Source organism: Ochotona curzoniae, unplaced genomic scaffold (assembly GCF_017591425.1).
Source record: "Ochotona curzoniae isolate NIBS_2020 unplaced genomic scaffold, NIBS_Ocur_1.0 contig_291, whole genome shotgun sequence".
Classification (NCBI taxonomy): Eukaryota; Metazoa; Chordata; class Mammalia; order Lagomorpha; family Ochotonidae; genus Ochotona; species Ochotona curzoniae.
The window spans coordinates 7283474-7344421 of record NW_024465649.1 but is presented as its reverse complement, the minus strand read 5'-3'; the positions used below and the strand labels follow the sequence as shown (position 1 = coordinate 7344421).

The 60948-nt window shown below is 38.3% G+C and overlaps 1 protein-coding gene across 1 annotated transcript; it reads left to right on the top strand.

Moving 5' to 3' along the window:
• The first annotated feature begins 213 nt into the window (after positions 1-213).
• HOOK1 (hook microtubule tethering protein 1) lies at positions 214-55640 on the top strand. The gene is made up of 22 exons (XM_040978473.1): positions 214-383; positions 7633-7718; positions 15167-15239; positions 16946-16996; positions 18285-18417; positions 21056-21123; positions 22471-22533; positions 23336-23419; positions 25375-25541; positions 27563-27703; positions 28537-28738; positions 29586-29696; positions 37947-38034; positions 38126-38186; positions 40383-40523; positions 42084-42177; positions 44176-44210; positions 44738-44820; positions 45505-45605; positions 47213-47314; positions 49508-49576; positions 51923-55640. The coding sequence occupies exons 1-22, from the start codon at positions 321-323 to the stop codon at positions 52091-52093; spliced, it is 2187 nt and encodes a 728-aa protein (XP_040834407.1). The 5' UTR covers positions 214-320; the 3' UTR covers positions 52094-55640.
• Positions 55641-60948: the final 5308 nt, after the last annotated feature.

Here is a 60948-nt window from a genome sequence, read left to right as displayed (position 1 = left end):
CCCGTCCAATCAGCAAGCCCTCCTGCTCAACCTATTCCCGCTCTTCCCGCCCCGCCCGGCGACCCACCTTCTTTGTGACTGGTGCGTGCACAGGTCACTCAGGGCTGCGGTGTGCGGGCGGGGCTCAGGTGCGGCGCGCGGCGCGCGGGCAGGGCCGGGACCGGGCGGGGACGAGGGGGTCACGCCGGCGACGTCGGCTGCGTGAGGCCTGGCTGCCGAGGTGGTGGGCGGGCGAGCAGGTCGTCGGCTCGGGCTCCCGGAGGAGCGAGGGGAGGAGGGAGCTGTCGGTGGCCGCGGCGGAGTGGACGGCGGCCGGGGCCATGGAGGAGACGCAGCCGCTGTCGCAGCCCGAGCTGCCGCTCTGCGACAGCCTCATGATCTGGGTGAGTGCCAGGGGACCAGGGCCCAGCTCTCGCCAGGGGAGCCCGCCGAGCAGCTGGGCTTCACCTGCGCGGCCGCCGGGCGCCCTTGACCGAGTGCCACCTGCGGGCCGCGGGGCAGGTGTGTGTGCGCTTGTGTCTGCGTCTGGGGATGAGGGCAAGGGGCACCCTGCCCGGGGCTGGGAAGGAGGGAGGACACCAGCTGGCTGGTGGAGGCTCTGGGCTCAGCCAGAACATCGGAGCCGATGGTGTCCCCTACCAGCTGTGGCAGGGTCCTTGCGCCCATCGCCTGTCCTCCTGCTGCAGGAACCCCAGGCCCTGGACTTTCCAGGCCACTGACTCTCTACCTTCCATCTGCTTGATGGCTTCCCGTAGGGACCTTTTGTCCCGCTGGAGAGTAAAGACATTCTCTGAAACATAGCCTTCCACCCACCACCACCATCAGCTGCTGCCCTGCCCTGTGGTACACGGATGGCCAAGGAGGAGGCTGGCTGTTTCCGTTCTCGGACTGCTGTCCCTCCAGGACGCTAAGACATTAGATTTTGTAAAACTCACTTAGAGGAACTGTTTCCACGTATTTCCTGCAAGGAGAGAGCACAGTATTTCAGAGTGGAAGCTTTCCCTTTTTCTCACTGCCACTTCGACTCCATCCCAAAGGATAGCGTGTATTCTTTGAAGAAAAGGAATTGGTGTTTTTATTTACATTCCACCCACATTTGGTATTATATTTCACCTCTGCTGGACTCTGGCACGGCATGTGTGTGCCCAGATTTGTTGGTATTTCAGTCAACAAAATGACAGCTCACCTCCTGGAGTTGTTGAATGTCCAGAGTTGTCTCGCAGGTGTGGTTCTGCTGCCTTGTTGGGCAAGGATGGTCCTGGATGGTCCACAGGTCCTGTTGGTGGTGCTGGTCCTCAAACCAGTTGTTGACTTGTGTGTAGGGAGTGTGTGCATAGTGGAATGTGAGCAGACCAGCTCAGGAGGCGGCCAGGAGCGGGTGAGATGCCCTAGCCATCTGCTAGTGCTTCGGATTCCAGAGACTGATGCATCTAGGTTTCTGGAAGTCTATGAGGTCTTTTGGAAACTGCTGTGATTTAAAGAGACTTTCATACTTTTAGGAGTGAACTTTTGCTTTAAGTAGAATGCACATATGTAGGGTTCTGAATTAACTAATTAGATAACTTCATCTGTATTTCCACCTGAGATAGGTATTGGCCTTTCCATGCCTTTGTAAAGAGTGCCATTAAACCAGGCATCATTACTTTTAATGATCTGTTTTGTTAAAACAAGTACCTAATTGAGGGGTGTATCCATTCTGTTGCATGTTGCTCTAAACATCTGACCGAAGAGGTTAACTTAGTCTTTATGATGTCATTGGGTTACATGTGAGGTGGTGGAGAAACTCAGGGTATTCTTGAATCGTACTGCAGTATTTTAAAATGTGCAATTGTGTCCATTCTTTAACTGGTTATTTACTGATTTCTACCTTATGCTAAGCTCTGAGGAGTCATTTCAATTTTAATTGCAGTAATAGGCAGAGCTGTATATACTTAAAGTGAATGGTGAAATTCAGTTGAGACCTGTACACATATTATGAACCAAATAATAAGGAATTGTAGATACAGAATACAGATAGTAATCTTAAGTTCTTTTTCACAAGACTGAGCTCTGGGGAGAGAACTGATGGTGTACACCACTGCCTGCATTAATCCTGCTGTCCCAAAACATGGTCCCGTTTATGCTAATAACCACGTTACCGCTCACATTGCTCTTACCTAAGTTCCATATGCACTGTATTTGAGCCCCACTGACTTTTCCCTTCAAGTGACCATCTTAAAGACTCCATCCCTACTCTACTGTGCAACTTATGTTGTTTCTGTCCCTACCTATGTATGCAACTGCTCCTCCCCTTTCTCCTCCCTTTCCACAAAGAAAGTTACTCCAAGTGTCCTCATATAGAATAGCTGCTGCTCCATAATGAATCCAGTGTTTCCCTGCTCTTCTGCAGTGAAATTTCTTGATTTTTTTTTACTTAACACTTTGTACTTCCTCAACTTTCATTCACTCCTTCACCTACTACACTTGAGATGTTCACTAAGTCATTCACTTCGTTACCAGCTTGTCGAATCCAGTGTTAGATTATATTGTTCTGTTACGTGATGGTTCCTTCATAAGGCTCGTAGGTACTTATGCCTTGGCTTTTCTTTCACCCGTGAGATTTTCACTTTTTTTTTTTTTTTTTTTTGCATTGCCAGCATTTTTACCTCACCTCACCTACCCAGAACCAAACTCATTTCATGCCACCTCCATGTTCATCAGGCTGCACTTACCATTTCTTGATAAACTAAGTTTTTACAAATACTCCCGATTTGGGGCCTGGTGTGGTAGCCTAGTGGCTAAAGTCCTTGCCTTGCATGCGCTAGGATCCCATATAGGCATTGGTTCATGTCTCAGCTTCTTCACTTCCCATCCAGCTCTCTGCCTGTGGGCTGAGAAGGCAGTGGAGGACAGCCCAAAGCCTTGGGACCCTGCACCCATGTGGGAGACCCAGAAGAGAAACACTTGGCTGCTGGCTTCAGATCAACTCAACTCTGGGTGTTGTGGCCACTTGGGAAGTGAACCAGTGTGTAGAAGATCTGTCTCTCCTCCTCTCTGTATATCTGCCTTTCAATATAGATAAATACATCTTTTTTTTAAATACACTTGATTTTTATTAGCTTCTCTCCACTTGCATCTTACCATTCTAGCTTCGGGTATGCTGTTGCTTGTACTTCTCTCTCAGATAACCCTTTCTAAAGCGCTGACCTGCCAGTTCCCCACTTTATCCCCCTATAACTTAACCTCCTTCTGACATATCTATAATAATTCATAGTTTCTGAAGCCAGTTATTTGTTCCTATGATTTCATAGGGTGGAGAGCACTAACTAGGATCTCTACAAGGCATTAAGTTGAAGTAGTGATAGAGACCATTGCTTAGTCTCGGCCCTCAGAGTGCAGTATTTCACCTTTGAGTATTATAGAAACCTGGGTGGGAATTTTTAAGTGACTCACACAGGACTGATGGAATTCAGCAAATGGAAGTGAGGAGAGTGTGAGCTTTATAGACACAGAGAAGAAGCGCTAGCTGTGATGAAAATGATCTTTGTCAGCTCAGCAGAGGTGATGGAACATGGTTTACATTTGTCAGCTTATCTCTGGCACGCTAACGTGCCCCCTTCCATGCTCATTCTTTGTATGTGTTGAGGAGGTGCGGGAGATAGATTTAAAAACTTGCAGCCAAATAATGGAGGTGAGAAAACAGTTTGGGTGTAACTTCATTATTTCAGCATTATGAGGAAAAATGGAGCAAGAAAGAAGTAGAGATACTGCCAAGAAATCTTAAGTAAAGGGTGCACCTTTTTGCAGTTTTTTTTTAACAAGTATTTTATGATTTGGAACTTAAAATAGTTCTTAAGAAATGTTGTATTCCTACTTAGACAATTCAGGATTGAAGAATAGAAGTAGGCAGCATTTAAAAGTACAGGGAGTATATGATGAAATGATTGAAGGTAAATTTAGTTTATTATCTGTTTTTATCAGCTTGAACGCCAGAGACAAAGGGAGGCGGTGTTCCATTGGCTAGTTTACTCCCCAGTTGCCCACGGCGGCCATGTCTGGGCCAGGCCAAATCCAGAAGCTTCCAACACCCTGCTGACCACTCCTGTGGATGGCCAAGCATTTGAGCCGGTCAGCATGCACTAGCAGGAAGCTGGATTTGGAAGTAGGAGGAGCTAGAATGTGATCCAGATAACGCTGTGGCTGTGGACTTGTTCAGTGATGACTTAATCCCCTATACAACAATCCCCCTTCTGTAGGAAGGTGGTTTTAATTTCTTCTCTTAGTTCTGTAAGGTTGGAAATTTCCTAATATCTTTGGACATTCAGCATTAAAATTACAGAGTCGGATCAAATGGATTTTAGTGGCTTTGTTGGTTTTTGTGTTTTCTGATAGGTGAAGGAAAGTGCATTAGCAAATGTACAGTCAAAAAATTTTTAAAGATTGAATTCTTTAAAATTTTTGCTTTATTTCTTAGAGAGACAGACATACGGTTAGAGATCTTTGCATCCATTGTTTACTCCCCAGATACTCATAAGTGGCAAGGCATTTGGGGCTGGGTAAAGCTGGAAGGCCAAACTCATCCCAGCCTATGAGTTATCACTTGCTGCCTCCCAGGGTGCACATTAGCAGAACATTAGAAGGGGGAGCCTGCATGTAAATTTTATTTATTTTAAAATTTTATTTTTATTGGAAAGACAGATAAGGTTTGTAGAGAGGAGAGACAGAGGGAAAGATCTCCAACCACTGACTCATTTCCCAACTGATCTTAACAGTCAGAGCTGAGTTTATCCAAAGCCAGGAACATCTTCTGGATCTCCCCTGTGTGTATAGGGTCCCGAAGTTTGGGCCATCCTTCTATACTTTCCCAGGTCACAAGCAGGGAGCTGGATTGGAAATGGAGCAGCCAGGATATGAATTAATGGCCATATGGAATGCTGGCACTTGCAGGCAGAGGATTAACCAGTTGTCCCATTGTGCCAGAGCTGAGCATGCCAGGTACTTCGATATACAGTGTGGCATCCCAGGTGGTGGCTTAACCTCTGTGGCAGATGGATGCCCCACCAAAATGTTCACCCATGAGATATTTTTCTGAAGGTTTAGTACTTGTCTTTCTGAAATAAGAAGAAAGGAGACTGTGTGGAGGCAGTTGATCCCAGAGTGGGTCTTAGGTAGCTATCTCTTGGGAAGCCCCTTTCTTCCTTGAGTTCTGTCATATGTACAATGAAGCAGTTGAGGAGTAGCAACTCCCCACTTTAAATTATTTGCCTTATTTTAAAGTAGAGAAGAAAGTAGAAGGACTACTTGCCAGAGCGCCGTGTTTAGTGATGGACGGCTTGGAAGGCCTGGCTTTAGGCTTTGGGCTGCTCTGTAGACTCCTGCTTCTCCAGGTCCGGGAAGAGTGGTGGGAGAGTGCTCCCTTTGTCTCTCTGCTTCGGTCTCCTTCCCTGTTCTTAGCATAAAGCCTTTCAGTTTGGCCAACCAGAATGACATTCTGTGTTGTCTAATTTATTTGGCAGCTATTTTAGTAACTTCTAAGGCGTTGCATCCTCCACACCTCGTGGGGAGGAATTGGATCTTAATCAGAATATGATCAGCAAGGAGGCAACTCCTTATGCATCTGTCTTTACTGTTTTGCCTAATACTCTGTGCCTCTAAAGTTGTCTTCCTAAAGCCACCAGTCATTATAGAAGTTGTGATAGTGACACTTAACTTTAAGTTACACATGAAAGTGTAAATGGGAAGTGTGAAAAGAGAGCCAGTTTGTTATCCTTTTGAAGGTGCTCAGACGTCCAAGGTTTCTCCCTGTACCTCTACCAAGCTGCAGAACCGTTCTTAGCTTATATTTTAAATATTCCTGAATACATTTGAACTCTCAGTCTATCTGTAGGCTGTCTGTTTTGGCTAATGTGGCCTTCGCAGGGTCCTCCGAATTGCTCTCTTTAGCTGATGCATAAAGCAGCTCTGTGTCAGTGCTTCCTCACTGCCCCTGAATAAAGATGTCACTCCTGTGATTTTTTTTCATCACCCAAGCAATGGTTCCCCAAATTGCTATGCATATCAGGGCTTTCTGATTTGTCTGGAAACTGACACATTCTGCACTGTGAGAATCCCTGGCTATCTAGCCCTGTTAGCTAATGTACTAACAGCTCTTGGGCACACACCATGCACCAGGCATGGATCCATTGCATTTGCTTTTGCATCTCGTGGTCCAGAAACGTTATTTCCCATCATACAGGCATCTGCTAAAGGTTACACTGCTGCAGGTTTCTCTTTATTGTCGTCCAGGTTCCTGACCCTTGCTATATCCGTAACATCTTGTGTTGTAACTCCTTTGCCATGCTTTGCATTAAAGATCCAAAGATACTGAAGTGAATGTTTTCCATAAATACCATCTCTTCTCATGGACCTGCAGCTTTTTCACCAAACTCTTAATTAGAAAGTATGCTACTCATCCTACGAGACTTTCCATCCAGCAATGTCCAAGAAGTCTTTACAAAATACAAAGTCTAATTATATTCATTGGGTCTCCTAATATATTCAGAATGTTTTGTTACTGCTACAGTCTTAGGGCTTGTCACATTGTCTAGATTTTGTTTGTCTTTTTGTTTTTAAAACCTTGCCATGCTTGATTGAAATTACTTTGAGGGCATTAAAGTAATTTTCCTTTATAACCTCTTCTGCTCTACAGTGTATGGCATATATACTGTAGAGAATTGGAATTCAGTAAAGTATCTCTTTGTGCTTTAGAAGTAATTGTGTCTACATTCACTTTGCCTGTAACGTTCTTGGTATTATATTCAGATAATGAAAATGGATTTGTAGAGTGTCAAAGCACAATATAAATTGTGATGGGAGAGAACTTTGTTGAGTTAAGGCTGCTAAGTAATAAAGTAAGGAATTTTTTTTAAAGATTTATTTTTATTATTTTTTCATTGGAAAGGTGGATATACAGAGAGGAGAGACAGAGAGGAAGATCTTCCGTCCAATGATTCACTCCCCAAGTGAGCGCAATGGGTCGAGGCTATGCCGATCCGAAGCCAGGAGCCTCTTCAGGGTCTCCCACGCAGGTGCAGGGTCCCAAAGTTTTGGGCCGTCCTTGACTGCTTTCCTGGGCCACAGGCAGGGAGCTGGAAGGGAAGCGGGGCTGCCGGGATTAGAACCGGTGCCCATATGGGATCCTGGGCGTGCAAGGCGAGGACCTTAACCACTGCGCCACCGCGCCGGGCCCTAAAGTAAGGAATTTTAAGTGACATTTTAGATGTCACATTTTAAACTTTACTGATCTTTGCTTTCCTACCAGATAATATGAGGAAATTTTAACTAGCAAATGTCTAGTTACCTTTAAGTGTTTTTTTTTTCCATGTTCTAAATACAGACAAAATGCAACTGTAATTCCACATCTTGCTTTTTCTTATACTCTTAAATTAGGAAATACTTCAGCATGACTTTCATGTGTTCTAACTTAAGCATTCTTTTAAATATCTTGCTTTTAATTTTGTAACAATATTATGCATCCATTTATTAGTATAGGTCCATTTGTCTGGGAAGGTCTCTGTTTAGATGTCTGACATAGGACAGTGTCTAGTTGGTTTCCATGTATTTATGTATTTGGTGTAAAGATGCATTCAGGTTATTTGCTTTATGTAATTTCAGCTGCAGACATTCAAGACTGCCTCGCCTTGTCAAGATGTCAAACAGCTGACTAATGGAGTTGCCATGGCCCAAGTTCTTCACCAAATGTGAGTGGCAGTCGAACTTGGCCTGAGAAGAATTGCGAAAACAATGCCAAGGAAGGCAGCTTAGACTTGTATCCTGAAGGTTATTGAAACTTTATTCTGTTCATTGATATTCTCCTAACATATAGTATCAAGATATTCTTGCAACTAAGGAACAAAGAGTTTACCCCCTCATTATTCTGTACTCATTCATAGAAGTGCATTTTAACTAAAGGAATGATTAGAATTCTTATCTAAGAGGTTTTGTGTTAATTTGTTCTTGGTATGTTCATGAGAGTATAGTAACAGTAAAAAAAATATTAAATGAATTATAGGGTTGTTTATAATATTTCTCCCAGTTGCATTATTGTCATGTTAAGGTTTCAGTGCATGGACATTCAAATTTCAAAAATTTTTGAAGCATAAATGTTCAAACCAGTTTATTGAATTAATAGTGGTAATTATAAGTTGATCAATAGTAAAATGTAAAGCAGTGAAGTGTGGAATCAGAAAATCCAGAGAAACTTGTTCTTTTTTATTTTTTTTTGAAGATTTATTTTTATTATTTTTTTATTGGAAAGGTGGATATACAGAGAGGAGAGACAGAGAGGAAGATCTTCCATCCAATGATTCACTCCCCAAGTGAGCACAATGGCCAATACTATGCCGATCCGAAGCCAGGAGCCTCTTCAGGGTCTCCCACGCAGGTGCAGGGTCCCAAAGCCTTGGGCCGTCCTTGACTGCTTTCCCGGGCCACAGGCAGGGAGCTGGAAGGGAAGTGGAGCTGCCGGGATTAGAACCGGTGCCCATATGGGATCCCGGGCGTGCAAGGCGGGACCTTAACCACTGCGCTACCATGCCGGGCCCGAGAAACTTGTTCTTAATAGAACTTGTCTTGGGCCCGGTGGCATGGGCTAGTGGCTAAAGTCCTTGCCTTGAACGCGCCAGGATCCCATATGGGCACCGGTTCTAATCCTGGCAGCTCCACTTCCCATCCAGCTCCCTGCTTGTGACCTGGGAAGGCAGTCAAGAATGGTCCAAAGCTTTGGGAGCCTGCACCCATGTGGGAAACCTGGAGGAGGTTCCCGGCTCCCAGCTCTGGATAGGTGCAGCACTGGCCGTTGTGGTCACTTGAGGGGTGAATCATCGGATGGAAGATCTTCCTCTCTGTCTCTCCTCCTCTCTGTATATCTGCCTTTCCAATAAAAAAATGATAAATCTTTTAAAAAAAATAGAACTGTCTTATATGCTGAAAGCTCTTTAATTCATTGTTTCCTAATATTTACTAAACATTGTGCAAGGATTATGGTTGTGATTAATTCAATGAATTGCGCCTTTAGTGGGACAAACAAGACCACTTCTGTGTTCAAAACTGATTAGTAATCAAAATGAGTTTATATTAGCATATTTTCAGACCAGAATTTTATTTTCACATGTGTCATTTTATTATAGTTTGAGATTGTTTATTTAATCATTTCTGTGACTAGCCTTGGAAAAGCTGCAGATGGGTTAATAAAAATCCTATGTAATCCATAGAAAAACAACTTAAAATGAAACCAAAATCCCAGTTACTTGAAATCTTTCAGATAGATGATCTAGTCAGCTTTGGCTGGTCAGCTGTTTATGGGTAATTCAAGATTAACCCTTCAACTTATAGAATTTATCTGTTAGCCTTTGGGCAGGGGGCAGAAGACTGCCTTTCTAAAATGTGCCTTACTCACCTGCTTTTCTTGTATATTTATTTCTTTGAAGGGAAATGTTACAGGGAAAGAAGGCAGAGAGATATTGAGAAATTGAGAGATCTTCCATCTGCTGGTTCACTCCCCAGATAGCTATAATAGCCAAGCCTGGGCCAGGCTAAGCAGGAGCTAGGAGCTTCATCTGGAACTCCAATTTGGGTTCAGGGCCCTAAGCACTTGGACCACCTTCCACTGCTTTCCCAAGTGCATTAGCAGGGAGCTGGATTGGAAGTAGTGCAGCCAAGATTTGAACTAGCGACCACGTGGGATGTTGACATCACATGCTCTACCACATGTGCCACATTTCTTAAATGTTTTGTTAATTTCTGGTTCGTTTTAATGGAATTACTTGGTGAAACTGAAACATGGTCCTTTGTTGATGAATTGGGAAACTTGTTGGTTTTATCATCAGAGTGTATACCTTGCTATATTCCCATTAAAATGTTGTAGGTATTGAGATAGGTGTATCCATATTGTGGTTGGTTGGTATACGTACAAGATGTCACTTTGGTGTGTTTTGGTAGATGTTTTTACTGCAGTCTGATCAAAGAGATGTATTTTCATCCTGGTAAGGTATCTGTGGCTCTTTGAGCTCCTCTACTGTAGCACTGTATACTTGATATCTCAAATCAGGTCTGGGAAATTTTAGCTAAATTCTTTGAGTTTACTTATTTTTCTATAGTCTGTTGAATTCTCTTCTTACAAGTTCTCTCTTTGTCTTTTTTTGTCCAGTCATGTGTATTGCTGTCCTTCAGTAGTTTTTCTATAGGAAAATTGAAATAGGCACCACTCACTAAACCTTTTTTCTTCATTATACAAATGATCGGTTACTTAAATTGGGCCCAAGTCTCCATTTTTCTTCTTTGGCTAGTTTTTACATGTTTTTGGATGTCAAAATTTCCTTGTAGTCTAAGGATTTTACTTTTTAAAAAATATTCATTCGTTTATTTATTTATTTGAAAGATAGGAGATAGAGAGAGATTTTCCATCCTCTGGTTTCACTCCTTAAATGACCACAACTGTCAAAGCTGTTCTAGACCCAACTGAGAAATGCTAACTTCTGTGTAGCTGGTGGGAGCCCAAGAACTTGGACTGTCTCCCACTGCTTTATCATGTGTTTTAGTAGGTAACTGAATAGAAGTAGAGCATCCAAGACTTATACTGGCACCCTGGTATGGAACACCAGCATGTAAACAGCAGTTTAAGTTGCTGTTTCACAATTCCAGCCCCTGTTTTCCATTTCACTGCTTTCCAGTTTTGGAGTTGGTTGGAAATCTGAATATTAGTGAGTCTTAAGACTTTCCCTTAATTAGGTCAGTGCATCATATTTCCTGTTAAAAGGGTAAATTTTAACCACATTTGTTTGACTATTTCAAGGTCCTTTTTGTATATTACAGTCTATAACACTGTATTGGGCAAGGGTAAGTCATGTCAAGTCACATACTAGAAGTTGTAGCTTAAGATGAGAAAGGAAAATTGCTTTTCAAAGCGTAATTTTAGCAGCCATTCTTGCCTTATATTTACTCAAGGCAGGCAGGCTTCCAAATGACAAAGTCTTAGAAGGTGATGTCCTAAATTGGATGACAGAGTTACTGCTAGGGTTCTAAGGTTCCTTAATTGCATTGGAGTGTGTAATATATGGCACTCTTGGAAAGCATGGAGAAGCTGCTGTTATTGAAAGAACAGGAAGCTGGTGGGCAATAACTGCTTCCTAGAGCTGACCTAACCAAGTACCGTGCACCTGGCAGAACCTCTCACGGTCTGGAATAGGAGCCCTAAATCAGGAGGTTGGGTGGTCTATACTCCTTCCAAAGTTCCTGGGAAAGGAATCCTCCTTGCCATCTCCAGTTGCTGGTAGTCCAGGCATTCCTCAGTCTGTCACAGTGCAGCTCTGCTGTCTTTATCTTCACCTGGCCATATGACCTCTACTTGTGCCTGAGTCACTTGTAAGAGTACGGGTGAAATTGGGCTAGGGCTGTCCAAATTAGTAAAAATACATCTTACCTTGATTACAACTGTGGCAAACCAATTTTCAAATAAGGTTACATTTACAGAGATCATTGGTTTGACTTTGTAGGGGATAAGATTGAACTCACAGCAACTGTAACTAATGCAAGCCACCTCCCTGAAAGACAGGGCTTGATTGTTTTTAAACACCAGATAACCTGTATGTTTGTTTCTGTTACTTTGGGTTGGTTCGTCCATTCGTTTCTCTTTCTTTCGTTCTCTCTTTCTCTCTTTCTTTCTTTCTCTCTCTCTCTTTCTTCCTTCCTTTCTTTCTTTCTCTCTCTTTCTTTCTTTCTTTTATTCTTTCTTTCTCTCTTTCTTTCTTTCTTTCTTTCTTTCTTTCTTTCTTTCTTTCTTTCTTTCTTTCGATGAGTGAGACAGAAGGCAGAATATTCAGACTCCTTAACCAGTATGACTTGTTTATTTGTTCAGATAAGTCAGCATTTAAGCTGATAACCTATGATAATTTAATATCTAAATATTGAAATATTAATATATAAGACATAATTGTGGAGACCATACATGTCATTTCATTTAAATTCTATTACCCTATTAGATAGATATTATTTTTATCCTCACTTTAAATGTGGACAAAGAGCAGTGACATTGCTTACAGAGAGTCAGATAATAAGTAAATAGCAAAGCTGAGACCTGCTACTAGTTTGTTCTGACTCCAGAGCTACTGCTTTGAGTCAGCTGCAATCCTTAAAACTGTAACCCTTCCTGGTAGGTTTTTATTATAGGATATTAATAGAAATGAACATCCATATTTGCATATCCAAAGTACAGATTGCAGTTTTATGTATTTGGCAAAGAAGGATTTTTTGATTATCAAGAGGAGCCCCGAAGTGTCAGTTGAAGCCATACAACTGTGTTGTCCAAAGTGATGAGCTAGGTATCAGTAACTCCATTAACTCAGATGGTAAAAGTTCTGAAGATCTAACTAACACTATGGGAGGAATGAAAACTTATTCATGTCATGATATTTAGCTTTATTAGAAAATAATTGAACCGTATTTTGTTTCATTAGTTCTATAACCCTTTTCTTACTTGGTATTATTCCTTGACAGTCATTGACAATCTGAAGAAATACAGGTCAGGAGTCTGGTTCAGGCAAGTGGAAGTGGCAATACAAAAGAAAAAATATATATATACTCATAGATTTTTGATACTGAATATCAGGTTGAACAGTGTGAAAGATTGGCTGTCATTGTGGGTGCAGGTGATTTTGTTTAAAAGAAAAAAAAAATCCAGGAGATACATTGTTAAGAAGTGAAGAAGTATTCCTCCGGGCTGTGGTGATTTGAGACAGAAACAAGACAAAAAATGCAAAATGTAAAGAGGAATTATCTTAAGAAAATCCACAACAAGAGCAGATTATCTGTAAACCCAGTTTCTAGAGGGAAGACGGGGTTCTCTAAAGAAACAGCACATGCACATACATACGCACACACACACACAATGGATCATGCCGTTTCAGAGGATGGGGCGTCCTTTTAGAGGAACACACACACACACACACACACACACACACACACAGTGAGTCCTTTTAGAGGAAAAACACCCACACAGAGTGAGTCCTTTTAGAGGAAAAACACATAAATGCCTAGCAGTTCCTTTGAGAAGAATGAACATGCACACATACACACACACACACACACACACACACACACACACACACACACACACACACACAGCATGGCCTTTGAGAGGAACAGACAGACACACATGCCTAGGAAGTCATTTTAGAGTAACACACATACACATACATAGCAAGTTCTTTTAGAGGAATGAATGCTAGCAGGCGTGTGCACGCACATATTACACATGCCTAGCAAATCCTTTAGAGGAACACACACATAGCGAATCCTTTTAGAGGAACATGCATGTACACACACATGCACACACACAGTGAATCCTTTTACGGGTTTTAGAGGATAGTGAGCCCAGAACCTGTAGGCTCAGCCAGCAGGCTGCACAGCTGAGAGAAACACTCTTGTTGCAAGGTTGACTACCGCAGCTGGCTGTGTCTGGGAGAGGCCCTGAGTTTTGGATAAGACCCATCCACTGACAGTAAGATTCTACTGGTAAAAATGTGCATCTTTCTAAAAACAGAAAAAAATACCTTCACAGCAGCACCCCTGTATATGTAACTATCTGGGTACTATGGCCTATCTCTGTTGACACATAAAATTAGTCATCCCACCTGATATCTTTTGTTCAGGGCTTTCCATTATTTAATCTGATGTAAAAGGAAGGTAAATTTACTTTGATAGTTTTGAATCATTAGCTAACTCAGTGCAGTCATTTCTGGTAAACACTTGTGTAGCAGCATATTACTTCTGCATCAAGCTAAATTGTTTTGATGATTGTCGCCTTTTCTGGGAAAAGTTGAACACAAGTAACATTAATTTGCGCAAGAGAAAATGCTTCTAAGGTCAAAATAAATGAATTGAAAATGGGGAAGGCATTGTTCTTAGTTACCTTAACCAGAATGATGACTTCTAAATTAAGGCAGAATGAAACCTGAAAAGCGAGGCACTAGACTATAGTTTTATTGTTTCTGTCTGTGTTTTTAAATTTCAAGATGCATCCTTCGAAAAGATCTCTGCCCCCCAACTTTAGTTATATTATCTATAAAATAAACATTTAGAAGGGACATTTATGACAACTTCTAGCTAAAACTGAAATTTTATGACTGTTCAGAGGATTTAGCAGATTCTTTAGTGTCGATTATACTTTCTATTTTATTCATATAATGGCTATTTCTCTGTGATTAAGATATTTCTCTTTACATTAATATTGCTCAATTCCTTACATATAGCAAGCATCCAATTATTTAGAATATTTTGTATTAATATAATTCACAATGCATTGCCAGATATTGTTACTGAAAACCTTATTAAGGAGACAGGAATGTGAGTGTTCAAGTCCTGGTTCAACAGCCCTCCTTCCCATTCTAGCCTACTATAATATACATCCTGTGTGGTAGTGCAATGCATCAGGTCATTGAGTTCCCACTGATGTGGAGCAACCAGATTGAGTTTCTGGCTCTCAGATTTGGTTTGGCCCACCCCTCGATATTTCTGGCATTCAGTGTGTGAACCAGTGAATAGGAACTCGTCTCTCATGCTCTCAACAAAACAAAACAATTACTGCAGAGAAATTTCACATAGTGATTTTTTTAGATCTTTAATAGTTAATAAACTAGGTGTTTACCAGGTAAAACTGAACTTGTCTTTGCAGATTTCTCAGTTAAGTTCATTCTACTCAAATAGATTTCTTTTGACTTTGCCATGTGTTAGTGTCAGCTCCTCGTGTGCCCAGTTCCCTGGATAATCTCTGTTAGGGTGCTACTATATTGAAGTGGAGTATCATGGAAAAACATGAAGCACACATTATTCATATATAATAGTTATTAAATACTGTTTTTTTAATCCTAACTATTGGAACTTTTATACCTTTTGATAGCAGTATGCCTACAATTAAATAATCAGTAACTTTTTGTTTTATAGAGGTCAGTAATCACTTCTGTAGTTAAATATGAGAGATTCTAAGCTAAATTCTTGAGAATCATGAAAAATCTATTGGGTTCATTTAAGTAAGTTCTTTCCCCTCTTGGTAAGCCCAGGTTTTAAAGTATGAAGTAACTTTTTAAATCATTTATTTCTGTATTGTTTATGTTTAAAGATTTTTAATATTCAGCATTCTCCCTTTTGTTTTTAGTGATGTAGCTTGGTTTAATGAATCTTGGTTAAGCCGAATTAAAGAGGATGTTGGGGACAATCGGAGAATAAAGGTATGCAAAATAGTAGGAGAAAAAGGATTCAAATAGTAGTCTTAAATTTAACACTAAATATTTTCTAAAAGAGTAAATTTGCAGGTGCATTTTTTGTGTATTGTTTGACTTTTGACATACCCGTATGTTCTCATGCACTTTTAGCATCCTACCAAGATGTTAAACATTTCCATCAATTGAAAGCATGCACAGGCCCCCTCCCAGTTCATCCCCAACCTGAGCCTGGGCAACCACAGATGTTTTGTATCACTGTAGATTTAATTTCCAGAATGTCTCATAAATGAAACCATATTATATACACAGTTTGAATTCTTTTACTCAGCGTGTTTATGAATTTTTTCTATGTAACATTTTATTACATTGATATATCAGCATTTGTTTAGTTCATCACTGAAGATACTTGAATTGTTTCTGTTTTTAGCTGCTGTGAATACAATAATGATGTTTCAAATATGAGTCTATAGAAATGTTTTTATTTTGAGTAAATTACCAGGTTGAATTGCTGAATTGTTTATACTTAAACGAAACTGACAACCTGTGTATTTTTTAAGTCAGTTTTGCTGTAGTTGTCAAATGTTTGTTTTACATAGCTTGTCTAATCTGTGGACACTGGTTGTTCTTAACTATTATTATGCTAGCGATATGCTAATGAGTGATCTGTTGTTTAGCTTTCTCATTGTAATTCATATGTCCTGTTCATGAGTAGTAGTTTTTCAACTTAGAAGCTAGATATGACTATGGAGTGTTGTATTTTTTTATATTCCTTCCAGAAAGTTGGACTTTGTTCTTGCAGGCAGTTAATCCGTGTGATCCTTTTAAAGCTTGTTGTTAGGCTTCCCTAGGAGGCAAATCAGTTACTCTTTCCTCTTGGGTTTAGTTAGAAGCTCTCTACTGGGTGGTAATTTTTGAGGGGTCTTTAGAGGACGGTTCCTGCACAGAGCATCATCCCTTCTGTCTTAATAGTAGGAATTTCAAAAGTTTCTTTATCTTTGTAAGTTTAAGCTTATAGTTGAAATTGCTGTTTGAAGTTTCGGTTTATTAGTTCTTTGGACTGTTGTTTCCTGAGTTCAGAAAAAAATTTTTTCACCTATGCGCCTGCAAATTGGCATCTACTATAGAATCAAAGATGTCATTACACCACTTTCGAACTCTTTCTTCCCCATGGCTTCTTCCATTCGTGTGCCCTGGTTGGCCTTCCTGAGCTGTTCCAGGTGTCTCCTCAGCTCGGTGAGAACATCAGGCCTTGTCTCATTTCCGGCTCCTTGTGCCAGGGCCAGATCATTGCCTCAAGCCGGAAGTCTTCCCTCCACCCCCAGTCCTCCTCTAGAAAGCAGAATTTTGTACTTCCCGTTGTGTAGAGCTTTGGAAAAAAAGTTTTTTTTAATATTTTGTCTTACCTGCTAGTTATTGTTGGCAAAAAAAGCACATGAATCTTAACCTGCTGATCTCTGGAGGTGGACATGTTCAGAATCAAGTGTTAGCACAGGCCCTTGAATTCATTGTGACTCACTTTAAGTACAGTTATCTTAGTTAATCAAACAGTGATTAAATCACTGGTATTTGAAAACATGCCACTTGCTATTACTTATAGAACTCTAGTAATTGTGGTATCATTTTTATTGGGAAAGTTTCTTGTCTTTCACATTGACATAATTTAATTTTATTATGAAATAATAATATATTTCTTATTCTTTTTTCAACTTCAGGCTAGTAATTTAAAGAAGGTCCTTCAAGGAATTATGAGTTATTACCATGAGGTATGAAAAATAACTGACCTTAATTAAATATAACATGTTACATGATAGTTATATTGTCATAGAAAAATGGGTAGGCTTTTCTTTGATGACCATTTACAGCAAAATAATTCACAATTGGAATATATTTTATTGACAATTTTAAACATTCAGATTTTGTGAAATTAGGCTTCAAATTAGATGTGATGATTTGTACAATAACATTGTATATTAATGATCTTTGGATCATTTATTTTATCAAATAGAGTTATGCCTTGGTGTTTATCCCCAGGAATAGGCCCCAGGACTTCCTATGGATATCAACATTTTGAGATTCCCAATTCCATTATACAAAGTAATACAACATTTGCACATGCAGAAACTTCAGAAAGATCTGGAAAACAAATTTTAAGTTTTCTTTGTTGCAGAAATTGTTGAAATTCCATCATAGTTTTTTCATAAGCTATATACTTCATGGACTTCTTGGAATCCCTTTGAATGCCTGGGTTTCTATATAATTGTTACATGTAAAGAAATGATTCTTTTAAAATAATTTTTTGATTCTTGGTTGAATTCACAGCTTAGGCACCTGTGAATGTGACAGGCTAGTGTTCATCACATTACAGAATGGTAGTTTGATTTTTTTCTCATACAGCATCATAATGTATTTTCTATTAGGGTTATATTATAGAAAACTTTATTGTTTAGTGATTGGAGACTTTTGAATAGATTTTGCAGTTAAATTTTTTTTTAATTTTTGAAGTCATACAATTAAGCTTACCTATTCTTTAAAACGTTTTTTAATATTATTGGATATTTTTCAATTCATTAATGACTAATAATTTTCAAGCTTTTTTAATGCTAAGAATCTTGTTAATAAGTTAAATTAAGAAATGAGAGATAAGACAGGAAAATTAGCTCACTGGATTTGTTTATTTGTAAAATTGCAATGCTCTATACTGTGCTTCTCTATTACTCCACCATATGTATGTGTATCAAAGTGTTTTTAGTCCATTTTGACTTAGCATAAGCCTGGTCTTTCTGTAGTGGAAGGTCATAAGTGTTATCACAGCAGACTTGACTAGGTACTTACATTAAGAAGATCTGGCTTTCTGACGGTGGAATTAAGGATACTTAATGCAAAACCCGAAGCAAGTTTAGGAAGGATTTGACTGACTTGGCATTTGTTGATTTGTTTGAGTTGTCACATAAACCTGTATTTATAATCTTTTTTCCTTTTGATAATTAAATGTAGTGAAATCTATATAACCAACATATATGAAGGCTCTGATTTATTATTTTGTTGTTGCAGTTTTTGGGGCAGCAGATTTCTGAAGAGCTTATTCCTGACTTAAATCAAATAACTGAATGTTCTGATTCTGCGGAGCTGGGGAGGCTGCTCCAGCTTATTTTAGGTTGTGCAGTCAACTGTGAAAAGAAACAAGGTAAGTGTGTTTCAGTCTTTTGATGATTTCCATTTTCCAGAAACAACTTATAGTGATATACAAGGTAGCATTAAAATATACTATTACAGCTTGGCAGAAAGCACTCTGAATTGTAAAGCAGATCTAAATGCTAGCCCATATTTTCCATTTAAATGAAATAGATTTTTAATATTCCATGTGTTCCTGGACTCTTAGATTCATATTCAGTGGCTAAGTACATTTGAGTCTATTTCAGTTTAATACAGCTAGCTCTTGGGAGTTAGTGGGTTTTGAACCAATAATGTACCTATTTATTTGCCACACCTATTTTACATGTAGGTAGACCATGAAATTGATTCAGTTATTCATAAATATTCAGCTTCTGAAGTAAAATCTAGTCTGCTTTCAGAGGAATACCTGATAAATGTGAACAAAGTTTCTGCATTACATTGTTAAACACAGACTTAGGGATCCACATCCTGCTGAATGCAAAGAAGCTCATTTTTGATTATTTGTCATTGATAAGGTGATGAACTGAACAGATCCACATTCCCCTCAGGTTGATGATTGTTGTTGGTTTTTTTTTTTTTTAACGTAGACTTTGGAAAAGGAGTGTTGTGTTCTTAAGTTTGAAAAATACTTCAAGCCAGGCGACCTTCAATTACTTAGTCAACACCATTCAACTAAGGGAGAAAGGATGTAAACAAGACAGATTGTATAGAAACAAATTCAGAAAAGGAAATATTAGGACAAGTGAAATCAGTTGTAATTCATCTTGTAAGCGAGGCATAAGGATTGGGCATTGGAAAATCCTGAGATTTGTCCATTTCAGTTATTAGCTAGCGTGTTTTTCTGCAGGTGAAACCTATGCTTTCTGTAGGGTTTTGTTTTTCACTTAATAAATAATGGCAAAGATATTAGATTTTCCTTAAATATTAAAGTGAGTGACATTTGCTCATAGAAAGTTAAAACTTCCATAAATAGTTAATGTTAAATTGGCAACTAGTAACTTGCTTATAAATCCAATTATTTTCTCTTATAATTGTGATACTTTTTAATATTTTTATTTTGTTTTTATTGCTTTCTATGATTTTTAACTTATTTCTGCTTGATCTGTCTGATTTGTTAAATTTTTTGGGGTTTTTTTAGTACTACTGCTTTTTGGTTATGATTTGATTTTATCTTTAGGTTTTTGGGTTTTGTTGTTTTTCTCTTGCTTATGAAATCAACTTTTCTCTTCAAAGCAATAATTGACTAAAACTTCAAGCTAAACTTTTCCCTTAAGATGATGATTTTAAAGTGTTCTACAAATTTTGGTATAGGTAGTGCTTTCATGGTTTCGTTCTAAGCAGCCTTAAGCACTTTTGTCTTCATGTCTTAAAAAAAGATAATTTTTGGATATACAACTTTTCAGGTGTCTGGGATTTGAGCCCTTGTTTTTGATTCCCGTTTGCTGCTAAGAGATACATTGACTTTTATTGGTAGTCAGCAGGCGATGGCTCAAGTAGTCGGATGCTTCCTGCTCACATGAGAAACCTGGGTCGAGTTCAGCTTCCCTACTTGTTTTGGCTTAATTGGCAGCTGTTGAGAATTGTTTAGGGAGTGAACCACTCAATGCCATATCTGTCTTTTTGTCAATCTACCTTTAAAATAAAATAAAAACAAAAATAAGCAGGGCCATATAATTGAATTTTTTTAGGGGTATATGAGTGAGTTTTCATTTTTGATTATGAATAGGTAAGTGGAAAGGTTATTTGTAATTGATTTAAAATTTAAAACCAAGACACATCTAGAATATATTCCACTTCTACTTTGCATTGAGAATTAATTTTTAAAATCATTGTAAGATACCTCAGCACTCTCAACCTTGGAAAAATGATCTTGTTTGATTAACAATGCTTTGCTTAGTTTTGGTGGAGCATGTGATTTTTATGAAAGTTTCAATCGGGTAACATCCCAGCATCCAGAAACTGCCTTGGAGGATATTGCTGCAGTATCTGTGCATTTTCTAGTTAATTCATGTTTTCCCACTCAGTGACCAGGTACACACCAGCATTTATTAGACAGTTTCCTGTTCTTAACTTCACCAATTAAAGGAAGATTTGGAGAACGTTTTAGAAATTTCTGAGAATAATCAATTACAAAAAGGGTTGGAACATAGTAACTCCTTAACCTTTTAGAAAAATAATTTTAATTAGACATACCTGGACATAATTTTAAGTCTGCAGATACAAGGTGTGCTCCTTCTCATGGGACACTCCCATCCCCCTTAATGCCAAGGCGGAATCCCTTTGTTCATGGCTCGTGGGTGTGTGGTAAAACTCTGCATGCAGAGCTGGTGTTCCCAGGAATGAGCTTCCTGCTCAATAAAGTGGAGCTCCCTGGTTCTAAAACTACACCTGCAGCTCTTGTCCTGATTGTCTTTAGATTCACAGCCTACCTTACACTTTCTTATTTGAAAAAAAAAAAACAAACCAAGGCTTCTTCTATAGGAACAATATGTTTTCTAGTCTGCTTGTTTCTCTTCAGTGGACATGTTGTGAAACAATAATGCAGCATAGTGTCTGTGGTGAATGTTTACATTCTGTTAATTTAATGGCTAAGATACTATGGGTAAAAAGTAGATTTTTTTTCAGATGTGACTTTTTTTCACCCATAGAACATATTCAAAAAATAATGACACTGGAAGAGTCTGTTCAACATGTGGTCATGACTGCTATTCAAGAGGTAAGTTATGTCTGGTTCAAATAAGGACGAGAACCCTAAACAAAATTTTGTAAAACTTTCCTTTTACCTTTTATAGATGTTTGTTTTTCTTTGTATGCTGTTGGCTTTTTTTTCCGTTTGAACAAATTTGAATGATTTGTCTCAATTTTTGGCGATTTAAAAATTTTTTTGCAAAATTTCTCAGAAGCCGCTCAAGCCTATTTTCAGTATTTCTACACTTTGAAAGGCGGTTGGTAATTTGATATTGTCATATTCCTTTAAATAGTATCAGCTAAACCAGAAAAGCAATATAAATAACCTCTGAGTGTTTTTGTTTTTATTTCTGCTCCCTTCTCTCCCGATCAGGGCAGACTTTCCTGAGACTGTAGTTAACATATGGTATATGAATGTTTAGAATGTTAGGTCATTGGACCAGATGTGCTGCTGCTTAGGGCTCAGAGCCAGGTAACGTGGGTTTTGGTTAGTCTAATGATCTGTACTGAGCCAGAAGGATTCAGGATGTGTGGCTCAGGAGAGGAGGATGTAGAGGAGACTGGAGGGCCAGCCAAGAGAAGAATTGCACAGTTGGGTAAGGAGGGGCTTCAGAGACAGCACAGGGCTTCAGTCGCCCATGCTCTGAGTTAATGTTTGTGTTTTGGGTTAGAAGCATTACTGTATATGAGTAAGTTTGCCTTTCATGTGCAAAAAACTTATTTTAAATGGTTCATTTTTCATATAATTCCTGTTACTAAAATGACTTCCTAAAGTAACAGTTTTGTCATTTCACAGGTAAATTTGTGCTACTGATGATTCATCTAAAATTATTTAATGTGTTGTGTGTTATTCAGCAGTATGGCTTATATTAATGGTTTATAATTTTTGGTATATAACTACTGTGAATATCTGCATATTTCAAGCATAGTTTACTTATAATGTCCTCATTAGGCATTTTTATTTTTATTAAACCTCTGGTACAATTTTTATATGAATGTTGTGTTTAGAATCATCAAGCTAAAGCAAGGGAATGCTAAATACAGATCACTTTATTGTCCTTTCAATTTAATTGTTTAAACTTTTTCATACTAGTTTTTAAATTCTAAGAGCACACTGATACCTCCTTCTTCTCTCGCTTCTTTCCTCCTTCATGAGCTCTTTTCCACCCCTTTTTCTTGTTTTTGAGATGATGTAATTTATATTTACAATTCAGTGAAAAACCTTAACAATGTGCTGAATAGGACGTTTGCCAAATAAAAATCCAAAAATACCATAGGTTAAGGGGAATGCAAACAACAGTTATAAAGAATAATTGAATGAAAAGTTTATAATTTCATAAGCATCACATTATTATCCTTAATTTTGCTTTTCCAGCTGATGAGTAAAGAAATAATGAACGCATCTACGAATGATGCTGTTGGAGAATTAGAGCAACAGGTGAGCATTTCAGTACTTGAGCACAATGTGTCTGGGTTCCTTTACCGGCAGAAGGCTCATGTGGGAGAGGGCAGGTGCACAGATTATTTCATCCTTGAAACTTAATGTGTTCTGCTGTAAGATCTCACTTTAATGTCCCTACGTATTCCGTGCATTCATTCATGACTGCACTTACGTTTGGTCTCTTTGTGATCATGCTTGAGGATTTGAGTGGCACTGAAATTCTGGCATTTCCTTCTGACACCTATAATACGTATTTGGCCCATGCAAGATGGTTATGCAGTTAAGTCATAGAAAGTTTTCAAAGTCCCACGAAGTTTTATATTTGCCTGATGTGGTTGTTTGAGTTCTGGAGGATGAGATGTAGAAATAGTCCTGGACTCCCAGCTCCTTTAATTCCAATACAGAAGTCAATACATTAAATACTTTTGCTTATAATTTTTCACGAGTGTCATCAGTCACCTCAAGAAGTATTTCAAATTACATTCATTTCATGGCAATTTTGTCTAGATGCCAGCTTGTTTGTTCTAATTATTTTGGGTGTTAAAATAAATAATGCCACTTGCAATACATTTTAAATTATTTCACAAGGCATTAAATAAAATTTTGTTTCTGTGCGATTGTAGCTTTAAATATTGATGAAGCAGTAGCTAATTCATACTTAGAGAACAGCAAAGGCTCATCTGTTAAAAGGTGAATTATAAAACGGTTTCAATTTTCAGTGTGTAAGTATGTTACATGAAGAACAGCTTTCTCTGTTTGTATCAAGATGTGATTTGAATGAGTTCATTTTATATTTCAGCTTAAAAGGGCCTTGGAAGAACTTCAGGAAGCATTAGCAGAAAAAGAAGAGCTGAGGCAGAGATGCCAGGAATTGGATATGCAGGTATGGGAAAGAGATGGAGATAAAAAATATTGCCTCTTTATATTTGCTAAGTATTTTTTAAAATGCTTGTTTTTTGAATGGCAAAATGACAGAAAGAAACACAGAGAGAGAGAGTGAGAGTGAGCAAGAGATTGTCCCTCTGCTCATTCCCTTATTAAATGCGAGAAGTTTTCCATCTCCTCATTCATTTAGCAAATGACCCAACATTTGGAACTGGGCCAGATTGAAGTGAGAAGCCAGTAACTCTTAACTGGGTCTCCCCCATACCTAGCAGGAATCCAGTCACTTGGACCGTGATCCACTGGCTTCCCAGGCACATGAACAGGAAGCTGAATCAGAAACAGAGTAGCCAATTGCACTCTTGGTTTTGGGTGTTGGCATTTCAAGCTGTAGCTTAACTTGCTGCACCACAAAGCTTGGTAAATCTGCTTTAATGAATTATCTGATATTGTGTTTCACAGATTAAGGGCCCATTTAAGAGGTTTCTTACAAACGTCCGTATTTGATCATGGATCTTTTACATTTCTTATATTTTTTGTATTTCTTATATTCTTACATTTTTATATTTCTTTTTGGAAAAATTGCTGACCTGTCTCTTAGAGAAAATTGTTCTGCTGACTTCAGAATTTCCATTACTGAAATAAGGGCTCAGTTTTTACATCTGTTTCTACATCATGGTGTGTTTAGTGAATATTCAGTCAAGTAATTTGCAGAGGCACTTCATAATTAATGCCTGGCCCTGGTCAATTCAAGGGCATGCTCTTTCTCAACATCTCTTATGTATTTGTATTTCTGTTGCTAGGGTCAGGAAGGCAGAAACTCTTCCTTATTTTGAATCTGGATCACTTAGAATTATTATTCATGACAAATAAACTAGGTTGCTTACAGAACAAGTATACTCTGAATTTAGGAACAGAAGGCTGTTTGTTTAAATTTTCTGCTTAAAGGCAGTCTTCAGCTATTGGATTCCTTATTTGCAGACCATGTTTTAATTTTATTGTGTTGAGGGACATGAATTGATCGTAGCAAACTTGTACCTTTGTAAATTTTCACAATCTTAGCTGTAATTTTTAAATGGAAAAGAAATAGAACTCAGGGCTAATGCTTATTTGAAATAATACTTCCTCAGTTTTAGTTGAAAGGAATATATATATGTTGTATCTTGACATTGATGTGATTTTACACATAATTGACTGCTTTTACGTTCTCCAAATGATTACAAAGGCCCAAAGATGGGCCAGTCTGAACTAGAAACTGGGGACCCAATCCTGGTCTTCCATGTGGGTACCAGGGACCCTACTCTTTGGCAATTACCTGCTGTTTCCAAGGGTGCACATATAGCGAAAAGTTGGAATTGGGTTCAGAACTGAAAGTTGAACCTAGGCACTCCAATATGGTGTATGGGCATTCCAAATCAGAGTATTATCCACTTGGCCAAATGCCTGCTCCTGCTCACTTAAATCACTAATAGCTTCAAGGTACAAATGGGAATGATTTAGGTTTTTATTATGGATTCATTAAGCTGTTGTCTCCCAAATATGTGATGTAGGACTGAAAATTTTCTGTATGAAACTAAAATAATGACTTTTTATCTAAGTATTGTTTGGTAGTAGGTGAGCAGCATTCTTAGATTTAGTCCATGCCTAAGAGTGCTCATTAAATTTTCAAATTTCGATTTGCTAGTCAAATTTTAGAGACTTAGAACCACTTTCTTCTCCAAATGAGGACAAACATACCATTTTAAAGGTAGTTGTACGTGGAGTTCTTCATATATATGTATCTATTTCTTTTGTTTGACACAAACCTTCTGAACTCTGAATTCCAGGCTTGTAAAGATCCTTACACATGATCTAGTCTGATTGGCCTAGCAATTTAAAGGTGTAGTCAGATTTAGAATACAAAACTCTAGACATTAAAGATATTTGGATGCTTCTATTTGTGTGTTTGATTTTTAGGTGACTGCACTCCAAGATGAAAAGAATTCACTGGTGTCTGAGAATGAGATGATGAATGAAAAACTCGATCAGATGGATGGCTCTTTCGATGATCCAAATACAATGGTCGCAAAAAAATATTTTCATGCCCAGTTACAACTAGAACAATTACAGGAAGAAAACTTCAGGTAGCATCACTCGTGTTAACTATTAATGTTGCACTGAACTAAGTGTTATGTTATTATGCATAGTACCTAAGGATTATGATATCAACAGCTGATTTTTAGGCATTGTTATGTGTTTAGGACACTGATTATGTAATTGTTGCTAGACAGTTGGAATATTTATGTAAAATTGAAATGATAGAACAAGGCACAGGATTAGGAACTCATGTGCTTTGTGCTTTCCCAGCAGTTATTTCGCACTTTTTCATTTTTATTAGCAGTCTGTGATGTAGTTTCTGAACCAGTGCAGGATAGTTGGAGACATGTTCTTTACCCCTGACAGCTTCAGTGCCTGACTCCCGGGACAAGGGCATTCCCCTATAAACTGGTACATAGTGAGCACAACTGGGAAGCTTGTCGTTGACACAATGTTGTTGTCTGCAGACCACATTTATATTCCATTAGTTAAGCTCAATGTCTTTTATCGCTTGAATCCTTACCCAGAATCTAATTCCTGACTGTGCTTTGTGTTTAATAATGAAAATTTGTATTAACTAGAAAAATTACTTATTTTCACTTTATTTGAAAGGAGAGAAGGAGAAAGGGGGAAAGGCAGAGACTTTCCATCTGTTGGTTCACTGCCCAGATGCTTACAGCGTCCGGCTAGGATTGTTTCAGGCTGAAGTCAAGAGCCTGAAATTCAGTTTGAGTCTCCGAGGAGGAATAGCAGGGAATCACTGTTGTTTCCCAATGTGATAGAAGGAGTTTGGGACCGGAAGGGAACTAGGACTCCAGCCGGACACTCTTGAGATTCCTTGTTCTAAACAGTATCTTAGCAGTTGGAGCAAATGCTCACCCAAATCAAGGATTCTTATTGAACAGAGCTTACATCTATTGTCAGTTTTTCTTGAATCCCAAATTGTCTCACATTTTGGTCAATAGGAAGTCCTTAATGGACCAATATTCCTTCAACAGCTTATCTTTCAACAATTATCACATGTGTCTTAGATTTTTCCTTATCATTTTAAATTGAAATTTCAATTAGAAGTACAGAATAAGGGCCTAGCCCTCATCTTAAACAGGCTCCCATATGGGTGACAGTTCTAATCCCAGCAGTCCCACTTCCCATCCAGCTCCCTGCTGGCAGCCTGAAAAAGCAGTCAAGGACATCCCAAAGCCTTGGGACCCTGCACCCACATGGGAGACCCAGAAGAAGCTCCTGGCTCCTGGCTTTAGATTGGCTCAGCAATGGCCATTGCAGCCACTTGGGGAGTGAATTATCGGACAGAAGACGTTCCTCGCTGTTTCTCCTCCTCTCTATATATCTGACTTTCCAATAAAAAATAAAAATAAATCTTAAAAAAAGTAGAGATTAAGCAGTGTTGCTACCTGGAAGTAATAATTCAGAACATTGAGTGTACTTCTCTTTTTTGTTTCAAGATTAAATGCTGTAAAGTGTCTTATCCCTTCAGTTATTGTCTTTCAAAGTGGAATTAGAAAAGCAGCTTTGTGATTTGCGCCTTGGGCTGCCTTTCTTTTTTTTTCATAAACAGATGTGATAGATTACCGTGAGTTGAAGCCACCTCCTTATTCTGTATAACACTAGGACCTTGTTCGTTCACTCTTGCTAGGATTTGATAACTGGAAGTCAGACTCCCTCTCGTCTGCCTTTCCCTTCCCAGACTTGGGTTAAGAGTGAATGATATAGCTTCTGCAGGTGAGGAAGAACATGTGATATTTGCCATTCTCTGTCTAGCTTATTTAACCTAATATTTTTAAAAATGAGAAATATAATAAAAGGGATTTCAGTTTTTCAAGTGAAATATTTAAGTGTAACTGAAGATTGGTGCCAAAAATGTTTAAAATAAATAGAGATATATATATCTGTTACCATTGGGTCAGTAGGCTCAACATCATAAAAATACTTAAAAACAGAGAAGGAAAATCTTTATAGGTGTTATTTCCCGTTAATAAGGCCATGTTCCAAAAGGAAAACCAATGGTGGAAATTGCATTGTAAGTGCTTATTTGTTTTCATTGCTCAAGGCTTGAAGCTGCAAAAGATGATTATCGCATTCATTGTGAAGAACTTGAAAAGCAGCTGATTGAATTTCAGCACAGGAATGATGAGTTGACTAGTCTTGCTGAAGAAACAAGAGCTCTGAAAGATGAAATCGATGTTCTTAGGTATGGCTTGCGTAAGCACGATTCCATCACTGCTCCTTGCTACCTAGTCACTCTGGGTGTTGGCATTTGACTAGCTTCATAGAGTTGCTCCTTTGTTCCAGACATTGGTCAGTTTTATCCAGGCACCTCATATTTACCTCTTTTATACAGATTGATGAAATTACAGTTTGATGAATGTATTGTTGTGGCTTAGGACCAGTTTCATACTAGAACTATTAACACCAAAATGAGATTTAACTTTTGGCTCTGTGTTAGTAAACAGACTAGCCAAATATTTGTATTTTCTATTATTTTTTCATAGTAATATTTAAAATTTTTTCCATTGTTCATAGATGTTTGAATCTTTATACCCATTAATTCAAAGCTGCCTGTGATAGTGAAGTGTTTTTATTTATTTGTGTATTGATTTTGCTTCAGTCCAGTTGGTCAGATAAATGCTTTGCCTGACAGATTCACAGATTGAGTCATCTAAAGCATATCAAATGCTGAGTACAAAACTATGCTAAATACCAGATTAAAAGCAAAGCTCGGAATTATTGTTTTATGCAAACAATAATTTTCCTGTACTTTTTCTATGCTTTAATACATTTTTATGCAATGAACATATGAGACATTTTGATTCCTCCAGTGTGTTAAATTTAAAGCCCTTTTCTTTTGATGGCTATCTAAAAAAGTTGAATTTTAGATTGTTTTCTTAAGGCTGTGCTCAGTTTGCAATTTTAACTTCTAGCTCTCTCCTTGCTTTTGTTTTGTTAGAAGGTTCAATTTTGTAGCCAGAATAAAATTGCTCTGTGTATACACTGATTTCTCATGTGCGGTCTTTGTTATTATAGAGCTACCTCAGATAAAGCCAATAAATTAGAGTCCACTGTTGAGATTTATCGTCAGAAGCTACAAGACCTAAATGACCTTCGAAAGCAGGTGAAAACTTTACAGGAAACAAATATGATGTACATGCATAATACTGTCAGTTTAGAAGAAGAATTAAAGAAGGCAAATGCAGCCCGTACACAGTTGGAAACATACAAAAGGCAGGTAAGAAAAAGACTGAATTTTGAATAATGTTAAGAGTGCAGCTTTATTATTCCCTTGCATCTTTTCAGAGTATTGTAGAACTTAAGAATTCTGTATAATAAATTATGAACTTATTCTGATTAATTTCTCTACTCTGTTATTTTAAACTTCGATCACTGGTTTGAGTAATCTTGTTGTTTTACATTTTTGTTTATTTTTAAAGATTTATTTATTTTTATTGGAAGGCAATATACAGAGAGAAGGAGAGACAGAAAGGAAGGTCTTCTGTCCAATGATTCCCAAGTAGCCACAATGGCTGGAGCTGAGCCAATCCAAAGCCAGGAGCCAGGAGCTTCTTCCAGGTCTCCCACATGGGTCCCAAGGCTTTGGGCTGTGCTCAACTGCTTTCCCAGGCCACAAGCAAGGAGCTGGATGGGAAGCAGGTTTGCCAGGATTAGAACCGGCCCCCATATGGGATCCTGGTGTGTTCAAGGTGAGTACTTTAACTACTATGCTATCATGCTGGGCCCTACATTTTTCTTTTTTGAGCTTTTTTTGTTGTGTTGAGATTTTATTGTTTATTAGCATTTCTGGTAATATATATGTAGAGAATGAAATTATAGCCTAAGATATTTTGCTTTGCTATTATCAAATAATCCAGAGAAATATCAAATAAGAGGTTTGGGGGCCTTATTAATTGAGTATTATGTGTATTTATTAAATATTATCAGGCTGTGGTTTTTGTCAATCTGTGAGACTAAAATGAGACTAATTTAGTATAGACATTTGTTTAGTTTTATGATGTACCCAGCTTTGAAAGACTATTAATATTGCATACTATTGTTTTCCTTTTTTTTCTGGGCAAAAGGTTCAGGATCTTCATACCAAACTTTCCTCTGAATCCAAAAGAGCAGACACATTGGCATTTGAAATGAAGCGACTTGAAGAAAAACATGAAGCTTTACTTAAAGAAAAAGAAGTAAGCATAAACGTAATTGATCAGAATATGCCATTCTTTGGGTTTTTATAATGCCCTTGCTCTTAAAGTGGTGGCGATGTCTGTCAATTCTTTGTCTGAATTGAACTTATTGATGTAAAACATAACTCTTACAGAACAATACTCAGTATTAACTGTTTTAAAAGATGTTTTGAAACTTGCTATGTGCCGTACTATGTAATCTGCACTAAAGAATTTTCCGTGTGCTTTTGGGAAGAGTGCATGTTCTGCAGCTGTTGGATGGAATGTTACAAAAAACTTTTTCTTCTGATAGCCATAATGCTGTTCCTACTTTTTTTTTTAGCTTCCATGTTCGTAGAGCTTGTTCCGTTTTCCTAGACCATCCTCCATTTTCTCAGATCGTATTTCCTTAGAGTTGAAACAAGTTTCTTTTGAGCAGCTAGGTCTTGTTTTTTAGTTCATAATCTCTTTTTTTTTCTTTTTAAAATTTGTTTTATTTATTATTATCATTTTATGATACAGTTCCATAGGCTCCTAGGATTTCCCTTATTCCCTCCCCAGCTCCACCCCCAGCACTGAGTTCCACTATATCATTACTAAAATGCAGTTCTTTATACACAGTCATATATCCATCATTGTGGGCATGGACAATGGCAGAGTCCAGCATCCTATTGTCAAGATGTACTAAACAGTTTCATTGTAAGTCAATCTTTGTCTGGAAGTAGAGATGCATACTACATTGTAACCTCACATCTGGTTATTTTGGTCTCCGTTTCACAGTTACTGTACATCCCCTTAAATGAAAAGCCCCAATACAAAATTAACGATAGGAAGAAAAATAGAAATTTACAATGCTATGAAGTTAAATAACATGTTACTAGATATGACAGTCTCCACTACACAGCTACTATACATCCCCTTAAATGAAAAGCCACAATACAAAATCAACAACAGGAAGAAAAAAGAAATTAATCACATCATGAAGTTAAATAACATTCTACTGAATGACTAATGTGTCGCTGCAGAAATGAAAAATTAAATTGAGAACCTTCTTGAAGAAAATGATGCTTCTATATGATCTATGAATCACTGAATAATCTAATCAGAAGAAAGTGATTTGAAGAGATGAAACTAACAAAAACAAAATATCAAAATCCATGAGATATAGTTTCCTCTGATTTTTGTTGGTGAAATGTGTCTGTTCTAGACAACAAATAGATGGGTTTTGTTTTTTTAATCCAGTCTATTAATCTATGATGTTTGATTGAGCTTAAGTAATTTGCATTCAGGGTTAATATGTATGGGTGGTAATTTGGTCCTGTCATTTTAGGAATGGGTTGTTCATTGATTTAGTCTTCTGCTCTTATTTTATTGGGATGTTCTTCACATTTGCCTTTGGTTTTGGTAGGTGCTATTCCTCTTCTCTGTCAAGAGAACATCATGAGGTATCATTAGTAGGGCATTACGAAATGGATTTCACAGCCCAGTCAGCCCCCTAGAGCCGAATTGGGTGCCATTTGTCTTAAGGAGGCAAAGGCAAGGGAAAGTACTGAACATACACTGAGCTGGGAGTGAACTCATTTCTTTTTATTTTAATTTATAAAATTTTTATTGGCAATCTTTACATAGTTAATTAGGGTAAAAAGGTTAAGGGCTACAGGAAAGTGGGTAAGACTTATTTTTTCCATATAGTTTCCCTCATGTTTAAAGGGGATATTAAGGGAGAAGGCCCACCCAATTTCCCACCCTCCCCAGGTCCCGGATGTAGGGTATGCTCTGAGGTTCTTGCTCAAGTGGTTTTGATATTTCAGCAGTTATGAATCGCTGCCAATCTTGCCACTCCGGCACTATGAGGTCTTTGAAGAATCCACTGGTTGACATAGTCCATCATAAAGTCTGTTTGACTCGTATTTCGCTGCCAAGATATAGCTGAGATGGTTGGTTGATCTGTTCTGTCTTCTCTCTTTTCTTGGTTAAGGTTGAGTCCAGCATTTTGATTGGGGAGATCTCCAAAAAAACTTTGTCTGAGGTGTTCTCAAACCAGATTCTGGTATGTGCTGGCAAGTACAGGGCCTGGCACCATCCATCGCCCCGATCAGCTGGTGGTTGCTATTGCTGGGTTGGTTCTGTTTTCACTCCCAACTTCCACTGGAACCAATGGGTGTTGCAGTCCAGCCTGGTTCTGACCAGCACATACTTGGCCCTTGCATAAACCAGTGGGAGCTGCAGACTAGTTGGAGGGACCCGCAATAACCCCTACCAGGCCCACCCCCTACCCTGGTTTGCCAGTATGTGTAGCAGTAGTCCAGTCTGTCCCACACCTCTTTCCATCCCAGTGGCTGTCCTAGTTTTATGCCCTCCCGTGGAAGTGGTAACCCAAGAGGGAGGAGCCCTGGAGGGGAGGGGGGAATCCCAGTGCCTATAATACTGTGTCACATAATGCAATGTAATAAAAAAAATTAAAATTAAAAAAAGAGGGAGGAGCCCACTATTTCCCTCCCAGGTTGCTCCCACTCCCAGATTATCCACTCTCCAGATAGCCTGCGGTTTGACTTGACAGAACTAGCCCCCAGTGCCAGCTTCTTGCAGCTGATGCTATGGCTGAGACAAAACAACCCTCACCCACTCTAATTTTGTTTGCACCAGTAGGAATAATCAGCCCAGCCTTGCTTTTCCCTGATCTAGTCCACCTGAGGCTCGCAGGTGTTGTAGCCCTGCCTAGTCTGGTCTGCCCCCATCCCAGCTCACGCTCTCCAGTGGGAGTAGCTGTCCAGCAAAGGAACCACCCCTTATTCCCTGCCGGCTCTGCCCCCTTGTTCTCACGCTGGCTGGTTGGGTGCTGCGGTCATTTCCAGTACAGGCAACCTCACCTTGGCAATCCATATTGTGCACTAATCTTTGTTGTGATCGAAGCACACTGTTCTGGTGCTTGGATTTACCAGTGGATGACGTGGACAGATTCAGCCTGATCTTTCCCCGACTCCTTCCAATTGTATGCCAGTGGGTAACTTTCCTTGGCCTGTAATGGGCTGTTTCCTATCATGTTTCTTGCGCTTACCTGCCGGGTCTGTGTCCTGCCCGAGGAGTTGTCCAGGCTCCTCCATCAGAACCTCTCCCAATGCCAGGTTTCACGCTCACCAACGGGTCGATGAGCCAGCCTTACTCAGTTCACCTCCTGTCATAGCAGGAACAATGGCTTTCTTTTCCTAACCGGCCTTCGACCCAAGCTGGTTCTTGTTGTTGGATGTTTCAGCCCAGCCATGGCTCGTCTATACCCACATATGACTCACACATGTCTCAGTAGGGGGTTGAGACCTTGTCTAGTCCATCGCACATCTATCCCGGTCCTCCAGGACACCAGAGGGTGTTGGGGTCTGGCCCGGCTCGGTGCATCCGATCGCAGTCCACACTTGTGCCAAGGGAGACTACAACCATTTCCCGACCAGAACGCAGCCCCCATTCCAGGTCGCATGCCCCTTGGTGGGAACCTCAACCCAGCTAGGGTTGTCCCCTTGGCTCCCCAACCGGGCCTGTTCTCAGCCATAGATCACTTGCATGGCAGTGGTTGCTCTGACTCAGCTTGGCACAGCCCCTCACCTGTCCTGACCTCTGCCTTAGACACTGTGGCTTAGCATTCCTGGCTCACACAGACTAGTAGGTACAAGAGCCTAGCTCGGCATGACCTGTGCTCCCTCCTGGTCTCTAGTTTTGCTTGTGGACTAAGGTTTGCTCAGTCCTGCCTGATCTACCCTGTTCCATTACCAATTGACAAATTTGCCAGCTGTTGGAGCTACTTTTCCCAGCTTGTCCGACCCCCAGGTCTGGACCACATGTTCGCCAGCGGGAGCTATGACTTGCCAAGTTAGTTTCCCAAGTTCCTCTACTTAATCCACTTGCAGACCCAGTTCTCATACATGCCATTGGGTTTAGGCCAGTGCCCGGCACAGTTTGGCCTTCCATTTGGCCTTGTATCAGCTGGTGAACGTTGCAGCACGGCCCACCCCACACCCTAATCAGGATGCACATTTGGGTGCTGTTGCCCTGACCAGTCCCGACTATTGGGGGTTCCTTTACCTGTGATTGATGGCAGGCTCCTTGGTCACACCTAGCTTATTCCATCACCATCACAACTCTTGAGCTAACCAGTGGGGCTAGAATTTTCACAGGATGTGGTCCACACATCCCTCACAAAATTTATCCCCGGTTATGGTTCTTGAGTGCTATTTAATGTAATGGCTTGCTTAATGTGACCTTTCTCCTGATCCCTCATCATGACAGGTAACATGATATAATTATACAGGACAAGCCCGAAGCCATAACTTTTGCATGGACTGGTATTTGGTGGTCAGCATTGTTCAGTGATTACAAGTTTTACAAAGAGTTACTGCCAATGGGAATTTTTACAAATGGTTCATGTCCTAGAAGCCCAATGGGTTCAACCTGGAGCTAACTAAGCAGCGACTCGAAGAAACAAAACCCCAGAGCTCCCTGGCAGGGCGGACAGCTGCAAGAGCCTGGCACCAAATGGCGCACTGGCCGCCCGGGGACAGCTCACCATGTGCACATGGTGGATGTCGTCTGGGATGCAGGCATGAGACGCCCTGTCCAGAGACCCACCCGTGAACTCATTTCTGACTCAGTGAACTGCAACAACATGGCAACCTAAGGTTCCATCCAGACAGGTCTGAGTATCCCTCAGACCTGATAGCCAGCAGATCAAGAACTCTAGTAGTGACATGCCAAGGGGCCATTTTGTACACTGTGGCAAAAGTTTTAGGACTTCAGTGGACAACAGAGAGCTGCACATGTGCTGAGCTCATGAGAGTTGAGTTCAGTGGATTGGACTGGTCCTGTGGAAAATAATACCAACTGTGGCATCGTATTGTGAAAATAGGTCCATGTGGCACCCAGACCTAATGGCATACAGGTTCCAGCAAGATCACAACCACCAACAAGGTAGCTGTAGGACACCTGGTGTCTCCCTAATCCTGGGACCTGTTCCAACTAGAAGTGGAGGAATTGTTGCAGAGACAACAGTGTAACAAAGACATGATATCACAGGAGGCAGAGAGTTGTGAGCTAAGAGTTGGGGCTACGGAAACCATGGTGGAAATCAAACATAAAAACCCAGACCTGGAACTTGCTGGAGGTAATGGCACAATTGACTGCAAGCAAAGAGCCGTGTACAAACTGCAATAAGTAAAACCGATCTGTAGACCTGTGGATGACACAGCTTAGAAACCTGCCTCAAGGAGAAGAATCTGATAGCTAGAAGTACAATGACCATGAGCAAAAGAAGACACAAAAGCAAAATAAATTGCTGAAGAATCCTGCAAGGGAGCAAAACCCTATGCCAACCTCAGAGTTAACTGAGGAAGAAAAAGGGGGACACAGAATTCAGAAAACTCATTTTAAAGCTTCTGATCAACAATGAGAAGCACTTACAAGAATTCAAAGAATTTAAGGGATATGTTACACAAGAAATAGCAACAATAAAGCAAATCAAGGCTGACAGATCAGAAATTAAGAACACAGTAGAGCAAATGAAAAGTACATTGGAGAGTCTCCAAAATAGAATGAAGCAAGTAGAAGAAAGAATCTCAGAATCGGAAGATATGTCCTGTGACCAGGAGAAAGCAAACAAAAAGCCGGAAGCAGAGCTGGATCAGGCCAAAAAAGTATTCAAGAATTGAAAAACACTATTAAGATGCCTAATATGAGAGTTATGGGAGTCCCAGAAGGTGCAGAAAGAGAAGAGGGGTTTGCAAATATATATAATGAAATAATAAGGGAAAATTTCGTTAATCTGGAGAAAGAATTGGGGAACAACATCCAGGAGAGACAAAGAAATCCCAACACACTTGATCAAAAGGAATCTTCACCACAACACATGATCATCAAGCTTTCTTCAATTGAACATAAGGAAAAGATCCTAAATGTGCACATGAAAAAAATCAACTGACATCTAAAGGAATGCCAATTAAGCTCACAGGAGACCTCTCACAGTAACTCTGCAGTCAGGAAGAGAATGGAGTGACATATTCCAGATTCTAAAAGCAAAAAATTGCCAGCCCAGGATCACGTATCCAGCAAAGCTTTCTTTTGTCTTTGAAAATGAAATAAAAATCTTCTACAGTAAAGAGAAGTTAAAAGAATTTAGCTGTAAGTCAGTTGTAGTTAAAACAGTCTTACAAGTGCCATTTTCATTCTTGCTTTCTAATTTATTTCCTTTTTTTTTGTCCTCTCAAGAGTTTCCCTCTGTGATTCATTTTCTTTGGTAAAGTTTTATGATACCATATTTATTTTCATATATATGTTATAATTTTTTGCTTTGTGATTACCAAGAGCATGGTAAAGAACTTATTTTAGTTACAACAAACGTGCATAAATGCTAGAAACTTACTATTGTGTATAAAAGTAGTTAAAAAAAATGAAAGGTAACAAGCTCCAGTAAACAACTTCATTCTTTTATCCCATGTCTCTCCACACTTGGAAGCTTTAATATGCTGTTTTATATTTGATTAATTTCCTATCTCCTAGCATTAATTATGTTTATTTTATTTTCACATTAAATATTTGAATGTTTTTGTACCACGTGTACAGTATTAACAGCATTCTTACTAGTTCGTCTGTGTAGTTTTACTAATGAGTTGTCTACCTTCTGATAATTGCCTCTATTTTTACTCATCAACATCTCCTTCAGTTTATAGAGCTAGCTTTAGTGTCATAATGGTGTCTGCTAGCAACAAAAGCTCATAGCTTTTGTTTGTTTGGGGTTGTCTCTATCAACAACTTACCAACATACCTCCCTATCTCAGTTTTCTTGGCTGAAAACCTTTCCTTCAGTACTATAGAAGTCTCACCTTTCTTCTGCTGGGCAGCATTTAGTCTGGCAGATTGAGAACCCCTTCTGTGTTACCTGTTTCTCTGCGCTTTGAGAATCCTCTCTTTAACATCAGAAGGCTTGCTCATAGGTTGCCTTGGTCTAGGTCTTGCTAGACTAAATCTGGCATGCAGCCTTTGGCTTTCCTGTGCCTGGAGAACGGTGTCTCTATGTTGGGAAAGTTAGCTGTTATTGTCTCTTATTTCTACACCTTTGGCGTTGTCTACTCCCTCTTGAACTCCAGTAACTTACATATTTGTTCTCTTTGTGTTTTCCAAAAAGCTCCCATAATCTTTGCTTGTCCTTTTGAATTTTTTCTTCTCCAGCTGTTTAGTTTTCAAAGAACTATCTTTAAGTATGCTAATTCTTTTTATTTGTTGATTTTTTTTCCTGATATGAATGGATGCCTTATATCATTTGAAATTTCAGTTTGTGTACTTTTCGGTTTTAGGGCTCCTGTTTAATTCCATCTGTCAAGTGTCTCAGAGTATTGCGTTGTTTCTCTATATTTTCTGGAAATTCATTCCATTTCCTTAAAACAAATTATTTTAAAAATCTACATCCAAGCATTTGCAAATTGCTGTTTTAAGATGAAAAGTCTATTTTGGTATATAAAAATTGTGAGCTTCCTGAATTATTTTTTTTTCATAATATTAATTTTCTGCAGATTTTTTTAAAGATCCTCTCATAGTCAAGTTTTATAATTAGTGCCTAATGTTATTTTTTATTATTTAAGTAATAATGAGCCTTTTGTAAAAAAATAGAGATTTGTCATATATATAGGCTCTAATATAAATGTCAACTTATGAATACTAATAGACTAAATTGGGGAAATGGTGTTTTTCTATACATTCCTGTGGGATGCTGTTTGTCCCTTGTAGTTTCACAACAACAATGAAAGTAATAACTGGTGTGTAATGTTGTTTACATGCCAACCTGTATTTGATGATTCGACAAACCTTGCCACATTTGTTGCTCAAAATGTCCTTGGCAAATTTATGTTTCAGTATTCCCACTTTGAGATATGAATACTAAAGCCAAAGAGATAAATAACTTGCCAGCTAACAAAGCTTAGAAGTGGAAAGAGTGATACTTAGGCCATGATCTGTTTGCCTCCGAAGTGCATGTTCTTTATTACCTAGTATCACTGATGCATATTCGTAGTGCATTTATATTGATTCAAAGACAGTCTATATCATACAGAGATCTCAAGCTGTGTTTTGTATAAAGGTGTTTTTGACCATGCAGGAGAAAATAAGGCTCTTAAAATGAAAACATTTCTATTTTGATTAAGCCACAATTTTTATCGTGTTCAGATGTTTTAAGCATATAGTACTTTGCTTATAGGCAAACTGAAATTCTTTGCTAACGTTAACGTTCTTTCTTAGAGACTAATAGAGCAGCGTGATACTTTGAAAGAAACCAATGAAGAGCTTCGATGTTCACAAATGCAGCAGGATCACCTGAATCAAACAGGTGAGTTTGGAAACAAGTGTTAGGTTTAGAAAGCTCTTTTGTTTTTTCAGTGGATGAAACACTGAGCCAGCAATGTGCTTTTGTCGTTTAGATGCATCTGCTACAAAAAGCTATGAGAATCTTGCTGCTGAGATTATGCCAGTGGAATATAGGTAAGTCTGTTGCTATCACATAATTACTATACTTACTGTTAGAATTTTCTTTCTTTCTTTTTTTAAATGTGGCCTTTAAAAAAACTTTTTATTTTATGAGTCAGAAAACAGAAAATTACCTTCATTGGGTTAACTTTTGTAAGTCAAATTATCAAATTATTGCTGCCATGAAATTTTAAAATTTATCAAAAGTAAAATTTTGCAAATATCATGATAACATAATATGCTTTATATTATGTGACCTTTATTGTGTTGAAATAATTTTTTTTCTTAACTTTATGAAAAATTTTAGTATATATGACATTCACATCCACACAGATAAAAAATGGGAGATAAATTATCAGTGATAACAAGAGAATTAAGTATTAGTTAAAATATAAATTGTAGAAGTTCTTCTGGGCCCAGCATTTCTGTTTGCCTTTTACTGCTGTATTTACTTGTAGACATTTGACTGATGCAGTGAGTTTATGCTTTTGTTTTCATTTTGTGGTAAAAATTGACTTATTATCTCAAACTCTGCAGTCTTTGTATAGTTTGAGATATAATTCTTCTTTATATATGCAGTTTTTTTTAGTCATTCACAGACATTTTTGCAACCACATTTAGAAACTTTGCATCACTTCTGAAGGAGACCCCGTAGCTGATAACAGTCATTCTTTGTTCCGGCATCTCCTCCATATTCCAGCTCTGGGCAACCCACAAGTTTTTATTCCATTTTTATCAGCTTGATTTAGACATTTCCTGTACATGGAACTATAGTGGATATGACCCTTGGTGTGACTGCTTTCTTTATGTTAGCATAATTGTTGATTTCTGATTAAATTTTTAATTTTATGTTAGAATGTAGTTGATAATATCAAAATTTCTTATACACTCAACTGGAAACTTTATGTTATTAATAATATACATTTATTTTAGGAGGCTCTTTCTTGGTTCATTTGCCCGTACTTAAATGTGACAAGTTACAGAGCTGAAAATCATTATGTCATATTAGCTTCACCTTCCTAAATCATATATATATAGGTATATATATATATATATATGTATATATATACATACCATATAAGTTTAAAATTTATTAGGAAAATTTTATAACTTTGCTGAGTATAAAACATGGTGTAATTGTTATGACAGTTCTTGTTTAGGAGATGAAATCAAGTGTGCTGTGTTGTTAAAATGATAGCTGTCTAAAGCTTGCACAGTACAGGCAGGTGCTTGGTGTACCAGTTAACACACCACTTGGGATGCCCACCTGGCATATGCTGCCCATCCTGGGAGGCAGCAGATGATGGCTCATACATGGGTACCTGCCACCTCTGTAAATATCCTGAATTGACCTTCTGGCTTCTGATTGAGTCTATCCCCGCCCTGGCCACTGCATACATTAGAGAAATGAACCAACAGATGCCAGGAGACTTCTCCATATCTCTCTGTCTGCCTCTTTCTTTGTTGCTCTGCCTTTCAAAAGAATACGAAAATACACAAATGAAAATTAAATGGTTTTTTAAGGTGACAATTAGAAGACAAGAACAGTTTGACTTATGATGAGGAAAGTGGTAGATATGTAAAGTGAGAAATGCTTTAACTTTCTGGGGAGTGAGTCATCATGCTAAAAATTCCAAAATGTTTTAAATTTTGAAGCATTTTGGAATTTAATTTTTAAATTTAAATATGTTAATTTAAAATCTGTAGTTACCCTTCTGGCATTTATAAGAACAAAAATTGGAATTGCTTGAGTTGAGTTGGGTTGGGTTATAGAATTTAGGAAGGGAGCAACTAAGAGACTATTTGCTACTTGCATATAGTTAAAATACACATAATTTTAAACACATTTTTCTAAAATGAAGATCTGAAAACTATTTTATTATTACCATTATAAAGTTATATTTAAAATTTTAGACAAATTATTTTCTTTCATTTATATTTTTTCTAAGCATACACTACTTCCTTTAGTGAAGAGGTTCTAAATTACAGAAGTGAATCACCTTATGTCTTAGAAATGTGCACAATAACCATTAATTATAATCCTACATTGGGATCTTTAAAGTTATGCTGTTTCTGAAGCAATATCTTAAAATATCCATTGTTTTTCAGATGAAGCTTTGGTTGCAATATTGAGTGGACAGAGAGTCCTTTTTTTTTTTATAATGACTTACATTCTAAGAGTGTAAAACAAATTTTGCTTTTCCAACTCAGGGAGGTGTTCATCCGACTGCAGCATGAAAACAAGATGCTTCGCTTGCAGCAGGAGGGAACTGAGAACGAGCGGATCGAAGAACTGCAGGGACAGCTGGAGCAGAAGCACCGCAAGATGAATGAGTTGGAGACTGAGCAGAGGTGACTTGTGCCCCTATGCAAATATCATTGCAGTTAGATAAGAACCACCTAGATGTTGTCTGAGGTCTTTGCTACTATTGTCAATATTTTCTTTCTAATATAAGCTTCATTCTACTGAAGAAATCAAGTGATTCTTTCTTTTGTACTATTATAAAATATGAAAAGGATGCATTGACTGTAACAGACCTGGTAGCTGAGCTGCTTATTCCTGAGCTTGTTTAGATATATTCGTAACTGACAGGGAATCTTTACAAATAAATGGCTGAGAGTTTGCCTTTCTAATGTCTGGTTCGTGGTAAGGATGTGGAATATACCGCCAAATTTGATCCTCATTTTGACTTTATTGTTTCTGGGATAGTTATTTAAACTCACAGTGTCTTCATCTACAAATATAGATTGTTAGGAAGATAATGTACATGTGGCAACTGGACCATTTGGTAAAATGAGGTGATCAAAACCAAGTGTAATCATAACAGTATGTAACATGCCTGAGTGTGTGGTCATCATGGAGGATCAGGTAGTTAGTGTCACTTTTTTCATATTAACTCCATATTTCCTCTCAATAACTCTATGAAGTAACAGGTGATTCTCTTTTCTGTGAATAAGGATGTTAAGTACAGAGAGATTAAGTAGCTGATCCAGTTCTACAGCTACTAGGTTTGAGTTAGTAATGCACATTTGACCATTGTGTCAATTTGAGTCTCTTAACTGCAGTGCTAGCCTGTGACTTCTATCCACTTTTGATATGTGGATTTATTTATCCACATTCTGTTGAAACCACAAGACATTTGGATTCTCTGACTTTGTGTCTTCAAATGTTGATAAGGGAATATCATCACTGTCTCACATACGTTCAGTGTCAGGTGTTCATACACTAAATATGTGCTTATGGATTTTGGAACATGAGACATGTCAGATAATTACTGTATAATAACTACAAAGTAGTTTGGGGAAGTGTATATGTCATATGTTTGTGTGTGTGTACGTGTGTATGTAAGTGTGAGTGGGAGACAAACACACAGAGATGTATGAACTTTCGCTGGTAACTTGCAGTGGAAGGGGACTCTTAAGCAAAGTTTCAAAAAATGAAAATTGTCCAAGGTAAACTTTGCGCCAATTGCTAGTGTCAATCTCTTTAAAGAGAAAGTGAGGAAAAAGAACTGGTTGAGAAATGGTGACCTTTCTCTTCACCCAGTGCTCCCTGAAACCTGAAGCAGCGAACAGAAACTTAGTTTCCACTCATTAAAAATACAAATGTAGGAAAAATGAGCTGCTTTTCTAGCTTTTCTCCTAGTGATCCTGGTGCAGAAATGTTATATTTTTTCCACTAACATAAGTAAAATGTATGCTTCCAGGAAAAGAACAGAATTTATTTTTAAAGTATTTTCTGAAAAGTAGCCTTCAGTGCTACAAATTAAACATAGTCACATGTAATTGTTCTGCATTCATTATTGCCACCAAATGTATATATTTTTAGTAAAGTGACAGATATAATTTTATAGATCATGAACTATTTTGAATTTCAATACAAATTTATCTGTATGACTCATCTTACCGTAGGCTGAGTAAAGAGCGCATCCGAGAATTACAGCAGCAAATCGAGGACCTCCAGAAGTCTTTACAAGAACAGGGTTCCAAATCAGAAGGCGAAAGCGTAAGTAGCTTAGCAGTTACTGTGATTTTGTTCTGTGGATTTTCTCCAGTAGATCTTGATGGCCAGATTATTCTGTTGTTTGAGCGTATTACCCTTACCATTGAGGATACCCTTAAATACCGTATATATCTGCATAACAGATGCAGTGATTTTTGCCGGCTTAGAGCCTATGACTTTACCATATATGTTGCAAGATGTTTTCTCTCTGTCCTGTTTCAACAGTAACTCCTAACTTTGTGGTAATTCTTGCTTGAAGATATGCTACAGCTGAGGCTATATTGATCATTTTTTCATTGCTATCGTGAAATAGTTGAGGCAGTCAAATATAGAGAAATCTATTAGCTACAGCTCTGGAGGCTGGGAATCCAAGAAACATGGCCCAAAATCTGGCAAGCCAGCCCTCCCTCCCCGAAGCTGGATGGCCTCATGGGGAATCAGGATTTCAGATTTGAGCAGGAACAGGCTGTCACATTGCTCCCGGAAGCCAGAGAGATGGGTGTGGAAGATTAGGCTTGTGTCACATTCCTCTTGAGAGAACCAAGGTCCCATGAGATATACCTTAATCCCTCCAAGGTTACATCCCAGATGGCGAGAGGACCTCCCATTATCCACACTGTTTGTTTAAAGGTCTGTCACCTTGCCATACTGCCACCATAAGGACAAAGCTCCCAGCACAATTTTTGAGAGAACAAATAATTCCAGATCACCCGTGTGGCCTTTGCAGTGGTGCTGGGATTGCAACAGCACCAAGGCTAAGGGAAGTAAAGATGAGAACAGTTAGCAATCAGAACTAAGCAAGCCTCCTGATAGGACAGAAAATGATTTCTATTGAAAATGTATGTAAGAGTCATCAAACCTATGGGGGTTACCAGTTGTTCCTTCCTTCCATACTGACTCATGGCTTCATGGTTTGTAACGGCAGATAGAGAGCATGAGGACAGAGATAATCCATCTTACAGGACAACCAGATGTAGCTTAAATCTGGATTTATTTATCAGTTCTATCATTTAATCTCTCTATGGAGAAGAAAAGAAGTAATGATGGAGAGAGGGATGTATAAAACATAAAGCTTAGGGGTATATGTACGTTGAAGAGGTACTGATTGATTGCTTGGTATTGGAATGTTGGGCAATTAGTTCTGTGCTGATGGGGGAGGAAGCTCTGCAAAGTAGAGATGAAAAGGGAGATTGAAGGGTTGCATTTCCTTTCTGTCTTTTATGTGCTTTATATGATTTTCTCTTTTTTCCCTGGGGGCTTGGAAAATAGAAATCGTCTCATGCATGGCGGCATCTCATATGTGCATATATACGGTATTGTAACCTCTCTAATACAAATATTTTTTAAAGCCACATTAACGGATACTTTAAAAATGGGATCTTTTTAAGGGACTATGTTTCGCACTACTGTGTTTTAAAGGTCTTTATCTTTTAATTTACTGATGTCTAAGTTATATTTACTATTTAAACTCTACAGCTAGATTCAGTAGATGCAGATCTATGGCTTGTTAAGATGCTTCTTTCAAAAGACACATTTGTGTTCTAAATTTTTTTTAACATAAATCTAGTTGCTTCATTTTGGTGTTAATAATGTGCCTGTGTTTATGATGAAAAAACATGAAGATAAAATTCCATTAAATTCATAAATTTATAAAAAGCTGCAAAACAAGTATTTGTTTATCAAAGGCCAAGAATCATAGAGTTGGTAGTTGGAATGAATGATTTGTTAGCTGTTCCAGTGTTTGATACTCCTCCATATATCCATTCAGCTCACGTTGTCCACGTTTCTTCTTTATGCTCTCATTTTCTGTTCTTTTGTTTCCCTTCTGAAGTAAAATAATATTTAAGATTCTATTTAGTTTTAAAAATGTTATTGGAAATTTTAAAAGCATTTCATAATTTTACATGTACACCTGCAAAAGGAAGTAGAGAGATTTATATGTCTGGAAAATGTACCTTTCTCACAATAGTTACCTTACAGCAACTTTTTTTAATTTTATAGTCCAGCAAATTAAAGCAGAAGTTGGAAGCTCATATGTAAGTAAAACTGATATTTTATTTCAAATATGAGAGGGGAAGGGATGTAAAAGCTTCTGAAGTTACTCTCCTTTTCTTGTTCTGTTATGAAAACATATCCCTTGAAGCTCAGTTAGCATTGGACACCGGCACCAAAGGAGAGCAGAGAAGTACAATACTGGGTTGAGGCTGCCTGCTGGCCACCCCAAAGCCCTCACTGTGTTAGTCACTGATTCCTGTTGCAGTGTGTGACAGAGCAGCAACACTCATAACACATTTGTGGGAGATATTAAACCTGTGAAATAATTGCTTCTATTTCCTTAGGAAGTGATTGCGGCAAGGGCAAAAATTTTGAATTTTTGGTATCCACCACGTCAGGCAATTTACATCCTCCTGATGACCCCTGTGGTTAGGCAGTTTCCTATTGAATAAGAGAGGAAACTAAGGGTTGAAAAATGACTCAAAGTCCACAAATGTTATGTGGCACAGACAAGTTTTCAATGTTAGGTCCATTTGACTCCAAGCTCCATGCTCTTTCCACCACTTAGGGAAAAACTAACAGAGGTCCATGAAGAATTACAGAAGAAACAAGAGCTCATAGAAGATCTTCAGCCAGATATAAATCAAAATGGTAGGTATTTTTGAAAATATGGGTCAAACTAGATCTAAGGGCTTGTCTGTTCAAGTTGGAGGATGCAAAAACTGATACTAGGTTTTTGCACAGTGCATCAGTGCGTGTGATGGGTCTTTAAAAAGTTCATGAAAAGCACATAATATGAAAAAACTATGCATACATTTGAAATTTTTTTATACTAGAATGAGCTCATCTCTAAGTCCATATTTTTCCACAAACTTTTTGAAGTACTCTCATGCATTGGAAATGAGAACCATGGTAACTTTAGTGCTGACAACAATAATATATTTTCTAATATTAAAGCAAAATCTAATAAAATGAACTGATTGATATATAGGAGTATCAAACATGAAATGGAATAGGATTGATAGTATGAAAATATGAATAAGATAACTTTAATAAGATTAAAACTTACATATTTTATAAAAATAATGCCTCATATATAGCTATGGGTAACATTATGGTATATTTGCTTGTTTAAATACTTGGTAGGAAAGAAAAAAATAACTAGATGAACCATATTATTGGTATTTTAAGGAGTCATGAATGAGAATATACTAGTCATATTAAAATTAGATAATAATTCAGTATAGGAAGGAACAAAATATTATCTTGTTAAATAAAAAATATTGAGTGTGATAGGTAGTAATGGATCATGTTTCATTTGATTTTTACTAATAGTGCAAAAGATCAATGAACTTGAAGCTGCCCTTCAGAAGAAAGATGAAGATATGAAAGCAATGGAGGAAAGATATAAAATGTACCTGGAGAAAGCCAGAAATGTGAGTGCCTTGTGCTTGCAGGACTTGTGGCCTGGGCTTTGATTCAGCCTGTCCCACCTAATGTCCTGCCCTTCTCTTACCTGCTGCTCATCCTGGGGCTCCCCATCACCTGGCTTTTCCTGTCTGGATCCTGCAGTCTCAGCATCAGTCCTCACACTCTTAGTCTCGCTCACCAGAGACAGAGAAAAATAAACCTATAGCTTTGTGTGGGCAACTTAAACATCCATAATAGTGACCTCACTGGGGAAGAATGACTGCTGTAACCCATGGGATCATTGGCAGAATGACCCAAGAAGGTTCATTTGCTGGAACCTCACTGAGTTTGTTAAAAATAAAATTTTCTGGAATATTTCCCAAGCACTGGGACAGTGCACACAGTGAATTTATACAACAGATTTACCAATGTGGAATAATGCATACTTCATATTCAGCTAAGTGGACCATAACATATATCATATTGAATTAATATATTAGTCATATTACTGGTTAAAATAACATATGTTCATGTAGAAAATTCAGGGCATAAAAATATCACAACCAAACTTTTATCATTTAGATACCAAATTATGATTTATTATTGGTAATTATGATTCAGATATATTAATGTGTTCTGCTTTTGCGGTTTGAACTCCATGAAGGCAAGTGCCACATTTTGTAAGTTGTCAAATTCTCATCTGTTACACATCTGTCACATAGTCTACACTTGGGAAATGGCATTTGAATGAACCATAATAATAATTTGGTATATTACCTTTTAGTCTTTTTTAATCCTTGTAAATATCACTGACATTTTCCTAACTCATTAAGTAATTTTAAACCTTTGGAAAGCAAGGTTTATAATTATACTGTACAAGTGTCTCACTATCATTGTAAATTTATAATTGTTGATTGTAATTTATATCTGACATTTCAAAAATGATTTGTTAGCAGAATATTATCTGTGTAAGTTAACTGAATCTCTCTTAAATTATGAACAACCATCACTCATTTGTAAAAAAGAATATTTTTAAAAATATGCATTGTAAAGTGGGATAAACAGAGAAAGGAAGAGAGAAAATAAATCCGTCTGCTGGTTTACTCCCAGGTGGCTCCAACACCCTAACAGCGTGGCTGTGCCAGGCTAAAGACAGAATCTTGGAGCTTCTTCCAGTACTTTCACTTGTGTGCAGGAGTCCAAGAACTTGTGCTGTCTTCTGCTGCTCTCCCTGGCATATTCCCAGGGAGCTGGATTGGAACCCATGTCAGCATTTGGATACCAGCACTTGCAGGCAGAAGTTTAAATTGTCATGCTACAATGCTGGCGCCCAAGATCTTCTTTTTTTTAAACCTAACTTTTAGTAAGTTACATAAATATGGTGGGGCACCCCACCCTATCCTTTGTGGATAAGATCAACAATCTCTACTCTGTGGATCTTGTATTTAGGAGTACATTAGATATTTCTCATCTACAAAGTAAGTTATTATTCTAATTGGGTTGTCAAAGTATAGTTAACTCCAGGGATAGTTGGTGGATAAATTTCCACTTTACAAGGGCTTTACAAAATATGTTCTTATATTTCCAAGATTACGAAGCACATAGTGAAAATAATTTGTTTCTCTCTGAACAGGTAATCAAAACTTTAGATCCTAAATTAAATCCAGCATCAGCTGAAATAATGCTGCTCAGAAAGCAGTTGGCAGAGAAAGAGAGAAGAATTGAGATTCTAGAGGTAAATCTACCATATTTACTCATCTCCCCTTAATTTTCCTATGAAATCCTGGTAATTAATTTTCTGTTGTCATCTATACTTTCCATGAAGTACAGGAAGTTAGAAATGTCATGTTTTGTTCTCCATCCATCCATCAACAGTATCTCATTGGCCTGCTACATTGGTCTCTGCACAGTTTGCGTGCCTTTTGTGTATCTCCCCAGGATGACCAGTCATATACATTTCCCTGGCTTTTAATGGAGTCCTGCTATAATTCTGCTTTTATAATTTTTGTGTATGTGGTTTTATTCAGAAAACAAATGGGATTGTTTTTTATGAAAGATACTATGTCCATGCAGTTAACCAGGTTTATCTTCTATCTGTTCTTCATTTGAACCTACACATACTTGGAACATTGGGGGGAAGGAAATGCAGAATCCCAGTATACCTATGAACTAAAATGACAAAATTGGTTGTTCAGTGTGTAAGGTTATATTATTAATGACATACTTTTATGAGTTAATTGTGTCCAAATTTTAAAAGTATTTTCATGAGAGTGGTTTTCTTGAGCTTGGAGAAATATGTCAGTGTGAAATTACTTAGGTTTTATAATTAAGAATATTCTGTTTACTTTGCAATATATTTTGCAGAAGTTCTGGAGTATGGTGATGAGATTTGATGTGTTCTTGACGTCCATTTATGTTTCCTTCTGATAGTGTTTATCATTGCAAAGCTGTGTTGTATTCTGCCTTCTTTTTTAGGTCAACTACATTTGTTGTATTCCATCAAAAACACGTTCTATTTATATAGATTTTCCTTGGAATTGTTTCTGAACAACTAGGTACGGAATGGTAGAAATATTTTTGACTAAGGCCTGAAGGTTTCAGCACCTCCACCTCCCTAATTCCAGAGTACACACCACTCGGGTGTGCTTGCTACTGGTGCTAACCCAATCCCAAAGTGTGTTACAAACATCACTGAAGGGCTAGCTGTCTAAGAAATGGAATTACTTCTTCAACATCCAATTCAGATATTTCTCCTTCTATAAAGCTCTGCCTGCATTTTGTAAACAACTATACTTTTCTCTTCACTTGGAGTCTATTTATTTGGAACTCATGAATTTGTAGCTTTGGTCTTTCTCATAACACATGTCAAGGTAGCTTAAGCTCCTTATGTTTCTGTAACCCCACCATTAAATATTACATCATCCAAGCCGTTGATCACAGCCCTTTTGGTGACTTCTTATCTGAAGCAGGGGCTTTCCTTTCTGGCTGGCTATCTTTTCATGAAAATAGTGAGCCTTGAACCGAACGTCTCTTGGACTGTTTAGTGTCCAGGGAAGGCCAAAGAGAACATGCACTATTGCTGATGTTTGGAATGTGCATCCTCAGCAAGCATGAGGATGAAAATGGTGCCTCTGTCTGTAGGTCTGTTCCCTTAAGGAACAACTTCAATGAAGCCACAGTAAAAACCCAACACATGGGAATCCAGGTTCACACACCACAAAATAAATAAATAAATAAAAAGAGAAAGTTAACATACATTGCAAATATTATTCTGTCACCTGTCTTGAGGCATTTGTGTCTGGTGCAGAGAGGAGTTAGGAAAAGGCCCCATGAGGTCCTTGTTTTGGGCTTGGTTCCTGTATACTCTCAAGATGACAGCATTTTATGGCTGTCTGTATGTGACACCGCACAGAAAAAAAGGTATAAGAGTAATTATGGGTTAGGATGCCTGTCTGTGATGGCATGTGAGTATGGCACCAGGGATTGTTTTAATGAAGGCCCCAAAGATCTAGATAGGAAGATATAGCCAAAGCTATACTGACATTTTAAACTGGCTTGCTGGGTAGTTTTTGACCATTTCCTCTTTTGATTTTGACTTGTGTGCAGTTATAACTGTATTTTGTTGTCTCAGCCAGTTTTTGCTGATTTCTCTAGAAGTTGGGAAAACAGCATGGAAGTTGCAAGTTTGTGTGTGTGTACATTTACATTACTCAGTTCTGCAAAGAAAACTTCTGAATTCGTTGCAGGGCATAGGCTTTCTGTAGGTTTTGCGGATGCATTTCTGCATGAATCAGGCTATGATTGACAGCTCCATGTGCTTCACAGATGTATTCTGATTCTCTCAGCAGTGAGCATAGTGAAGAATTAATTCTGTTTTAAGCAATTTGAGGTGATTTCTAGGATTTTAATTGTCCTCATCTTTTCCCAGAGCGAATGTAAAGTAGCAAAATTCCGTGATTATGAAGAGAAACTCATTGTTTCAGCATGGTATAATAAGGTGAGTTGAAATTCAGCTAGTGATGAGAAGTTTAGGACACTGTTGAAGCTTTTCACCAGGGGTGATTGTCTTTTAACCCACTCTGTAATCACAGACTTCTCTCACCACTAACTGTAGTAGTCAACAGGTTGGGAAGACAACGATTCCACAAGAATATAAACAAGGACTGAAATGGACAATCATATCACAAGATCTATATATATATATAGATCTTGTGATCTATATATATATATTGTTTTCTATGTGGTAACTTTCACGTTAGTTGCATCTATAAGTGGGTAGTAAATTAGAACGATGACTTAATTACATGTTTATATATGTAACAAAAGTGAAAGTTACCTTAATTTTGTGACTTAATTAGCTATTTTCTTTGTCACTCATGATCGATTTGTGTGCATCAACATCAAGCTAATACAAGTAGGAGCTGAAGCATATTAACTCAGAAATATTCCTTAAGATTCCTTTATTTGAGCTGGTACAATTAATGCTTTTTTTAAGCAGAGATTGTGTATCTGTCCTATCAAGGAGAAAATAGCATGGGGTCATGTGTAGTGTGTCTCATTTTGTCATCCTTGGTGTAACAGGAAATCGTTTCTCCAGGACAGTGTCTCAGGGTGTTTGGAATTCCTTGGCTGGGAGTGGGGGATGGGGCATTCTGATCAGCTCTAGCAGATAGTAACTTGGCCGTTTACCAAGTGTGAGAGTAGATCTGTTGTGAGACTTTCCAAGTGTGCACACTGTGCTTTATCATGAACTGCTAATCCCCATCCTCAGTAGACTTTGTGCTTTGGTGTCACCATGATTTTGATCTGCGGTAAAATCTGTCTTCATTCATCAGGACCTCAATGCAAATCACTTGTGAAGTGTTTGTTTCCAGCACTTTCTATGAGTTGGTCATCCCAATGGTATCAGACCTGCAGACTGTTTTCTTTGCTGCTCTGCTGTTTCTTGGTGCTTAATTGAATGAATATATGAGTTAAATAATGTGTGGCTCATTCTCTAGTATGTTTTTGATGAGCATCCGCTGTGTACCATGTACTTTATTGCTGCTGCTGATGCCACATTGAATAAAATTGTGTCATGTAGTGTAGTGAGAGCAAGTCATGACTTCCCTTTGTCTCATTGTAGAGCTAGTTTGCATCCCAGCTACTCTGCTTCTGACTTACGTTCCTGATTACTTGCTGAGGGCCTGCGTACCTGGGCTCTGGCTGCCCACGTGCCAAAACCAGAAAAGAATTTGTGGCTCAAGCTGTTGGCCTGATTTAACCCTGCTGCTGCAAACGGTTGAGAATGAGCCAGCCCACGGAATTTCTCTAACACTCTCTATGTCTCTGTCTGGCTTCTGTTCCCCTCTCTAACTTTAGCCTAAATGTTACATATTTTTTAGAAAGTAAAAACCTAAGCAACAAAAACATAGTCATGTTTCATGTGTCAAAGCACAGGTAAACTGTAGCAACTTTGCACTGTACTACTTGTTCTCAGATGTTAGCTTGCATCAAAAGTTCTTTTGTTAAAACACAAATTGCGAAGTGCACCTTCAGGGTTTGTGATTCGGTCAGCCTGGGTAAGCCCCAGAATGTGCATTGTTTACATGTTGAAGATAATGATCTAACCTTGTTAAAGCCCAGACCACATTGTAGTAAGGGCTCATCTGATGTTTGCTGTTCTGATATGTCTTCTCGTAGATGGTAAATTGATGGACTAAACTTGCTTTGGCATGTTTTGTTATAATCCACTCTAAAGATAGCATATTATTTTAAACTATTTCTTCATTGTTTCAAATTTAGAGGACTCGATTAAACTTATTTTAAAGATTTATTTATTTTTATTGGAAAGGCAGGACATACAATGAGGAGGAGAGACAGAGAGGAAGATCTTCCATCCATTGATTTTCTCCCCAAGTGGCCACAACGGCTGGAAGTGAGCCAATCTGAAGCCAGGAGCCAGGAGCTCTTCCAGGTCTCCCATGCTGGTGCAGGGTCCCAAGGCTTTGGGCCGTCCTCGACTGCTTTCCCGGGTCATAAGCAGGGAGTTGGATAGGAAGTGGGGCCGTCGGGATTAGAACGAGCTCCTATATGGGATCCCAGTGTTCAAGGCGAGGACTTTAATTGCTAAGCTATTGTGCTGGATCCTTTTTTTCTTTCTTACTAACATTCCCATGTGCAGATTAGTCAGCTCTGAACCTCCACATTCTTCTATAAATATGAGGACAGTCTAGACTTTATAGAATTGTTTTCATTGTTAAGTAACTATGTGAAGACTACTTGTCAAACTTTGTATTTGGTCATTTTCTGTATATACAGACTATAATTCATATAATACATAATGCATTGCTTTTTTCCCCAGAGTCTAGCATTCCAGAAGCTGGGGATGGAATCCAGGCTTGTGAGCGGAAGTGGTGCTTACAAGGACAGCGGGTCATGTGGCCCTGCCCGGTCCTTCTTAGCCCAGCAGCGGCACATCACCAACACCAGAAGAAACCTCTCTGTTAAAGTTCCTGCTACTACAGCTGATTAAACTGCAAAAGAAAACTGAGCAAAAGTGCCATTATCCTATTTTGTACCTTGCAGTTAACAGAGAAAGGAAGTTTGTGATGCTGAATAACAACAGTTTATAAATCAATAAGCATCAAGTTAATTCTGCCAGCTGATTTTGAAAACAGTGTAGAATTAGCTGTCTTTCTGGTTGAGCACATTTAAGTCACTGGAAGACACATCTAGACATGGCTTTTTGAGATTATCATAATTTTTAAATTCACTTTGTGTACATTTAGTGTTTTTGGTTGTTAGTAATAACTTGATTGATTTTAAGATGTGATCTGTGGTGTGCTATTTTAAAATGTATGTAGATTTGTGGCATTTTTCTTTTTTTAGTCCATATGAAACATGCTTGAATAAGGCACATGGAGAATTATATAACAGTGGTTGAGTTTATGTCTACAAGTTTTTAGTTCCTGTCTTGAGCTTTGTCGTTGACTATTTTCCCATGCCATGGATGATAAAATGTTTAGAAGATTAACCATTAGAATGGCTTTCCTGTAGTAGAAGTAACTAATTCAGAGTGTTGCAGATGCTGAAGATGTCCTAGTTCCCATATGATAAAGGCCTCTTGGCAGCATTGTTGAAACATTAAGGTTGGGAGGTAAATATTTGTAAGAAGTGACTTTATTTATTGGAAAGGCAGAGACAGGAAGACAAAAAGGAAGAACTCTCATCCCCTGCTCTCCCCCCTCCCTCCCCCACCTGCCTGTAATGGCCGGGCCTGGACCGAGCAGAAGCTGATAGCTGTGCCAAGAATGAAATGTCCAGATCGCCCACACTTGCATAGCACAGCCCAGTCACTGGAGTCATCACTTCTGCTTCCCAGGGCGTGCATTTTTAAAGGAAATTGGAACAAGAAGTAAAGTTGGGATTCAAATCAAAGCACTCCGGTTTGGGTGGGACACAGATCTTATTGTCTTAACTGCTTTGCTAACCACCTGCCCTAGAATTGACTTTCTAGTAGAAAGCAAGATAAAAACAAACACGTTGTGTGAAATGTTTGTATGCTTTTTAATGTAATTATAAGGCTTGCTTTTAGGCAAGCGCATGACAACATTGTAGTTGCTTCTTATCAAAAAGAGGCACAATAATGAAGCAACTTCCAATAAGTTTCATTATTTCCTGATTAAGCAGTGTTGTTCTGAGTTTGTGGTATGGAGTAATTTCTTCCCAAAGCTCTAATTTCAAAGGTATTGTTTTTTATTTGGGGGGGGAGTCTATTTCAAAAGTCAAAACTCAAGAATTTTGTTAAGTTGTGTTAATTTGTGCTGTCCTTTATTGTGGTCACAAGCTGCATGTGGCAATCTAAATTAAATTGAAAAATTCAGGTCCTTGGTAGCACCAGCCTCTTTTCAGACAGCCTTTAGCTACATGTGGCCGATGGCTCCTATTTTGGACAGTACAGCTGTAAGTATATTTATCATTGCACAATGTCCTGTTTAGTGACACAATAATAAATTTTTTATATATGTGAGGAAATACTCTTTGATATTAAACCACAATTAAATATGTTAATACTATTTTTAATATAAAGATTGGATTGAAACTTAACTAGCATCTTGTATTCTCTAGAGTTGAATACCTTAATGTTACAACAACCATAGTCTGTCTGTACAGTGCACTTCGCCTGTAACGTTCTGAGCAGCAGTATCTGTAAACCAGAGCTTAAGCAGCCATTTTCTGAAAAGAAGGGAATATTTTAAGGTTTGTGGTCTACTGGATAGTTGTCTTAAGTACCTAACCCCTGCCACTCAATCTTTAACATGCTTAAGTACTTCACTTCACTCTGTAGTGGAAGTAGCCATACACAATATGTAAATAAAGTGGGTGTGGCTATGTTTTAATAAAACTATTTTCACACAAGCAACTGGTAGACCAGGTTTGACTGGCCAGCTGTAGATCCCTGGCCTGTAGTTGGTCCTTGGCCTTCTTTGAGAGACTGAGTATTGTTGGGTTTACAGTGTTATTTCTTTGGATACCAGGTTTTAATTCTTGCCCAGTAGGCTTTATTTTTATTTTTATCCATTGAAAATATAAGAATTTTAAATGGCATCTGGGTCTCTGAGCTTCAGGAGTGTGTGTCAGGATATTTTGTCTCATCAGGGTTGCTTCTGTGACTACCTCTCAGATGTTAGTGCTTTGTATTGGAATAGTTAATATGTTTGACATTTTCATATGCTCTTGTAGTGTTTACTTATCTGTGAAATGGAAAAACATCTTTGAAAAAATTTTAGCATGCTATTTAAAATTTTCTAAGTAGAAAAGCATTTTGGTATATTTTGGTCAAGGAAGATGCCCATTTGGTGTTTCTATTTGCTTATAATTCAGGTTTTATAAGTTCTGCAAGCTCTCTTTTATTGGAATCTATTGTAAAACACCAATTTCAGTAAATTAGTTTTTTCCCTTAACATTCAATTATTACACTTGGAATTCCTAAATAATGCATTCAATTTCTAAATAAAGATATAACGCTAGATAGATTTTTTTCTTGGTAGAGAAATTTTCTTACCTATAATTTTTTCTAGTTGATAAGTAGAATTGAAAATGTTTAATATGTAAATATTTATATAAGACTAATGTAATTTAAGGTTCTGTGTTGTGATTTAATCATACATAAATTCAGGACTGATCAGAAGTGAGATTCTTTTCCACATCTGGTTAATGTGGTGAGATTGACACCCTGTGGGTGGTAAAGCATTCAAAATATTTTGTTATGAAGCATAATTTACACATAGCTGTGTTGTACCAGAGACTGGAATGCATTTACCATAGAAGAGAGATTTAGCATTTATGTATTTGTAAAGGGAGTTAATATTCCAATGATTATAAAATAGAACCACATGCTAATTTGGAAATGATTTTAATTTCAATATTCCTTTCCTTTCTAAATATGTGTACATCTAGCAGTGTTTATTCTGAAACTACTATATTCAGAAATATTTGAAGTTTATTCTATTTTTTCTATAAATCAGGGTGTCTGATTTAGTAGAGATTCAGCATTGATAATCTTGCCTAGAACTGTTCATCTGAGTATCCCCTATTATGATGTCATCATTTTTCATAACTGGAGTGCTAATTTGAATGTCAGATAAAACTTCACCAGCCGCACCTGCTTCTGGTGTAATGGCACATATGTCATTGTGTCTCAGGCCGCAGTACTTTCTTTGTTAGGTTCTTAATATGTGTACTTACTGAAAAAATTCCTATCTAAAATAAATGTTTATGGTTGTATGCATACATTCATATTGTGAACTTGCACATTACAAAGAAGTAGTTCAGAAAATTTGTAAAGCACAAACCATAAAAAAATACTGTGCAGTTGTAAAACTTGATGTAACTTAAATGTGATGTTCAGTTTATAAAAGGTCCTTTCTATTTTCTATGGCAAAGTCTTTGACACTTGAAAAATAGAAGCATACCTGATTTATTTTTGTAAGTATTTAGGATATTATTTTAAATAAATGATTGTCCAGTAACACTAAGATAGTTGTAAAATGTCTCAAATAAATAAACTTTTTTGCTTCTGTGTCTGTTATGATAAATTTTTAATGAATGCAAGTGCCCCTTTATTTACTGTCCTAAAGAATTGAAAACATTGTGGATGATAGAGAAAAAAAAATAATTTTACTAATGTTTCCAATCTTTGTTTCCTTTAATTTGTTAGTGGAAAAAAAATGGATGAAAGTGATTTGGAGTATGTTTTCTGTCTCTGGTTTTCAGCCCTGGCACTTTTCGTGAATTTGAAAAACAGAGCATTTTGGGGTAATTATTCTCAAAGATTGTTATTTATCCTTCAATATTCATTCTGCTTTTCTGCCTTTACTAATTAAAACCCCATATGTTAGCTTTTATCTATCAGTGACAGAAATGCTCCCCAAACTGTATAGCTCGGGCTGCCTGGTAACTGGATGGAGGGTCATTTCACTAAGGCTAATTGAATATGAAAAGTGGAGCTACTAATTGGCATGTATCCATCACATGTGAGTTAATGGACCTGCTCAAGAGAATGGACACACTTTTCCCTGGTCTTGTTCTTCCTGTGGGTGCCTGTTGCAGCCCTCAATAACGGATGAGCAGTAAGGAAAAGGGGACTGGAGTCCCTGCAAGCAGCACTGAGCTCTATCATCTCCGTTAAAATAATTTAAAAAAAAAAAAAAAAGCTTTTTCTTTAGGAGTTTACTTTCTTCCTCTTCGTATTTCCCAGTGCGTACAGGTGTGTTGAGATGAGTTGTGAAATCGATTTTTAGAAAAGTATGTTTTTAGAACTTGTGTAAAGATTTGGCTCTGTTGGTTTAGTTCTTTTGCTGTTAACACTCACCTGTTTACTGATCACAAGAATGCCTGGGTAGCGATGACATGCCAGATACAGAAGGATAAAGATGAAAGTGAAACTCTTTTCTTACGCTAGATCTCTGTAATCTCAAAGTCCATTACTCTTTACATTGAGCTTTCTGAACTGTGTAGCAAGTGCTGCCCACACTAACATCACATTATTCTCTGACTAGTTGACTAAGTTACTCTAGATTCTTTCCGCCATGTTCAATGTGGTAGCTGCTATCAACACTGAATATTTAAACAAATGATTGCATGAGGGACAAAAGCACACAGACTTCTCATCCACTCTTTTACTCCCCGACCTTGCACTAGCCTAAGGCAAGCCAAAGCTCAGAGGAGTTAAATCGTGATGTTTTGACAGAGTATTGGGCATCTAAACTAGACAAAACACCAGCCCTTATGAGTCTTACTCCTTTAGACACTGGCTGCATTTGATCTGTGGAGACATGTAGCTAGTGGCTGCAATAATGGAGAATATGGATGTGGAACTTTTTTTTTGAGAAAATTCTGGACAGCTCAGTCTGGATACCCAGAGTGAATGAATACATTTCATATCTTCCATGCTTCAGGATCTATGGGATCACACAATGAAGTGAAGCCAAAATTTTCAGACATTTTAATGTCACATTGGTTTGGCGGGTACAATTTTTTGTTGTTGAAAATCTGGTCTTTTAAATGGAAAGTCGAAATTGTGATATATACTCTGGGGTCTTGTTGTTGCTCTTGTCAATGTTGTGTTTTTCCTTTGATTTTTATATGGGCTAATTTTATAACAAGCTCTTGGTGAAGATTCTGTATTAGCATAGTGTTCAGCTGAGTTTAGAAAGCTTTCCTTAAACCTCTTGAATTAGGCTTAACCATGCCTTCTGGCCTCTGTGTACTGGGTCATGCTTTCCATACTCCAGCAGGTATTTCAAAATTCTATATTTTCCCTAGCTTTTCTGCTTACATAGAACCATAAGAGCGTCCAAAATGGTTCAGGCTTTCTCTGCTTTATTTTCCTGAGCATGCTCAGAGCTCTTGAATATGCATGACCTAAATTATTCTAGGAATATGTTTGAGTTTGGGAGGAGCTGTGGACATTTTTTACCCAACTTTTTCCTTTGGGTATCATCTTGTTAGCACCAACTGGTATTGCTGCCTGAGGTTACCACAATTTACATTGTCCCTCATTTTGTACACCAAATAGCCTGTAAGATGTCTTACCCACAGTAAGCTTTGAGTCCACACAAGTAGACAGTTTCTGAGAATAAGATTTCAGGGCACTGCGACAGAGTTCAAATAGTGACAGTTTTGTGGGATTGGGGTATTTTGGGGCACATCAAACTAGTTTTCTCTCCAGTGGCTCCTTGGTAGTTAGTTTTCATGACTACAACAACTGCCATATCATTGTTTCCCAAGGGAACTTCACAGCTCGAGAGACAGGAACCACAACAGGGCAGGTTTAAGTAGGGCTATTTTTCCTTGGAATCAACTCTGAAGTAGATGTTCACATTGTTGAAAGACTGGATAATTTTCAGAGTTCTGAGAAAGCAGGTTTTTACTGTTTTTGCTGGTGTTCTCAATGTTTCTCTGAGGGAAAAAATTTTTGGATACCCATACTTTACCAATTCAAAATTTCTCTCCACAATTCAGATTTTTTAAAATGGAAGAGACCTCCATAATCACTCATCAAATCCTGCATTTTATAAAATAAGTAAATAAGGCATATATAGGTAGAAAGGGCTTATTCATAGCAACGGAAAATCCGTGGGACACTGCAGTGTCAATCCAACTGGACTACTTGCTTCACCATCCTCTCCTCCCCAAACATTCAACAAACATTTTACCAAGCATCACTGAATGAAACACTGTTACGTGTGAGCCTATGTGAGCAACACACAGCCCTGAAAAGTTCAGTATAACTGGAAGATTACACATAAATAGAAAATTTCAACTTTAACTTTCAGGGACAAGGTGATAGGGGAAACACGGTCAAGAAAAATGTGGTTGAAACCAGCTCTTTGTTGATGGACTTGGAAAAGCAGCAGAAGGTGACCCAAGCTTTTGGCCTCCCATGCAAATGGAGGAAACTGAGAAGCAGTTCCTAGTTCCTGGCTTCAGACTGACTCAGCCACAGCCATGGTGGTCATTTGCAGGATGAACCAGGAGATTGAAGCTTTCTCTCCGTGAACCCTCTTTCAAGTAAAGAATCTTTTCTAGCAATAATGTGCATGGGTGATAAAAGAAGAAATAGAAAAGCTGAAAAATGTGGTTGAGTAGTGGCTTAAAAAGTTATTTGAAAGGCAATATTACAGTGAAAGAGACTGATAGAGGTCTTTCACCTTCTGGTTCACTCCCCCAAATGTCTGCAATGGCCAGAGCTGAACTGGTCCGAGTTGGGAGCCAGGAGATTCTTTCTGGGTCTACCATGTAGGTATAACTGTTTACCCAGGTCACAAGGAGAAAGCTGGGTCAGAAGTGGAGCAGCTGGGATATGAACTGATACCCATATGGGATGCTGGTGCTGCAGATGGAAGATTAGCTTGATATACCACCTCACTGATACCTGGGTAGTGACATTTAAACTAGCTTTTACAGGAAGATGATGAGTCTGCCAAATGTAAATTGTTTTAGAGAAAAACAGTAACTCACCTTTGGACATGAAAATAGTAAAGGACCTGCCTTGTTTAGGGAGCTGATCACTGGTAGAATGAAGGAAATTAGAGAGGTAATCAGATTTCATTTCACAAATTTTTAAAATTTATTTTATTGGAAAGGCGGATATACAGAGAGGAGGAGACACAGAGAGGAAGATCTTGGGTCCAGTGGTTCACTCCCTAATTGGCCGCAATGGCTGGAGCTGAGCCAATCCAAAGCCAGGAGCCAGGGGTTCTTCTGGGTCTCCCACATGGGTGCAGGGTCCCAAAGCTTTGGGCCATCCTCAACTGCTTTCAAAGGCCACAAGCAGGGAGCTGGATGGGAAACGGGGCTGCCAGGATTAGAACCAGCGCCCATATGGGATCATGGTGTGTGCAAGGCGAGGACCACTCTGCTATTGTGCCGAGCCCTCATATCACAAATATTATACACAGCTGAAGAGTATTTCCATACATGTAGCTGTACATATGACACATGGTAAAACTCTAGATGGCAGCATTCACCTGAACTTAAAAGTGAATGGCACCCTGGATTTTACTGTTATACCCTTATTAAAGAATCTGATGCAGATACTAAAATTATACATTGTGTAGGGTCAAATCTCAGCTACACTCCTGGTTAGAGATTTTTTTGCTCACATGCAGCATGAGAGGCAGCAGATCATGGTTCAAATACATCTGTCCGTTACATCCTTGGGAGAAATCTAGGTTAAGCTTGTGTATTTTGGTTTTACCTGGTTGCATCCCAACCATGGTGGGCATGTGGGGGACTAAACCAGCTGATAAGAGTCTCCTTATCTCCTTCCTTCTCCCTCTTCCTCTCTCTTTTCCTTTCTCCCTCCCTCCCTCTCCTACTCCTGCCTCCTTCTTTCTTTCTTACTCTCTCCTCTTCAAATAAGTAACATTTTCAAAAAAAAAAAAAGAATTATCCCGTAGTCAATGGAGAAATGGAGACTGTTCTTTTTTTTTTTTTATTGTTGCTTACATTGTATTATGTAGTACAGTTTTATAGGCGCTGGGGATTCCCCCCACCCCTCCCATACCCCTCCCCCCATGGATTCCTCCACCTTGTTGCATAACCATAGTTCAAGTTCAGTTGAGATTCATTGCTTGCAAACACATGCCTAGCATAAAGTTCAGCGTCTTATTGTCCAGATAAGTTCAGTGGCCTCTTGGGGAGACCTTCTATGGTCTGAAGATAGGTCTAACAGAGTAAAGATCCGGTCAGTTAAAAGCCCCAACAAGGCCTCAGTATCAATATACAACATTATGGAATTAATTGACATAGTATTGGGTAAACAATATGTTAAAAATAATGCAAGTTCCATTCTTCGAAACATCTGGGTTGAGACAGTATCAATGACAGGTTCAAAAAATAACAACCATACAAAAATTACAGGTTAAATCAAGGCAAACATGTGGTATCTAATCTTTTGGGATTCACTCATTTCCCTTAGCATTATAGTTTCCAGTTGTGCCCATTTAGCCACAAAGAACTGCATTTTGTTTTTTTAATAGCTGAGTAGTATTCCATGGAGTAGATGAACCAAAGCTTTCTTATCCAATCTTCTGCTGATGGGCATTTCGGTTGCTTCCATGTTTTTGCAATTACTGATTGTGCTGCAATGAACATAGGGATGCATGTTGGTTTGTCGTAAAACAGGTGTTTTGGATATATTCCTAGGAGTGCTATTGCTGAGACTGTTCTATTAAAACTGTAAAGAATATATCAAATTTCTGAAGGGAAAATATACAGAAATAAAAGTAAGTCCTCCCTGATATATCATCATAACTGGAGACTGCGATAAGCACAATAGCGTTGCTCCTGTTGTTTGTTATATGGCAGGATTGCTAAGTT

Bases quoted from the DNA above. Each gene is read 5' to 3' on its own strand.
- HOOK1 (XM_040978473.1), top strand. From the start codon at position 321: ATGGAGGAGACGCAGCCGCTGTCGCAGCCCGAGCTGCCGCTCTGCGAC. The intron at 45,606-47,212 runs GTGAGTGCCTTG...CTCTCTGAACAG, and splicing joins ACCTGGAGAAAGCCAGAAAT to GTAATCAAAACTTTAGATCC. The intron at 49,577-51,922 runs GTGAGTTGAAAT...TTTTTTCCCCAG, and splicing joins TTTCAGCATGGTATAATAAG to AGTCTAGCATTCCAGAAGCT.